At 38.8% G+C, this 60,948-nt stretch overlaps 1 protein-coding gene across 1 annotated transcript; it reads left to right on the forward strand.

The window, feature by feature from the left end:
* Nucleotides 1-27,592: 27,592 nt before the first annotated feature.
* On the forward strand, nt 27,593-52,009 carry LOC110888243 (golgin candidate 6-like). Its single transcript, XM_022135775.2, has 3 exons — nt 27,593-28,159; nt 51,278-51,592; nt 51,653-52,009. Exons 1-3 carry the CDS (start codon nt 27,593-27,595, stop codon nt 52,007-52,009), a joined length of 1,239 nt encoding a protein of 412 aa, XP_021991467.2.
* The last annotated feature ends 8,939 nt before the right edge of the window (nt 52,010-60,948 follow it).

Below are 60,948 nucleotides of genomic sequence, written 5' to 3' on the forward strand. Positions count from 1 at the left end.
CGTGAGCGTAATCACGATGGTTATAGTCCCTTGTGACTATACCTACTGATTACCACGTTGACTAGGCGTAGTGACGAGTCGTAGTTTCGGTCAAAATGCGCATTTAAGCGTATTTTGCAACCAAACTACTCTTGGGTATCAAAACACTTTGTTTTGATATCAAAACTTTTTTTCTAACTTAGTTAAACATGTTCCAACATGTTTAGCTCGTCACTTTTAGCTTAGTGCATGTTTAGAGTCGTAAGTCAAGCGGTCTAAACCACCGCTTAGGCTTTCGAACTCGACCCGTATGGTCGATCATTAGGATCCGACCAAGCATGTTTAGTGACCATAGTTGCATAGGGAATAACCTTTCGAGGTTATACCTTATGGTCACCTAGTTTAAGTAGTTGTATGATAGGTAGTTTATATGCCTTAGGTAAATGACCAAAATGCCCTTTTCATGCATAATTGGACTTTAAGCATATGTAACCTAAACATTTGTCACCTAACTGATTATGCAACATAATTAAACATGTTAGGCATATAATACTTGTCTTAGGACTAGTTAGACGTCTCGAACGCGCGTTTGCGCGAATGATGCGTTAAAGTGGCGTAAGCTACCTTAATGGGTCATAACGGGTCGAAAGCACTTAGGTTTGGTTTCGATTTAGAATGTAGGCTTTGTTAAACCATATCACATGAGTTCCAACACTCATTTGGTTTACAAGACCTCATTCTGTCCGATCTTCCGATTTAGGTGTCGATTTATTTACTAGTGATTCGATTATTAGGTGTTGCTTGAGTTTCCTTGGTTTGATTGAGCTTATTGAGTTCTTAGATTGAGGATACTTTACACTTCGATGTAAGTACATAGTTCCTGTATTTTACTATTTTCAATTGTTTTGGGGTGATTCATATGTATTAAAACGATTTCGATATTTTAACGATGGTTTCAAAAACGATTGATATTGTTTATATTAAACAAATAACGATTTCGATAATGTGAACAAACTTGTTGGACGTAATTACATAATGAATGACATTCATTAGCTTTGGCCGAGCCAACCAGTATTAGGTTATGGTAGCATAGGATCTGACAAATCCCGTTATCAGACTACACCCATGGTTATGTGTGGGGGTTATGTAGGTAATGACCGAATCTGATGATTGTTAACTTACCTGTTGGTGGTTTGTTAATACGAGAAGCGAGATAGTCGAGTCACGAAGGTTTGAATGTTATTAGCGAGACGACCATAAGTAGTTTCACAATTAAAACGAATACGATTTTGGGACGAGTTAAACGATTTAATACGACTTAAAGGAGATAAACGAATTGAATAAACGGTTTGGCTTTGGGTAGTGATTAGATAATGGGACGGGTGTAGCATGATAAAAGCATGGTAGATACGCCAATGGTACATCTTATATATAAGTGCTTTTATCATATTGCATTGCGTGTCATTATTTAGTTCACTTGGGAAACGATTTTGGAACGATGTCACACAACGAGGTTTTCGAAATGATATGAACCATACGAGTTTTATTAACGAGTTTTTACGAGATGTTTTATGATTTGGTTTACTAAAACAAATGTTTTGGGGTTAAGAATCATGGCTACGAGATTTTATAAACTATAACCAACTTGATTTGAGTTGGTTAATCATGTTGCAATACACTTTTCAAAATGAGGTTTGTATTTTGACTCTTGTAGTCTAATAAGGTACTGCAACATATAAACGAGCCATGAATCTGATACTCTCCTAAAACCTATGTGCTCGCCAGCATTTCTTTGCTGACTTTATTTTTACATATGTTTCAGGTGTTGTTGCATGATGTTGATTTCTAGGAAGCGTGTTCACTTAGGATCTGGACGTGGCCTTAGTGACATAAAAACAATGATAGACAATATGTAACTTGTTTGTTTGGTTTTAAGACAATGTGCATTATTAAACGAATCAATAAAACGAAACTTTTGTGTCCATGGTTGTGAAACAATAATTCTGTTGCAACACTCCCTGACGTTTCCGCTTTGGTTTCGTTGTTTTAACGCGGTCGGGGTGTGACACCAAGGAGGCGGAATATAACAAAAAAATCCTCCAAAAGGTGGCATGGAGTTCTAGCACTTGACATCTTGACACATAATGTGACAACCGGCAAAAATAATGGTAATTCCGTACAACTTAACCACTTGATTAAACATTTAATTGCGTTTGTTACGATTTAATTATTGCGTGATTAGGTCGTGTAAAGTCTAGAAATCATAGGACATGGTTAAATATGTTAAACAATATCAATACAATCTCCACGTCGCGAGAAAACTACGAACTATGTCCAAATATGTTGGCAAAATACTGAAAACACTATTCATCGAAACACACTATTCATGCCAGCAAGTTTCAAAAAATGTCCGAACGAGCGACTAATTTCCACAATCCGTGATCGCATCATAAAATCCGTACGCTGAAGCCCCAGACGGTGTCCCCGAACAACCCAGCTTGGTCGTTAAAAACTCGAAAAAATTTTCAATCACCAAATTTTTTCTGGAGACTCACCTCGTCATTGCGGTCAAAAATGCCTTTTTTTAGGCATTTGCTCATTCGGATGAATGAAGTAGGTCCATTCGTACGAATGGGCTGACTTGGGATGAATTGACATTTTGAACCGAATGTCCATTCGTATAAGCCCACAAGGTTGAGTCGTATGAATCTTGAATGCCGGTTCGTACGAACCCACGCATTCGTACGAATTTGTGCATTCGTACCAGAGAGACTGATTTCTCGAGAACACTCCCAATTATATTTTTTGATCCAGAATTTTATTTCTGTGAATTTCATGATGAAACTTCACAGGATTATGTGAAAATCAATCACGAACATAATGATGTATTCAATTTCATATTCCATCCGTGAATTGACCATCAATTTGTTGTTTATTTGATGTTTAACATCAAAATATCCTCAAAATCCAAAATTTCGGAGCGTAGGTGATTCAATCAACTGTTAGATCGATTAAACCGGTACCGTAGCTCTGATACCAATTGAGATTCCAGGATCCGGCAGGTTTGATGGAGTTTTGGTCCCGAGATAACCGGTTTGGTGGGATATTATTGATAAGATAGGAGTAGAAGTAGAATCAACATCGACCACGTCAATTTAATCTGGTTTCTGTTATTGATTAGAAGTTACATACCCGTGAAACCAGTTGGACAACCTCTCCCCTCAGGGAATCAAAAGCTTGTCCAACACAAGATCCAACACCCTTTATATATAGACATGGCCCCTTCGTACGAACCTATCTAGTGCATTCGTATGAACTGGGTGGGTGGTCTTGTGGATTCGTACGAATCAACACTATGAGTCCATTCATACGAATGCACTCCATTTGTACGAACCGACTCTCACAATATATAACCTTTTGATTCATAACGAATAACATACTATTCTATACAATATTCAACACAAACTCTATCTAGCAAATTCGCACAGTGGCAGACATACGATATATGCACCAACATTTCATCAAAGGGGTAGCTAGCTACCTCAGCTGTTCTATCTCATATCCCATCGAAGGTGCATTTACATCCAACATATCCCATCGAAGCCACGCTACATCAGGTTACTCTAATTACAATATTTACATAAACAACTGTCACACCCCAATTGATGGCGGAATCATTAGGATGTGGCTTGATGCGAATAGGTTGCTTGACAGAATCCATAACGACTATTTATGACAATATTTAATAAGGTTCAATTTCCCATACAATCAAACAAATATTCTCACAAAACCGAAACGAAATTCAATAGTTCCTCAAGCAACAAAACAAAGCGTAACAAAACTTGCAATTAAATTTAGGCGGGTTTCTAGAAATCCTAGACCATTTCCAGCAGTAATCCATCAACCTGTCACATACGTTAAAATAAAGGTCAATACAATAATGTAAAGGTGAGTACACAAGTTTAGCATAAGTATAGTTATAAAGCGTTTACGGATAACCAGCATGTAACACGTAAAGGGGCGAATCAAGTAAGCTATCAACAATGATACAAGCTAACCAACATGACTGCGTGGTAGAGTATGCGCGATACGTGTTCAATGCAGTGAGCACGCACGTAAAGTAAGAAATCCTTAACAATCCCTGAATAAACAGGTGCTGAGTCCAAACTATAGTACTATCGTTGCTAAGGGTGGTAGGGCAAGTCATCACTGTGTAAACATAGCTGACAACCATTTAACTATTCACGTTTAACATGCGAGAGCGGTTTGCTTTTTTAAAAGAGTTTAAGCGTTGTGTGCGTCGTGTTTTGATAGAGAACGTATGTAACACCCAAAAAGTGTGTTAAGCGAAAAAGGGGTCGAGTATACTCACAGTGCATGCTTAACAGTTAAACACGGTCTAGAAAGGAGTGGAGGGAACGCCGGATCAGCCTGTGTACGGGAACAGAAGTGCATAAGTCTTCCAAAGTGCTGAAATGGTCGAGTTGGAGTGTCGAGTGGGGAAACAGAGTCTTCGTACGAGGGGCCGCCTTGTACGAAGGTGGTGCCTTCGTGCAAGTTGCTTGTTTCCGTGTCCAAAATCGAGTGTTCTTTGCATCTTTCTTCGGGAAATCGAGTGGTCATCCCCCCAGCCTTAAGCTACTGATTAAACTTAGAGCCGGAGAGGTCTTTTGAGTGATTCAGTCACACGTGGGAACATGGGCTGGGTTGTACGAAGGCGGTACCTTCGTATGAAGTCGGTGCCTTCGTGCCTTCGTACGAAGCCGGAGCTTCATACAAGCTAGTCCGGCTCGCACATGTGGCTGTTTTTGTGTCTTCATGCGTTCGGATCTGTGTTTTCGCCTGAATCAGATGTATTTTCGAGTCCTTTTCATGACGGTTTCGACACAGCTTCGTCCCACTATCTAGTGAATGAAACATATATCGGTTTTGGTCTGTTTTAGTGTAAAATCGAGTTTAAAACAGTTTTTCCTTGGATTAAACACTTGGTGAGTGCAAAATCTTCAGATCTCTATTTTGGGAAGCCAAAGCTAAGCCCAATACACTCGTTTAGGTGTAAATCCATAGCAAAATCAGAAGTTTTGATGAAAAAGATGAAGGTTTTCGTAAAATAGAGAAGTTTTAGATGAAATTGGGGATAAACTCATGAAAAATCGTTGTGGAATTCGTTGTGGTACTTGTAAAAATAAGGATTCAGACTTGGGATGCAGAGAGAAAGCATGTAGGGAGTGTCCTTGTGCAAATGGCAGCAAGTTGTGAATGAGGGAGTGAGCTAGGTATTTATAGAGAGGAGAGTGGGGTTCTGTACGAAGGGTTGCCTTCGTACGAAGCCGCCTGTTTCGCGTGAGTGATTCCCGTTTCCCGTATCGGATGTTCGTTTGGTGCATTTGGTTGCATTAGTTAGTTCGAGTATTTTAAGTATTTTAGCGAGGTAATGAAGTATTGTGTTGCGTTGCATGTTAACGTGATAAATCGAGTTGCGCGAGTGAGCGATTTAGCGTTTTAAGTGAGTATCAAACACATATAACATATTTAACATTTAAACACACAAATAATATAAATAAATCCGCGTTTTGGGTTCTCATTGAGTTTGCGTTGCGATGAGCGTTTAAGTAATAAGCGTTTAAATGCGATTAATAAGCGATATAAAATGCGTTTAAAAATGTAGTTAACCCATGGTAATAATCGAATCTCGGAGTACAAGCGTTTACGAATGAATCAACGATAAGAATAGGAACAACCGAAAGTCGGGTTGTTACAACAACTAATCACTCTTAACACCTACTGGAAGCAAGTTACACATCATTAGGCCACTCTAATTACAATTTCAATCTAATTAGGTCATAAAGTTTAAACAAGTTCAATATATTGACCAAAAGTCAAAACTACAGCAACAATAAACAAAACCTACGGTTTGAATTCAACAATTCATCACATACCTAATAAGATTCTTCGAAGTAATACGCGGAGCTTTGATTGCCACACCGATTAAACTACTTCCGGTGATATAAATTCCCTTGATACATACAAATCGATAGAATCAGAACACAGATATGGTTATGTGTGTAGATGTTTGACGAAATTGAAATACCAGGCGGCGCCTAAGACGGAGACGTCGATCAGAATTGAGGTCGGCTTGATCTATCGGCAAAGATCTGAATGACGAAGCGACTTCAAATAGACGATCGGTGATTATTAGTACGGTGTAACTGATAATATTACGAACATGATTAGAAGAATGCGATATCTGATCGGAATTGGTCGGCTTGATCTATTGGCATTGAAGAGATTGGGCGTTTCAGTTAGTATTAGTATCGTGTGTACCTGTGAAAAAAATCATGTCGGTAAATACGTTAAATATTGTAAGAAAAGAGCATTCATTTTGTTAATAGATAGTAAATACCAATGATATCATGAAAGCCTGTAATATACTTGAGTTAAATACCAGTGATATCATCAAAGCTGCACCTGCAACACCTTCACTAATACTTGAGTTAAATACCAGTGATATTATTTCACAATCGTCACCCTAGCTTTCTGTAACAACAAAGTTCAGAAGATCCAAATCGTATGCCTAATCATCCAAATCGCACATATGCTTCAAGAATCTCTGTGAAGATCAATGAATCATCTAGATCAATGAATCATACTTGAACACTCGTCGAACACTTGAATCTTTTGATCGAGGAACTAAATCGTACTTGAATAGATTCAAGACAATCAGATCATAAGCAAAATATTAATTTAAGCCAATCAAACACACACTAAAAGACAACTAAATCCTTAACCCTGATTAAAAAAAAGTCCATTACAAAAGATTGGGTGAGGATTGTGAAATGATTTCCAACAGCATGTATTTTCCAGTAGTCATGATATCTATAATCAAGCAAGTTTTTGTTTACAGTTATATATTATACCTTTTGATATTATCACAAAGTGTCCTACTGTCGTGTAGTCCAAGTGAGTCCAGATGAAGCAAAATTAGGCTTAGTTCATCTTATGCGCTAGGGAGACAAATTATCACCAGGCTCCAATGAGCACTTCAAAATTTTAGGAAACATTTAGTAGAAACACACACACAAATATATGTATGGCATATGGTATGTATAATAACTACATCAGACACTTTTTGAGCATTTAACATGTCAACTTTACAACAATAAAAACATTCAAGCATTGGCAATCACATCAATTATGCTATAATTGTTAATAATCCTATTAGAACAATCTCATCAATTATGCTATAATTGTTAATCCTATTAGAAAAAATGACGATTGGCACCTTTTGAATTTCAGTAATGAGAAATCATGAATGCTTGAAACGAGTTCAAAAGCTTACCTTTCATGTATAGTGTAAAATTTCATTTTAAATCATATAAGAATTATAGGTTGTTTAAATTTATTTACCATTAGTAACTAGTTTTATTTATAGTATAATTATTCGACCCGTATAGTTTTAAAAACTATTTTATATATAACTGGTTGGAATGTTATACTAATTAATTGGCTTGTATATGTGTGACATTTCTATTTTCTATATTAAAATAAAGTATATAAAACTTATATTATTAAACGGGTAGATTACGGGTAAGTTGACTGTTAGAAATATGAAATACCTAGACGGGCCTAGGAACCGTTTAAAAATTAAATTATAAAAACACATTATATTTGGACTTACTCCGTTTTTAATGAAACTTGGTTCAAAATGTAGATAAGATTATTCTCGTTCTAATGATATATTCATTGTTTTATAAAACGTCATATTTTAGAAGTTATATGTCACACCCCCAAAATCCCACATGCGGAAACACCGTGGGACGTGTGACGTACCAGGATCCAAGCAACCAATCACATTGAACTAATACTAAATAAATATTAAAATAAAACATTCGATTCATTTCATAATATAATTCCAAGTCATAAGTTAAAACCAAAGTAAACGTTCAGCGGAAGCATAAGATTATTCGTTGTTCAAGTGTTTCAAAACAATGTACTAAACCAAGAATAATTATCCAAGGGTTGTGACCCATGACCACTCCAGCACTCCCAGATAGCAAGTTCCATGTCCATGAATCTAACGACCTGCAAGCATGCAGACAAGTGTGTCAGACGACGCTGGTGAGTTCAAAGTTTGTTAACGTGTTTAGTTACCAGTTACCAGATTAAAACGTTTCACAGATTCAATGTTGTTATGTCACGGCCCCCGACCCGGTTTAACCCGTTTCGGGAGCCGCGGGATAGAAAATCCCGTGGTATTTATTTTTTATTTTTTTTTTATAGCGGAAGTCTTAACAGGACCGGTTTAAACTTAGAAAAATTTGCCCGAGTATTATTTATTTACATTTCGGGATAATCCCATAAATATCATAATTTCATTATTTTACAAACATGTTTATTTATTTTATTTGAGCCACCATTTCAAGCTTGATAGTGCTCCGTAGCACGTGTACTTAATTCAGTAGGTCACCTGAAACATGTTGTAAAAGGGTTTTGTCAGCGGGGAAATACTGAGTGAATCATTCATTTTGATAAAAATGACACATAGTTATAAATTACAGCATAAGAGCGATTACTATGGCAGTATCTTAATTAATATCTGGTCTTGCCACCCGTGTGACGATGGTCATACCACTATTGGGTCCAGTCACCCAATTAGTGACGTTTTGTCACTGTTAGGTCTTATTAGCCTAACCCATGTTAGGGCTTATTGCCTAACCGTGAGAAATTAGTAATGTGCACAATACCCCACTAACCAGCGGTTAAGATAACCACGACTTAATCCCTGTAATTATAACACTTTGAAAATAATTTGAGGTATTGTAATACTTACTCACAAACTGTGAGAAAACAGTTTAAAAAGAAGAATGACTCACAAACTGTGAGAAAAGAGTTTATAAAAGAGGAATGACTCACATTGCAGATTTAACGGGCAAGGTATAAGCCTACTGATTTGCCTTGATTTAACCTAATTTAATAATAATGCACACACAATAGGTTAGTAACTAATTCAGCAGTTACGTCAATTCACGAGATCAAACCCTCACAATGATTAACAAGTGCAATACTTAATAATTCAATCGGATTCACAACGAATAACAGAGCATAGTCCGAATTTGAATAGCACTCTAATATTCAAGTCGAAATCACGACGAATAATCAAAGTACAAGCTCAATTTGAGCAGCACTCGGACAATCGTTGGATAGTTATAATCGATCGGACGTTGAATCGTAATAGCGATCGAGTTATTACCCTGATTGCGGCAGCGTTTCGATAATTGTGTGTGTTGTGAACTGTTTCGTCTATAACTCGATGGTTACAGAGAATTTGGACGTCGATTTACCACCAAAGTTCAAGTGCCAACGTCCCCTATTTATAGCTGGAATTTGTTCTCCCTCGCGCCACGCGAAGAAGACATGTGTACCCGTTGCGTGGCGCGACGGGTTTATTTTCTAGCCTAGATTGCTTCGTGCCCAAGTAATCTTGCTGAGTAAGTTAAACGAATATATTTCATTTCTACAACAAATTAGAGGATAAACATCCACTAGGGTTTAACCCCCCCCCCCTGAGTTTTAGGGGCCCTGATCCTGATTCCGATTGTTATGAAATTTTTAGGGTTAGTGCAGAATTACTTGGGTATCTCAATTAGGGTTTTCTTGTTGACTAATTATCGTCCTAATTATGGATTTTAGTGGCAGTTGTTACATCCTCCCCACCTTAAGAAAAATCTCGTCCTCGAGATTTACTAAAATAGATGAGGGTATTTTTGCTTCATCTTTGATTTCAGTTCCCAAGTATACTCTGGTCCTCTTCTGGATTCCTATTTATCTTTTACTGGTACTAGTCGTTTGGGTTTTGAGAAACTTGATCTTTCTATCTTTAATTTGTAGTGGTTTCTCTACAGATTCAGCTTTTTATTGACCTCTATATCTTGAAGAGGTACTACCAGGGATTTGTCAGATAAACATTTCTTGAGGTTGGATACATGAACATATCATGTACTCCAGTTAATTCTTCTGGTATTTGTAAATGATAAGCTACTGGTCCTATCCGTTGGATCACTGGGAATGGCTCTACGTATCTTAGACTTAGCTTCTTTTTTTACCGATTTTATAAATTCCCTTCCAAGAAAATACGTTTAATAGCATTTTGTCTCCAACTCGAACTTCAACGGCTCTTGTTTATTATTTGTATAACTCTTCAGTCTTTTCTTCGTGATACTAAATATCAAAGGTGTAGTTACTGAGGATTTCCTTTTCCTCATGTTTAATCTTTGCTCCAATATATATCTTAAATTCTTATGACCCATATGGATAATAAACTTACTTAGATAATGTTTCCTAATCTTAAGGGTAACTTATGGTTTCTAATTTTTAAGCTTATAAGGGTTAAGGCTTTCTTCGTACTTTTGCAATTGCCTTGATGCATACACAATTACCTTTTTGTGTTGCATTACCATACACCCAATTTCTAGCTTTGAAGCATCACCGTATACCTTTAAAATCTTCTGTTCTTAGTAAGGTTTAGGATTGGAATGTTTGTTAATTTATGCTAGAGGCTTCTTTTTGTTTAAGTTCTTATTTAGGATTAACTGTTTTAGCTTAGTTAAGGATATATCTATCTAAGAGAATCCTTAATAGACTGCCTATAGTATCTGGCTAAATTTACAAGATTCCTAATTTCCATTTAGGATTGCGAAATTTTCCATTTTAGTGATTTGCTGCTATCTTAGCAGGATCTAAGTGAATACCTTCATGATTCATCATGTGACCTTACGTAGTTTATTTCTTGTGATCATAAATACTTCTCCGGCGGGTGCCTGGATTTTCTATAAAGTTTTTATTACGGAGAATTCGAGCAAGGTTGGTTACTACTTAATCTATTTCTAACACACATCAAACTCTGCTAATTTCATAGGAATTAGATTGGCGAGAAATTTTATGACCTGAGAGTTCTATATTTTCCTTTTTACCTATTTCGACTGTAAAGATTTGCCTAAGTTTGACTAATGATTTGACAGATTGAAGTATTTATAAAACCTTGGTTTGCACCAGAGTCAAATAATACTTGCATAATTGTTTTAAAACGTACCAACTATGATGTCAGGAATTAGTTCAGCTTCTTGAGTAGTTAATTGAAAAGTTCTTGCGTTTTTCTTGGTAGTCCCTTCTGCAGGTTTCGTCTTTTCGTTTGCTGGATGGCCTAATTTCGGGCAGCTTGTTCTGAAGTGTCCGGGTTCCCCACAATTGTAGCAAGTGATTGCCTTCTTTTTCCTGCAATCCTCTTCTCGATGTCCTGGAATTTTGCAAAAATTGCAGCATCCTTTGCATTTTCCAAAATGCTTTCCTTTGCAGATATCGCAAAATGGAATAGTGGAAAATCGCCCGTTTTCTCTTTTCTTAAAATTGTTACTATTACCTATATGAAATTCTTGGGAAATTTTCTGGGCTAAATCCTTCCTCCTATTTTCTTCCCGTGTGCGTACCACTCCGTCAGTTAGAGTGTTAGCTAATTCTACCGCATCGTCAATCGTGCGGGGTCTCGCAGCTTTGACAATGTCACGAATCTCACTAATCAAACCCCAGATATAGCGAGAGATAAGTACCGGTTCCGGCGAAGCCAGAGTAGGTACCATTCTGGCATACTCAAAGAATTTTGAAGTATACCCTCGGCAATCTACGTCCGCCATTCGGTGACTTAAAAACTTATTTGCCATTTGCTCTTTTTCATATTTGGGACAGAATTTCCTTTCTATTAATCGCTTAAATTCTTCCCACCCCATGGCATAGGCTACGTCACTTCCTTTAGCCTGTAATACTGTATTCCACCATTCTAATGCTTCTTCTTTGAAAAGGTGCGAAGCGTACATAACCTTATCTTCCTCAACACATTTACTTATTCTGATTACTGCCTCGGTTTTCTCTAACCAACGCAGTGCCGCAGTTGCCCCTTCATTGCCTGCGAACTCTACGGGTTTACAGGCAAGGAACTCCTTATAAGTGCAACCAGGCGTTGCAGCTTTCCTTTTCTTAGGAAGCGGAGCTTGTCCTAGTTCCTTATCATGATTAACATGATCATTGCCTCCATTTACGCTATTACTGAAGTTATCTTCAGAAATACGTTTGCTAGGAATGATTTGTGTTTCTACGGGATTTTTAACAGCAGTAACGATTGCTGGAATAGCGTTGGCTATCCCTTGAGCTATCATCGTTGGAATAGTGTTAGCTATCCCTTGAGCAACGATATTTTCTATATCCTGCCTAGTCATATATTGACCCCCTGACTGTTGCTCAGATTGATTACCCTCGTTAACTGGTTCGTTATTAGCGTTTTCCATTGGATAACTAATTTATGAATTAATAATTAGTATATAAGAAATAATCCAATGTTACATTTAATTGCACATAATCACGTAAACAAATCCAATTCTGTAAATTTTCTAAGATTTCCTTTATATCATGCTTCTATATACAACCGTTTTTATTTACTTATTTTACACATACTGATTTTACTTATTACTATTACATAATTGTAATTTCATAACTCCTTTATCCTTTCGTTAGATAATAGTCTAATAACGGTGTTTCCTTGGATTGTAATTCCAGGAGATTTGTTTTCCAATCTCTTGGGTCCTATTCCCAACATTCATTAGTTCTTGACTCAAGTGGTGAAGTCTAGCTGTATTCTTGTTACTCTTTGGTGGATTTGGTAAAGGTTCTAGATTGAACTGAGGAAAAAGCTTATAGGGATTGTTCTGTAACTGTATTTCATGAGTCAACCATTCGTCTATGTCGAAAGGTCGCGAGTGTACTGAAAGGTTTGGAATAGCTGGTTCTAAGTTCATTGATAGTTGTGTTTCATTAATAGTCTTGATAATACTATAGTCTGTTATTGTAAGATCTAATTCTTCTTGAGATGGTAACCCCTTAATTTGCCTAGAACTTTCTTCGATTTCTGGTTTCTTAGGCTCGAGAGGTAAAACATTAAATTCTATAGGTTCCTCCATATCTGGTATATACCTATTAAAATCTCTGGAAACTTCTATTTTTACTGGATAGAGATTGAAATTCTGAAGGATATCAGACAAATCACTCATGCTGTTTTTGCATAATACATACAATTATTATGTCAGAATTTATAACAAATTTTGATAGAAATATGTGTTTAACTACCAGAACAATTAGAATTTTAAAGTACCCTAAGTTTTATTTATAAGTATATATATATACTAAATAAGACTTCTAGATTTGTAAAGGCATTGAAATTTTAGTCTCAATTGCTAAAATCTGTTTCATACTATATACAATTAATCAGATAGTAAAGCACATAATCACAGAATAGTAATTTAATAAAATTTAAGTATTTTCTAAATACTTAATAGGCTTAAATCAGTGGCTTGATCAGTGGCTCTGATACCACCTTTTTCTGTCACGGCCCCCGACCCGGTTTGACCCGTTTCGGGAGCCGCGGGACAGAAAATCCCGTGGTATTTATTTATTTTTTTTTATAGCGGAAGTCTTAACAGGACCGGTTTAAACTTAGAAAAATTTGCCCGAGTATTATTTATTTACATTTCGGGATAATCCCGTAAATATCATAATTTCATTATTTTACAAACATGTTTATTTATTTTATTTGAGCCACCATTTCAAGCTTGATAGTGCTCCGTAGCACGTGTACTTAATTCAGTAGGTCACCTGAAACATGTTGTAAAAGGGTTTTGTCAGCGGGGAAATACTGAGTGAATCATTCATTTTGATAAAAATGACACATAGTTATAAATTACAGCATAAGAGCGATTACTATGGCAGTATCTTAATTAATATCTGGTCTTGCCACCCGTGTGACGATGGTTATACCACTATTGGGTCCAGTCACCCAATTAGTGACGTTTTGTCACTGTTAGGTCTTATTAGCCTAACCCATGTTAGGGCTTATTGCCTAACCGTGAGAAATTAGTAATGTGCACAATACCCCACTAACCAGCGGTTAAGATAACCACGACTTAATCCCTGTAATTATAACACTTTGAAAATAATTTGAGGTATTGTAATACTTACTCACAAACTGTGAGAAAACAGTTTAAAAAGAAGAATGACTCACAAACTGTGAGAAAAGAGTTTATAAAAGAGGAATGACTCACATTGCAGATTTAACGGGCAAGGTATAAGCCTACTGATTTGCCTTGATTTAACCTAATTTAATAATAATGCACACACAATAGGTTAGTAACTAATTCAGCAGTTACGTCAATTCACGAGATCAAACCCTCACAATGATTAACAAGTGCAATACTTAATAATTCAATCGGATTCACAACGAATAACAGAGCATAGTCCGAATTTGAACAGCACTCTAATATTCAAGTCGAAATCACGACGAATAATCAAAGTACAAGCTCAATTTGAGCAGCACTCGGACAATCGTTGGATAGTTATAATCGATCGGACGTTGAATCGTAATAGCGATCGAGTTATTACCCTGATTGCGGCAGCGTTTCGATAATTGTGTGTGTTGTGAACTGTTTCGTCTATAACTCGATGGTTACAGAGAATTTGGACGTCGATTTACCACCAAAGTTCAAGTGCCAACGTCCCCTATTTATAGCTGGAATTTGTTCTCCCTCGCGCCACGCGAAGAAGACATGTGTACCCGTCGCGTGGCGCGACGGGTTTATTTTCTAGCCTAGATTGCTTCGTGCCCAAGTAATCTTGCTGAGTAAGTTAAACGAATATATTTCATTTCTACAACAAATTAGAGGATAAACATCCACTAGGGTTTAACCCCCCCTGAGTTTTAGGGGCCCTGATCCTGATTCCGATTGTTATGAAATTTTTAGGGTTAGTGCAGAATTACTTGGGTATCTCAATTAGGGTTTTCTTGTTGACTAATTATCGTCCTAATTATGGATTTTAGTGGCAGTTGTTACATGTTAATCACACGCTTACCGCTGATGGCTCTAGATTATTTGCCCTATTCCGCAATGCCTCTATCAAAGTAATGGTCAAGATGGGGGTCATTAGTTCACTCCCGACCTCCTCGGTGCGGTGTGGGGGTGCCAAACCTAAATAGTGCTATTAACTAATACCCCATTGCCTTCCCGACAACAATCGGTAGGAAGGACTTGAGTGATAGATATATGTGTATTAACCAACAACCCAGGTTTAACATTCCAGTCAAACCCATTCCCCGACATTCCTCCCCGGAACGTTTACCAGAGGTCCCTCCCCGGGACGCATGCTTGGAAAAAGAGCAATGAACTCACCTTAGATTTGCTTAGTATTTAACAAATTACCCGTTCCAGTTAATCTACCAATCCCTACCGTGGTTTCCAAAGAAATCAGTTTCATGAACCATTATGTTACACAGTTTCATAGATTGCATTCAAGTGTGATCATGGCACAACATATAATAATTATAACACATCACAATTACTGACAGGCGGTAATTCGGACCTAGTCACAAACATTCATCATCTTACATACTCTGATGCGGGGCATCCTCCGACGAAAATCTTCTCGGCGTATCACCCTCATGACGAAAAACCATATTTCGCCAAAGAGGTAATTCGTCGATGGGCAGTCGACGAAACATCAACCTTCATCAGCTTGGATGTTTCGTGGAGGAGGTCGACGAATAACCAGACTTTCATCGCTGATCATCAAGACTGTTATCATCTCCTAAATTTGTGCAGTTCTAGTCTCTAACAGATTGGCAGTTTCCATATCATATCAAACACTGTTCATCGAAATCTTTCATATTATGCTTACCAAGACACATCTTAAGTCATGCAATATCCAAACATCAACAGATTATCAATTCATATTACTAGTTCATCGAAATAATATTAACAAAACACTTAATGAATGTAAACGCACACTAATTACCAGTACGCTCACTGTTCGAATCTAATCAGTTATCATGAAATCCTAAATATAAATCATCATTCACATCGAATCATCAACTAAACATTAGATCGTGCATTCATTCTCCTTCACTACAATAACAGATCAAATACGTATGCACAAGGATCACATGGGTGTTTATTTCAATCGTGAGAGTGTTACTAACCGTACAAGGGTTTGGGCGCAAGGAAATATCGATCGATCGAAAACTCCAACCCAAAGAGAATGGTTGCCGTCTAACAGAGGGGTGATGGTAGGGTTTTGTGCTTTCAGTTACGGTTACGATTACAAGAGATTATATAAAGTTCGAAAGTTATGGGCCACCAGTGGGCCTGGGCCAAAGGTCTTGAGGAAAGACCTCTTTCGTCGTGTGGTGATGACGAATGTTCTAAGTTTCGTTGAGTTACAGCAATGACGAAAGACCTAAGTTTCGTCGAGTTTGATGCCGGTGAAAAACCATTTTCGTCGAGGTTCAAGACAAGAGTCTAAGTTATAAACATGCACAATTAAATCCAATAACTATTAAGACCCTACTCTTTCAAACAGTTACAAGTTTCATAACACAAACAAATCGCCAAAATAGAATTACGACACAAGTGATACATAAATGAAAGAACTTGAAATATCGGGTTGTCACATCATCCCCAACTTGAAAGAAATTTCGTCTCGAAATTTGATAAGCAATCCACAATAGTACGGCGTCAGGTCAGGATGACTGTGTATTTTCCGCGGGTGCCACATCATCCCCAACTTGAATGGGAATTTTGTCCTGAAATTCACTAGTTGTGCCAGACTTAGATTTGTCAGCTGGGAATAGGTGTGGGTACTTGAGCTTCATCTGATCTTCACGTTCCCACGTGTACTCCGGTCCACGTCTTGAGTTCCAACGAACTCTCACGATCGGGATTCGACTATGCTTATGGACCTTGACCTCCCGGTCCATAATTTCTATTGGTTCTTCGACAAACTACAACTTGTCGTCAATTTTCAACTCTTGAAATGGTACCACAAGTGTTTCATCGGACAAACACTTCTTTAGTTGCGAGATGTGGAAAACATCATGAACGTTACCCAACTCAGCAGGCAACTCTAGCTTGTATGCCACTTTACCAATTCGCTCCAGAATTTTGAATAGCCCTATATAATGAGGGTTTAGCTTGCCGTGTTTTCCAAAACGCACCACACCCTTCCAGGGTGAGACCTTCAACATAACACGATCATTAACTGCGACTCCAAAGGTTTTCTATGCTTATCAGCGTAGCTTTTCTGACGATCACGCGCTGCCGTCATACGATTCCTGATCTGAACAATTTTCTCGGAGGTTTCAAGTACAAGTTCAGGGCCTGTAACCTGGCTGTCACCGACCTCAGCCCAACAGAGAGGTGAACGACATTTTCGTCCATACAATGCTTCGAATGGAGCTGCCTGAATGCTGGTATGGTAACTGTTGTTGTAAGAAAACTCTATCAGCGGCAAGTGTTTCTCCCAACCCTTGTCAAAATCAATTACGCATGCTCGTAACATATCCTCAAGTGTCTGGATGGTTCGCTCACTTTGACCATCCGTCTGCGGGTGATAAGCAGTGCTCATATTGAGACGCGAGCCGAATGATTTGTGCATCGACTGCCACAAATCTGAGATGAAACGCGGGTCACGGTCAGAAATAATAGATGTCGGCACCCCGTGCCTAGAAACCACTTCCTTAAGATAGACAACAGCTAGCTGTGAGAACTTAACTGTTTCCTTGATTGCTAGAAAGTGCGCTGACTTCGTGAGACGATCAACGATCACCCAAATGGTATCATTCCCGTTTTGAGTTTTCGGCAAACTCGTGACAAAATCCATTGCGATTTGCTCCTATTTCCACATAGGTATCTCTGGTTGCTGAAGTAAGCCTGAGGGTTTCTAATATTCTACCTTGACCTTCGAGCAGGTCAAACACTTACTCACGTAAGTCGCGATGTGATCTTTCGTCTTCGGCCACCAATACATGACTTTGAGATCCTGATACATCTTATCCGAACCTGGGTGAACAGAGTATCGAAAATTGTGTGCTTCGTCCATCACAAGCTCTCTAAGGTTACCAAACAAAGGAATCCATACACGCTCCATGAAGTAGAGGATTCCATCCGATCTCTCTACAAGTCGTTTTTCCATGCCCCTTAAGTACTCCGCTTCATTGTTTTCCTATTTTAACGCTTCAGTTTGTGCAGAACGGATCTGGTCAGGTAGGTTAGAATGAATGGTGAGCTGCAAAGCGCGAACACGCTTTGGTTTCGTTTCCTTCCGACTAAGGGCATCAGCTACAACGTTAGCTTTACCCGGATGATACTTGATGGCACAATCATAGTCGTTCAAAAGTTCTACCCAGCGACGCTGTCGCATATTCAATTCCTTCTGGTCAAAGATATGCTAAAGGCTCCTGTCGTTGGTATAAATAGTACATTTAGTATCGTACAGGTAATGCCTCCAGATTTTAAGCGCAAACACCACGGCCCCCAACTCTAAGTCGTGGGTCGTATAATTCCTCTTGTGAACCTTTAACTGTCGAGAGGCGTAAACTATCACCTTCTCGCATTGCATCAACACGCAACCGAGGCCCTGAATAGAAGCATCACAATATACTACAAAATCTTTTGTGCCTTCAGGTAGAGATAAAATCGGTGCACTGCAGAGTTTCTGTTTCAACCACTGGAAAGCATCTTCCTGTTTCGTTCCCCAAGAGTATGCAACGCCTTTCTGTGTTAATGAGGTAAGAGGTTGTGCGATCTTCGAAAAGTCCTTAACAAACCTGCGATAGTACCCCGCGAGTCCTAGAAATTGTTGCACCTCTGAAGGAGTCTTTGATGCCGCCCAATTCCTTATAGCATCAATTTTTGCAGGATCCACGTGTATTCCTGATTCATTCACAATGTGGCCAAGGAAGTGTACCTCTCAAATCCAGAAGTCACACTTAGAGAATTTCGCGTAGAGTTGCTCCTTCCTCAGAAGCTCCAAAATAAGATGCAAGTGCCGCTCGTGATCTTCCTCGTTCTTTGAGTAGATCAGAATGTCGTCGATAAACACGATAACGAAGTCGTCGAGATACGGTTTGCATACACAGTCCATGAGATCCATGAAGACCACTGGCGCGTTCATTAACCCAAACGGCATAACTAAAAACTCATAATGCCCATACCGCGTTCGAAAAGCCGTTTTAGGAACATCCTCCTCTCGGACTCTCATCTGATGATAGCCCGATCTTAAGTCAATATTCGAGTAAAAACTGGACCCTTGCAACTGGTCAAATAAGTCGTCGATACATGGTAGAGGATAACGGTTCTTAACTGTCACCTTATTGAGTTCCCGATAATCTATGCACGTACGAAAGGACCCGTCTTTCTTCTTTACAAACAAAACTGGGGCTCCCCAAGGCGAAGAACTGGGTCGGATAAAGCCTCTATCCAACAGCTCTTGAAGTTGATTGGATAGCTCTTGCAACTCTCCAGGTGCAAGACGATAAGGAGCACGAGCAATTGGGGCCGCTCCTGGCGCAAGACCAATCTGAAATTCCACTTGGCGGTGAAGAGGTAAACCAGGTAGTTCCTCAGGAAATACATCAGGAAACTCACGAACAACTGGCAGGTCTTCGATCCTTCTTCCTTCTGACGGTGTATCAGTAACAAGTGCTAGAATAGCAGGATACCCTTTTCGTAGACACTTCTGCGCTTGCATAGCTGAGATGATGCCAACCATCGCCTCACTACGATGCCCTTGAACCGATAATAACTCTCCACTGGGGAGAGGAATACGTACAATCTTCTCCTTACATAGAATCTCATCTTGATGTTTAGACAACCAATCCATACCAACCACTACATCAAAACTACCGAGGATAATAGGAAGGAGGTCAATATCAAACACTTGACCCACAAGATCTAGTTTACACCCAAAAAAGACATGCGAAGCTTCAATCGTTTTGCCATCAGCTAATTTTACTACATGCTTAGCTTCTAAAGGTGTTGGGGTTAACCCTAATCGCTGACTGAACTCTAGGGACACATAACTCCAATCGGCACTGGAATCAAATAACACAGAAGCAAAACGATTGTTCACAAAAAATGTACCAGTCACGACATTGCCGTCGTTCCTATCATCACCAGCACCAATTGTGAATACCCTTCCACGAGCACCATTGCCCCCATTGGTACCGTTATTGTTGTTCCTAGCATTGTTGTTGTTGTTCTGATGGTTGTTCTTATCGTTGGCATTCTGATTCAGCTGAGGGCAATCCCGTTTAATATGACCCTCATCCCCACACTGGTAACAACCCTTCTTAAAGCCTTGGTTCTGATGGAGCTGCTGCCTTTGCTGTTGTTGATGTTGCTGATTCTGCTGTTGGTTTTGTTGCTGCTGCTTCGGGTACGGAGCTCTACAGTCTTTTGCCATATGACCCACCTTATCACACTGATGGGAAGCTCGGACACACTGTCCATGATGATGATACCCACACTTGTTGCATTTTGGCTTCCTACCAACATAGGAGCCTTGACTCTGATTGCTGCCATGGCCTTGGTTAACTGAGGACGACTGACTGAAACTACGGTTATTGTTGTTGTCAGGCCTTTTCTAAGATTGACTTGCACTGGTTGCTTTGTTAGCATCGTTCCATTTACGCTTGTTATCACTAGCAGGTGTGGTAGCTGTAGCAGCAGGGGTAGTAGCAGAAACACGAGGCGGCAATGAGCCACGTTCGACCTCTTGGTCAGTAATCTTGTGTGCTTAACCGATGATCGGGGGCAGATTATTAAGGTTCGCAGCAGTGACAAAACTCTTTACTGCTGGTGCCAGGCCTTTGATGTACAACTCAATTCTTCGAGGTGGAGGTCAAGACAGGTTAGGGCACAAAATTGCTAGTTCATGAGATCGTTTCGTGTAAGCCTCGATCTCGGACCCTTCCATCTTCAAATCGTAGTACTCGTTCTCGAGCTTCTGAATCTCATCACGAGAACAGTACTCTTCCCGCATCAACTCCTTAAAATCATCCCATGTCGTTGCATTAGCCATTTCGATACCCAACATTTGCACCTGGGCATTCCACCAAGTTAAGGTACCATCCTCCAAAGTGCCTGTAGCATACTTCACACGGTCCCCCTCGGGACAATTACACATAGCAAACACTGATTCAGCCTTCTCAAACCAACGCAGTAACCCCACAGCCCCTTCAGTCCCACTGAACGTCTGTGGCTTACAATCCATGAATGTCTTGAATGTGCAAGCAGGCGGATGGTTTTGATTCTGATTTGCTTGCTGACCTAATGGACGAAAGGAAAATACATCACACAGGTAAGAGTTGTGTACGCGACACGAGAATAAAGAAGATTTGGCACATATCGTACTAGTTGATAGGCTGCTAATGCCTCAGCCACATAGGTGTTAATCAGATTTGTCAACTCAGCCTGAGTCATCGCAATGTGTCCGCGTCCATAGCCTCGTCCACTCATGATTCTATATAAGGAGAGGGAACAAGTTTAAGAATCGAGATAAGGTAGGAGTCAAATCTCATGTTGACATCTACAAACTACAAAGTTTACACCAAACAATAGGGCAGAACCCTTCTCACACTCGTTAAGCCTCACTGGGACTCACATGCACCTCACGTTATTATTATGTGTGCACCCATAATTAATAAGGCAATTTGCATGCTTATCTCAGTGCCTCTTAACTTGTGCTAAAAGTCTCCCCCACATTCAAATAGTAAAACGAAAGGCATTACAGGATTAATAATCACAAGAGTCGAAGGGTAGTGCCACATTATCTAGCTCCACTTAGACATGCAGCACAGGTAATCACATTAAAGTATCAAATATGTTGTTTCATGCAAGTCGTGTGTGTGTAACTACTAAGCAAGTAATGCATAAAGTAAACAGAAGACGAACCTTGCAATCTGGAACTGAGTGTCATGGTCGATTTTCGAAGTTGTTCGGTTATGTCTGGTTTTATAAAAACGTTTTAAAACCTAGTTCACTGTAACAGTGGCTCTGATACCAAACTGTCACACTCCCAAAATCCCACATGCGGAAACACCGCGGGACGTGTGACGTACCAGGATCCAAGCCACCAATCACATTGAACTAATACTAAATAAATATTAAAATAAAACATTCGATTCATTTCATAATATAATTCCAAGACATAAGTTAAAACCAAAGTAAACGTTCAGCGGAAGAATAAGATTATTCGTTGTTCAAGTGTTTCAAAACAATGTACTAAACCAAGAATAATTATCTAAGAGTTGTGACCCATGACCACTCCAGCACTCCTAGATAGCAAGTTCCATGTCCATGAATCTAACGACCTGCAAGCATGCAGACAAGTGTGTCAGACGACGCTGGTGAGTTCAAAGTTTGTTAACGTGTTTAGTTACCAGTTACCAGATTAAAACGTTTCATAGATTCAATGTTGTTAATCACACGCTTACCATCGATGGCTCTAGATTATTTGCCCTATTCCCCAATGCCTCTATCAAAGCAATGGTCAAGATGGGGGTCATTAGTTCACTCCCGACCTCCTCGGTGCGGTGTGAGGGTGCCACACCTAAATAGCGCTATTAACTAATACCTCGTTGCCTTCCCGGCAACAATCGGTAGAAGGGACTGGAGTGATAGATATACGTGTATTAACCAACAACCCAGGTTTAACATTCCAGTCAAACCCATTCCCCGACATACCTCCATGGAACGTTTACCAGATGTCCCTCCCCGGGATGCATGCTTGGAAAAAGAGCAGTGAACTCACCTTAGATTTGCTCGGTATTTAATAAGTTACCCGTTCCAGTTAATCTACCAATCCCTACCGTGGTTTCCAAAGAAATCAGTTTCAAGAACCATTATGTTACACAGTTTCACTGATTGCATTCAAGTGTGATCATGGCACAGCACATAATAATTACAACACATCACAATTACTGACAGGCGGTAATTCGGACCTAGTCACAAACATTCATCATCTTACATACTCTGATGTGGGGCATCCTCCGACGAAATCCTCTCGGCGAATTACCCTCATGACGAAAAACCATATTTCGCCAAAGAGGTTGTGACAACTGGCACAAAATCGGTAATTTCCGTACACTTTAATTATTATTTAATGACTACAATTATGTGCTTAAATGTTAACATTGCTTGATTTCATACTATACAAGTGAATTCATGCACGTTTTATACTACAAAATATTGCTTTATGCATTAACAAGAGCGTTGCGTCAGAAATACTAGTAAACTCACCGGTAAGACACATTGTGTCAACAATCCTACAGAAAACAGTCAGACAATAGAATTGGAGCCTACGTGTAGGTCCAATGACAAGAATACATTAAAACCCAAGAGTACATACAAGGGTTTATATATAGACCATCCGGAAGCTAAAATACGCACTAAAAAGCACCCGAAACACACTTCAAATGTTGAAACTCATACAGTTCAGCTATAATCAGCTTTTAAGCACATTAATATCATGTAGAATTTATGTTTTATTGTCCAAAATAACTTACATAGTGTCGGGAATTAAAACTGCCATAAAAAGTGCTTTATACCTAGTGAAACTACGCAATTCAGCACTTTAACGAACCGTAACGAACCGAACAACCGGACAATAACTGGGACATCAAGATTTGACTAAAAGTAATGTTTTTATGATATTAAACTAGTATTGATGCTAGAACACCTTAAAAATCATAAAAACACCTAAAAACACTTAAACATACTTAAACCTCCTAATTTGCACTTTAAACCTCTAACTTCCAAAAATATTACATTTTACCCCCTCCCCTCATGTTGCAAACGGCCACAAAGGGCCCCACATGGCTTTTATTATTTTATATAACCATGTCCCCTAACTAGTTGGCATAAAATCTATGAGAAAGATCATGTGTTGGATTTTTTCTTTATAAAAACCATAAGTATTCACCATTGTCCATTAACACATAAAAACTTCATCTTCTTCCTCCCATTCCTTCTTGGACTCGGCTCAAACTCACCACCATACCACCACCATTTAAAATCTTCAATCTTATAATCTAAGGTGATCTAGAGGTGTATGGAAGCCATTTAAGAAGGTGTATAGTGCTAGAACTTGAAGGACCTCTTCGTGGAGCTTTTAACCACTCACTTTCTTCCTTGTTCATCTTCTTCAATCTTGTGCCACTTCCCTAGCCATTAGAGCTAGTAGTAAGCTTCTTGATCACTAATTTATGTCATGTTTATGTTATGTACAAGTTTCACCATCTAAACAACTTAACTTCTAATGTTAAAAATGAGAAGATCTAACATATTTATGAAGAAAATAAGTGATTACATGAATTTTTAGTGTGTGTAATGAAGTTGTTGATGTTGTATCTTTCTTTTATGATTAGATCAAGTATGTTAAAGCTAGGATCTACCAAGTTTAAGCATGGATCTTGAAGGATCCATGGTTAAACTTGAAGGTGAACATATGAAGCATAATGTGAACTTGAAATATTTTTTTTTGTACATAAACTTATAAATTTGAAGTGATAAGGTATGTGTAGAATTAATTTTTGAAACTAAAACTCATGGAAAGTTTGTTAAAAATATAACATAAAGCTTGTTTTTTTTAAAGATCAAAGTAAGATGATAAACATGTAGATCTAAATATCCATGAGTGGTTTTTCAAAAGAACCAAGTTAAAAATACAAGTTTTACTTAATCTTGGTTCTTAAACAAATAAACCTTATTTTTGGTGGTTAATAAAGTAAAGATACACATGTGTCACAAGAAAAATACAAGAAATAGTATTTTTAGAAAACATGAACATAAGTTGTAAGAATCATATTCTTTAAAATTGAAGTTTTTAAAGAAGCAATCACACTTTAAAGGGTAAAAAGACTTACTAAATACCCTAGTAAGTTACTACACATTTTTATAAATTTTTAAGTTCATGAAATAGAGAAATTAGTGTATGTTGTTGATGATTGTTTTTGAAATTGATTGATGATGATTTTTAAAAGAAAATAAACACATGTTTTGAAAACATGGGAAACCTCCATTTTTAGGGGAAACTCTGTCAAAATCTTTATAAATTTTGACACTTAGAAAAATATATAAGTTTTTGAGAAACTTATTCCCTAAAAATGTATCTAAAAACATTTACTAAGGTTTCCCTAATTTTTGTGTGAAGAAATAATGATTTCTTCAAGACTAAAAATTGATATTAAGTATGTATATTTTTGAGGAAAAATATATGTAATTATTGGTCACCAAATTTTGTGCTAAGTGTATGTAGTATGTATTATACATGATAGTGTATTAGGACTTGAAAATACACTAAATACTTCTAAGGAGTAAAAACACAAGAATACATATACAACATACAAGATACATAATTCGGGTGCAAAATACAAGAAACTTATATTTATTTTTGAGAAAATTATATAAGTAAGACACTTAGTTAAAAATTAAAAATATTTTTAACACAACAATACATATACAAAAGATAGTGGCTTGTGCTTGTACGATACAAATCTAGTGACTAACGATAATAAAACACGTTTAGGTCACGACGCATTATAAGCAAATCCGGTGAAGTTTACGACGCAAGGAACGCAAAGTTGTGAGTTCATGCTCCCCCTTTTCTTTAACTGTTTTTGTTTTACACTTCGGGGGTGAAATACATGTTACAAATTTTACAATGTTTACATGTGTTATGATGGGTACAAAAACATTCAAGTGAAACATTCTAGACCATGTCTCGAATAGGGTACCATAAGCACTATTAATCAACGTATACATTCAGACCGCGGAACAAAAGGTTAGATCTAATGGGTTTCAGGCAACCCCACTCTTGGCCTACTTCTACCAATGAGTGCTTTTGTGTCTCAGTCAAAGTTGACAAAAATGCCTAGGTTTGTTGACTTCCTATGTCGTGACATATGTTAGTGGCCTTGCAAACCACTAGCGATCTCACACATTCAAACAGTCATAGTACTCAGTTACAGATACAAGTTACATTCAAACATTCATACATTCTACAAGTTTCATACCATGTTTTCATTCGAGTATTTTAAACATTCAAAACAATCATTGCATGAATTCACACCAACATTATGTTGACGTTTTTCCAAAACTCACATGTATTTCAGGTAACTAAAGGTGGATGTGCGCGCGGTCCAACTTATGCTTGTGGATGTCGTCTATGTTATGTTTAAATAAAGTTGTAAACTTTTAAGACAATGTTTTATGCTATCTCACGATGTAAACGCTAAACTTATGTTTTCAAATTATAAAATGTTTGGTATTTGAAGTTATTTTTACGAGCATGTAGTATGTTTACCTTTCGTATGCAACGAGAACCTTTCATGATCACACCTCATGCTTCCGCCGCAGAAAGGGGTGTGACAGATTGGTATCAGAGCTGCGATTGTAGTGAACCAGGATTCCTTCTCGAGTCTAGTCTACAATCTCTAGGATCCTATCACGAAAACAATTTTTCAAAAAGTTTTCATTGCATAAAACGTCCCACGACATCCACTACCTGAAACTCTTTACAAAGAGTCAAGAAGAGACACTACGAGACTTAGGGTGCACTGGAGTAGCACTTATCTGTGATTAAGAAATTACTTGCAATTATGTGTGATAATCGATATATGCATATACTAGAAGTAGAATGTCACAAGTATACATGACTTTACCTGAAAACAATGGCCTATCTGAAGGAAGTGATACGAGGATGGAACGAACTGTGCGGACTGTGCAAGGAGTTACGTAATTATGGATGCATACATAATTATGGAATTCAGTGCACAGAAATCACAGCAAGTCTTGTCACGTATAGCTTCCCACAGTGCAAGAAAAGGTCAAACATGAACACCCCTCCCCCAGCCTACTAAATGCTCTGCTAGAGTAATAATTGTTTGATGTCACTTATGTGGTATATGCTTGTATATATATACTACCACTGTCTCGTAAGACAATATCAAACAAATGTCTGACCCTATTGTGTTATGTTCTGTCAGAACATGGCACCCAGAAGAGCTGTGAACGCTCATGATCAACCTCCTCCTCCTCCCCCACTGCCGAAGACTGCTGAAGAGCTGAACGCTCTACTGGAAGAAAGGATCTCCGCAGCCATCGCCCAGTACGAGGCGAACCGCACCGAAGATAGTGGAGGACCAAGCAATGCTAGGCGTAACGGACATGGAGATTCGTCTGGAGGAAACGCAGCTCAAGGTAACCTTAAGACAATTTGCTAAGCACGGAGAAATTTATGAACGGTCTTTGTTTCATTATTTCTTCGATTGCTCACAAGTGAATTGGTTGGATAAATTACAGGCTGCACCTTCAAGCAGTTCCTCGACTGCAAACCCCTGAACTACGATGGCATTGGAGGAGCAGTGGCGTTTGTACGCTGGACGGAAAAGACTGAAGCCACTATCCGCATGAGCAAGTGTGCCGCGGATCAACAAGTCACTTCTGGTACTGGATTGTTTATCGATGAAGCTCTGACTTGGTGGAACTTGCAAGTCCAAACTCTTGGGGATGATGCCGCGTATTGCATGACTTGGGATGAACTGAAAGAGAAAGTGAGAGAGAAGTACTGCTCTCGTGCCGAACTCTAAAGGTTGGAGACGGAGTTCTGGCACTTGACTATGGTAGGTGCTGACATCACTGGGTATACTCGAAGGTTCCATGATTTTTCTAGGGTGATTCCCTACATGGTGACTCCCGAATTTAAGCGCGTTGAGCACTACATTTGGGGACTGGCCCCAGAGTTTCGCGGCATGGTAACTTCAGCCAAACCCCAAACAATTACTGAGGCTGTAACTCTGGCTGTCAGCCTTACTGAAGATTGTGTTCGTATGAAGAAGTTATCGTTAAACCTAACTGAAAAGACCGAGACGCATGCTGAGTCGTCTGGTGACAAGAAGAGAAAGCATTCAAATCTGAGCCAAGCAACCCGCAGCAACAACAAGGGTTTGAACAACAAGAAGCGTGACACTAACCCACCTAGGGAGGCAAAAACCTTCGCAGTTGCAAATGAGTCTGGAGCTAAGAAATATCAGGGCACTCTGCCCAAGTATAACCGCTGTGGCTTTCACCATGTGGGAAACTGTCGCGTTGGGAAGTGCGAGAACTGCGGAAAGTCAGGCCACCGTACCGAGGATTGTTGGGGCAAAGGTATTGGAGGCCGCAATGGTAATGGTAATAGGAACGGGAATGGAAACCGTAACGGTGCTGGTAATGGGAACGATGGTGGTAATGGAAATGGCAATGATAACCGGGTTGGAAATGAAGCTGGGCGAAACCAAGGACGCTTCAGCTGTGGAAGCAATGAGCATTTCATGAAAGACTGCCCAAGGAGAAACAATGCTCAGGCTCGAGCATTTGTGATTAGAGCAAGGAACGCGCGCGAGGACCCTAATGTGGTCACCGGTACGTTTCTCCTTAACAATCACTTTGCATCCATATTATTTGACACTGGTGCCGACTATAGCTTCATGTCTGTGGAATTTAAACGCATGCTTGGAATAGAATCTAGTAGATTAGATACTCCTTATTCTATAGAGCTAGCCAATGGTAAACTAGTTGAATCGGGCGAAATTGTTAGAGGATGCACACTAGAACTTGGTGAACGAAGATTCAACATCGATCTCTTACCTATTCAATTGGGTAGCTTCGATGTAGTGGTCGGAATGGATTGGTTGTCCAAGAACAAAGCTGAAGTTATTTGTCATGAGAAAATCATTCGCATCCCTTTGGCGAATGATGAAACTCTCATCGTACATGGAGAAAAACGAGACGTGCCTCTACGAATCATCAGTTGTATGAAGGCACAAAAGTGCTTAAGGAAAGGATGTATCGCTTTCCTAGCGCACGTTGTAGATAAGAAGGCTGTGGAGCCGAAAAGCGAAGACATTCCTGTGGTGAGAGAATTCCCTGATGTCTTTCCCGAAGATCTGCCAGGACTACCTCCGCAACGACAAGTCGAATTCCGTATAGACTTGGTTCCAGGAGCCGCTCCTGTAGCCAAGGCACCCTATCGACTTGCGTCATCCGAAATGCAAGAATTATCTACACAACTTTAGGAGTTGTTGGATAAAGGATTTATAAGGCCAAGCTTCTCGCCCTGGGGAGCTCTAGTATTGTTCGTGAAGAAAAAGGATGGAACTCTGCGGATGTGTATCGATTACAGAGAACTGAACAAGCTCACTATCAAGAATCGGTACCCACTACCGAGGATTGATGACTTATTTGATCAGTTGCAAGGATCAAGCTACTATTCCAAGATCGATCTTCGATTTGGATACCATCAGCTAAGGATACAAGAGGAAAGCGTACCAAAGACTGCATTCAGATTACGCTATGGGCATTATGAGTTTCTTGTGATGCCATTCGGACTGACGAACGCGCCAGCGGTATTTATGGATCTGATGAACCGCGTATGCAAACCATATCTCGATAAATTCGTGATTGTATTTATCGATGATATCCTGATCTACTCACGGACGAAAGAAGAGCACGAGCAACACCTCAGAACCATACTGGAACTACTGAAGAAAGAGAAACTCTATGCAAAATTCTCAAAGTGCGAATTCTGGATTCGCGAAGTTCAATTTCTTGGTCACGTTGTGAATGAGAAGGGCATTCATATGGACCCATCCAAGATAGAAGCCATAAAGAATTGGGAAGCCCCCAAAACCCCAACTGAAGTTCGACAATTTTTGGGCTTAGCAGGCTATTATTGACGATTCATCGAGAATTTCTCAAAGATAGCTCAGCCGCTAACTGCCCTTACGCAGAAAGATAAGAAGTACGAATGGGGTGACAAGCAGGAAGAAGCTTCCAACTACTCAAGAATAAGCTATGCGATGCACCGGTACTATCCTTACCTGAAGGCACTGAAGACTTCATGGTATACTGCGACACTTCATGACAAGGTTTGGGTTGCGTGCTTATGCAACGCCAGAAAGTCATCGTTTGCGCTTCAAGACAATTGAAAGTACATAAAAGGAACTACACCACGCACGACTTGGAACTGGGTGCGGTGGTATTCGCCTTGAAGATCTGGCGACACTATCTGTATGGTACTCGATGTACAATCTTCACAGATCACAAAACTCTACAACACATACTTGATCAGAAGGAATTGAACATGCACCAGCGGCGATGGGTCGAGTTGCTAAACGATTACGACTGTGAGATTAAGTATCATCCTGGAAAGGCAAACGTTGTAACGGACGCTTTAAGTCGAAAAGAAAGGGTTAAGACCCTAAGGGTTCGAGCATTGGAAATGACTATTCGAACGAACCTCACTTCACGTATTCATGACGCACAACAAGAAGCCCTTAAAATGGAAAACCGTAAAGCTGAATACCTCCAGGGTGCATTGAAATATATGGTGCCAAATGAAGAGGGAGCCTTATACTTTAAGAAACGCATATGGGTTCCGCTCTATGGTGGCCTACGAGAAGTCATGCTTGATGAAGCGCATAAATCGAGATACTCGATCCATCCAGGATCAGACAAGATGTATCAGGACTTAAAAGAATACTATTGGTGGCCGAGACTCAAGAGCGATGTTGCTGTTTACGTTAGAAAGTGCTTAACCTGTGCTAAGGTTAAGGCCGAATATCAGAAACCGTCTAGCCTACTACAACAACCAGAGATACCCATGTGGAAGTGGGAACAAATCTCGATGGACTTCGTAACGAAACTACCCAAGACCCCTAGAGGGCACGATATGATATGGGTGATAGTCGATCAGCTAACGAAGTCTGCGCATTTCCTACCAATCTGAGAGAAGGATAGCACTGGAAAGCTTGCTGAGATATACCTAAAAGAAATTGTGACGCGTCATGGAGTGCCTATCTCAATCATTTCAGATAGAGATGGACGCTTTGTCTCAAGAATCTGGCAATCATTTCAGGAAGCCTTTGGATCTCAGCTAGATTTAAGCACGGCATTCCATCCACAAACAGACGGCCAGAGCGAACGAACCATACAAATGTTAGAAGATATGCTTCGCGCATGTGTCATGGACCTAGGCGGTAGCTGGGATACTCACCTACCTTTGGTTGAGTTTTCCTACAATAACAGTTATCATACAAGCATCAAAGCCGCACCGTTCGAGGCTCTGTATGGCCGCAAGTGCCGCTCGCCCTTATGTTGGGCAGACGCCGGAGATAAATGCATGGTTGGTCCTGAACTTGTACAAGAGACGACCGACAAGATTACACAGATCCGAGAACGCATTAAGGCGGCTCGAGATCGACAAAAGAGCTACGCTGATCGAAGACGAAAACCATTAGAGTTCGAGGTGGGAGACAAAGTGTTGTTAAAAGTCTCACCCTGGAAGGGCGTAGTGCGATTCAGAAAACGTGGAAAGCTGAATCCACGATACATCGGACCATTCAAGATCTTAGAGAGAATTCGTACCGAAGCATACAAGTTGGAATTACCGGAAGAATTAATGGAGTACATGATACGTTCCATGTATCCAACCTCAAGAAGAGTCCAACACAAGAAAACGTGATCATCCCTGCAGATGAAGTGCATATTGACGACACCCTCCGATTTACAGAACAACCCGTTGAGGTTACCGACTGGAAAGCCAACAAGACCAGGAGGAGCACTATCAAACTTGTCAAAGTATGTTGGAACTCTAAGCACGGACCCGAGTACACGTGGGAACGTGAAGACCAGTTCAAAGAAAAGTATCCACACCTGTTCAAGAAGACTCCTGCGAGAGTTAGTTCAGCCTGAATTTCGCGACGAAATTCTTTTAACGGGGGGAGACTGTGACAACTGGCACCAAACCGGTAATTTCCGTACACTTTAATTATTATTTAATGACTACAATTATGTGCTTAAATGTCAACATTGTTTGATTTCATACTATACAAGTGAATTCATGCACGTTTTATACTACAAAATATTGCTTTATGCATTAACAAGAGCGTTGCGTCAGAAATACTAGTAAACTCACCGGTAAGACACATTGTGTCAACAATCCTACAGAAAACAGTCAGACAATAGAATTGGAGCCTAGGTGTAGGTCCAATGATAAGAATACATTAAAACCCAAGAGTACATACAAGGGTTTATATATAGACCATCCGGAAGCTAAAATACGCACTAAAAAGCACCCGAAACACACTTTAAATGCTGAAACTCATACAATTCAGCTATAATCAGCTTTTAAGCACATTAATATCATGTAGAATTTATGTTTTATTGTCCAAAATAACTTACAAAGTGTCGGGAATTAAAACGGCCATAAAAAGTGCTTTATACCTAGTGAAACTACGCAATTAAGCACTTTAACGAACCGTAACGAACCGAACAACCGGACAATAACTGGGACATCAAGATTTGACTAAAAGTAATGTTTTTATGATATTAAACTAGTATTGATGCTAGAACACCTTAAAAATCATAAAAACACCTAAACAGACTTAAACATACTTAAACCTCCTAATTTGCACTTTAAACCTCTAACTTCCAAAAATATTACATTTTACCCCCTCCCCTCATGTTGCAAACGGACACAAAGGGCCCCACATGGCTTTTATTATTTTATATAACCATGTCCCCTAACTAGTTGGCATAAAATCTATGAGAAAGATCATGTGTTGGATTTTTTCTTTATAAAAACCATAAGTATTCACCATTGTCCATTAACACATACAAACTTCATCTTCTTCCTCCCATTCCTTCTTGGACTCGGCTCAAACTCACCACCCTACCACCACCATTTCCAAGCTTCAATCTTATAATCTAAGGTGATCTAGAGGTGTATGGAAGCCATTTAAGAAGGTGTATAGTGCTAGAACTTGAAGGACCTCTTCGTGGAGCTTTTAACCACTCACTTTCTTCCTTGTTCATCTTCTTCAATCTTGTGCTACTTCCCTAGCCATTAGAGCTAGTAGTAAGCTTCTTGATCACTAATTTATGTCATGTTTATGTTATGTACAAGTTTCACCATCTAAACGACTTAACTTCTAATGTTAAAAATGAGAAGATCTAACATATTTATGAAGAAAATAAGTGATTACAAGAATTTTTAGTGTGTGTAATGAAGTTGTTGATGTGGTATCTTGCTTTTATGATTAGATCAAGTATGTTAAAGCTAGGATCTACCAAGTTTAAGCATGGATCTTGAAGGGTCCATGGTTAAACTTGAAGGTGAACATATGAAGCAGAATGTGAACTTGAAATATTTTTTTTTTTGTACATAAACTTATAAATTTGGAAGTGATAAGGTATGTGTAGAATTAATTTTTGAAACTAAAACTCATGGAAAGTTTGTTAAAAATATAACATAAAGCTTGTTTTTTTTAAAGATCAAAGTAAGATGATAAACATGTAGATCTAAATATCCATGAGTGGTTTTTCAAAAGAACCAAGTTAAAAATACAAGTTTTACTTAATCTTGGTTCTTAAACAAATAAACCTTATTTTTGGTGGTTAATAAAGTAAATATACACATGTGTAACAAGAAAAATACAAGAAGTAGTATTTTTAGAAAACATGAACATAAGTTGTAAGAATCATATTCTTTAAAAATGAAGTTTTTAAAGAAGCAATCACACTTTAAAGGGTAACAAGACTTACTAAATACCCTAGTAAGTTACTACACATTTTTATAAATTTTCAAGTTCATGAAATAGAGAAATTAGTGTATGTTGTTGATGATTGTTGTTGAAATTGATTGATGATGATTTTTAAAAGAAAATAAACACATGTTTTGAAAACATGGGAAACCTCCATTTTTAGGGGAAACTCTGTCAAAATTTTTATAAATTTTGACACTTAGAAAAATATATAAGTTTTTGAGAAATTTATTCCCCTAAAAATGTATCTAAAAACATTTACCAAGGTTTCCCTAATTTTTGTGTTAAGAAATGATGATTTCTTCAAGACTAAAAATTGATATTAAGTATGTATATTTTTGAGGAAAAATATATGTAATTATTGGTCACCAAATTTTGTGCTAAGTGTATGTAGTATGTATTATACATGATAGTGTCTTACGACTTGAAAATACACTAAATACTTCTAAGGAGTAAAAACACAAAAGTACATATACAACATACAAGATACATAATTCGGGTGCAAAATACAAGAAACTTATATTTATTTTTGAGAAAATAATATAAGTAAGACACTTAGTTAAAAATTTAAAAAATATTTTTAACACAACAATAAATATACAAAATATAGTGGCTTGTGCTTGTACGATACAAGTCTAGTGACTAACGATAATAAAACACCTTTAGGTCACGACGCATTATAAGCAAATCCGGTGAAGTTTACGACGCAAGGAACGCAAAGTTGTGAGTTCATGCTCCCCCCTTTCTTTAACTGTTTTTGTTTTACACTTCGGTGGTGAAATACATGTTACAAATTTTACAATGTTTACATGGGTTATGATGGGTACAAAAACATTCAAGTGAAACATTCTAGACCATGTCTCGAATAGGGTACCATAAGCACCATTAATCAACGTATACATTCAGACTGCGGAACAAAAGGTTAGATCTAATGGGTTTCAGGCAACCCCACTCTTGGCCTACTTCTACCAATGAGTGCTTCTGTGTCTCAGTCAAAGTTGACAAAAATGCCTAGGTTTGGTGACTTCCTTTGTCGTGACATATGTTAGTGGCCTTGCAAACCACTAGCGATCTCACACATTCAAACAGTCATAGTACTCAGTTACAGATACAAGTTACATTCAAACATTCATACATTCTACAAGTTTCATACCATGTTTTCATTCGAGTATTTTAAACATTCAAAACAATCACTGCATGAATTCACACCAACATTATGTTGACGTTTTTCCAAAACTCACATGTATTTCAGGTAACAAAAGGTGGATGTGCGCGCGGTCCTATTCATGCTTGTGGATGTCGTCTATATTATGTTTAAATAAAGTTGTAAACTTTTAAGACAATGTTTTATGCTATCTCGCGATGTAAACGCTAAACTTATGTTTTCAAATTATGAAATGTTTGGTATTTGAAGTTATTTTTACGAGCATGTAGTATGTTTACCTTTCGTATGCAATGAGAACCTTTCATGATCACAACTCGTGCTTCTGCCGCAAAAAGGGATGTGACAAGGTAATTCGTCGATGGGCAGTCGACGAAACATCAACCTTCATTAGCTTGGATGGTTCGTGGAGGGGGTCGATGAATCACCAGACTTTCATCACTGATCATCAAGACAATTATCATCTCCTAAATTTGTGCAGTTCTAGTCTCTAACAGATTGACAGTTTCCATATCATATCAAACACCATTCATCGAAATCATTCATATTATGCTTACCAAGACACATCTCAAGTCATGCAATATCCAAACATCAACAGATTATCAATTCATATTACTAGTTCATCGAAATAAGATTAACAAAACACCTAATGAATGTAAACGCACACCGATTACCAGTACTCTCATTGTTCGAATCTAATCAGTTATCATGAAATCCTAAATATAAATCATCGTTCACATCGAATCATCAACTAAACATTAGATCGTGCATTCATTCTCCTTCACTACAATAACAGATCAAATACGTATGCACAAGGATCACATAGGTGTTTATTTCAATCGTGAGAGTGTTACTAACCGTACAAGGGTTTGCGTGCAAGGAAAGATCGATCGATCGAAAACTCCAACCCAAAGAGAATGGCTGTCGTCTAATAGAGGGGTGATGGTAGGGTTTTGTGCTTTCAGTTACGGTTACGATTACAAGAGATTATATAAAGTTCGAAAGTTATGGGGCCTGGGCCAAAGGTCTTGACGAAAGACCTCTTTCGTCGTGAGGTGATGACGAATGTTCTAAGTTTCGTCGAGTTACAACAATGACGAAAGACCTAAGTTTCGTCGAGTTTGATGCCGGCGAAAAACCATTTTCGTCGAGGTTCAAGACAAGAGTCTAAGTTATAAACATGCACAATTAAATCCAATAACTATCAAGACCCTACTCTTTCAAACAGTTACAAGTTTCATAACACAAACAAATCGCCAAAATAAAATTACGACACAAGTGATACATAAATGAAAGAACTTGAAATATCGGGTTGTCACATTATACGCGCCAAATAAATGAAGCAGCTGAATTAATTATCTATACTTTCTATAAAAGGAGAAATCCAAGTGACATAAGAAAATCTGATGTGTCAGCTAGAGAGCATGTCCAACAAGGCTTTTCTTATGTCATTATTACATCATAAAGCCTAATATATAAATCACTTTAAATTTCAAAGTTGGCCCACATCCAAATCTCAAAGGCTTGATGCCAAAAGTCTGCCCATCAAACCACTGGCCTACATAAGAAAAGAGCAAACCACTGCCCATCAAAACCACTGCCACTTCCTATCTCCAAACTTCAACATATGTTATAAATTCAAACCTCTGTAATCAAAACCACTGCATTCAAAATTTTGGCTCCAGATTCAAAATTTAAATATGGCTCCAAATTCAAAATTTAAACAAAGACGTATAAAAAGGGTAATCATGGCTTCACTTTCAAAATTCAATCCTTTCTCTCTAATCCCCAAAATCATCACCGCCAATACATCTTCCTATTACCAGAAATCAAATTATTCAACCGAAAACCTAATTCCCAAATCGATCGAATTCTATGGTGTTCTCCGGTAAATTCATCATCTCTGCTGTATAATCTTTATTCAAGAGCATCAAATCTGTTGATTTTGCATTCTAATTGTGATTATTTGGATCTAATTTCAGGTTTTGTTAGTTTGAATCTCAATGTATCGTACGAAGTAGACCGCTCTTAACTCCACTGGTGGAAAAGCACCGAGGAAGAAGCCTCACTGTTATTGTTCTGTAAATCATCGCTCTCCGGTGAGTATATTACTTTTCCGTTTTGAATAGTAAAAAAGGCAGGTTCTTTTTAGCGCTTTTGGTTGCTTGGCTTTTGGTTACAATCTGGACTCATCTTCTGTTTCAGAGGATGATTTCGCATTCACTGTTGTATGATATTAAACAAGAATCCATGAATGATTCCCAGCAGCTAAGAAACAAGATTTAGAGGACAAGATGATCAGGTTATCATCTATGTTGAAAGAAGGAAGTTTCCTGTTTTATATGAACATATGTACATGTTTGGTCTGATTAATGTTGCCCCGGTTCAATTTTTATGTGAACATAAAAAGATATTTGAAAAGTGGTTTTATTTGACTCTGTGTCAATATTTGATGTAATCAGCAATTTCGGAATCACTGAGCGGTGGACGGAGAAGAAGGAAAATGCGTAGAAACGAAGCAGAATGCCGGTTCGTGTGATATGGAGAATGAACTGCAGAAAGCGATCAACGCTGCATCGGCGTCGCAATGAGGTTTAGAAATTAGAATACAAGTTTGTTTTCATATATCTTATGATGATTGAGTTTTTTGTTATTAGGTGTTTATTGTATATAATTTTTCATGCTTATTGATGGTTTTCTTGATGAGTGAATTATGTGCTAAAATTGAGTGTTCTATAGACTGGACATAGACATAGACACATCTATTTGGCACATCCATTTCGCTTGCTTTTGCAATAGTCGTTGAGTCGGGAAAAGATGTTGAGTCGGGGAATGTCACACCCTGGCTTTGCGGAAGCGTGGTTAATTTGGTGTGACTTCTTAATACCATAGCTTAATCATAACAAGGCTATATGTATTAAAATATGCAAGATCATCCGTTGATAATAAAAATATAAAACATTGTCTTAATGGGTGAAACACCCAACAATCATGACTTGTCTAAACATTACAACCATAAACATGACATAAACACGATTCAAGGTCTGTGACTCGTCCAGGAAGAAGTCACATTCCCCGAATCCTGGATGACCCTGATGTCTTATGCAGCGGGAAACCTGTTATACCGTGCCAGATCCTTAATTCCCTGAAATACATGTAAGTTGAAAAATCAACAATAATGTTGAGCGAGTTCATGCGAAAAATGAGTAAATAAACCTTTATCTTTATCAAAAACCCTGGTATGCAGCAAATAAGGAATAAGAGATCACCAACGGTTTGCAAGGCCATTGGTATGTGTAAATGCAAGTAGGAAGGCTCAAACCTAGCAAATTTATGCGTCGGGAACAAAGTCATCCCAAGGTCCGTTATGCTGGACCTGGGACTGGGCTCGCTACACCCAAATAGATCTACCGCTCCTGCCCCTCGGTCCCCACCCTGAGGATTAATGACCTCAAGTTTCCGCCTACCCATTCACATGATCTAAAAGTAACCCTCCTTACGCTAACCATACCATGTATAAAGTAATCATTGTCACACCCCCAAAATCCACCCGCAGAGTACTACCGCTTGGAGGCGTGACTGACCAGGATCCAGCCACCCATCATACTGAACAGGCATATAAACAGTTATAAAAGTTTAACCAATATGATTGGTGTTTCAAACAAACAAAGTTTAAGTTGCAAGCGGAAGCATAAGTTTAAAGTTATAACATAAGTTCAAATGTTTTCAAATAGAACATGGCACGCAGCAATCCGTGTCCCACAACGACTCTCCTCCATGCAAGCTCCAGCAGAGTACCTATGGTCCTGCAAAGCATGTAGTAACGAGTCAACAACTAGTTGAGTGAGTTCACAGTTGGGTGTTCGTTTTAGTTGTTTCGAAAACAGTTTCCTTTAACTGGCATCCTGCCGTGGGGGGTTACCCCATAGTTTAAAACGTGACATGTTCATTCCCAGTTACTCTGCCATTCCAGCCGTGGGGGCTACCCCATGATAGTTATCAGGCATTTCGGCCGTGGGGGCTACCCCATGCGTACACTAGACTCGTTACCATATCGACTGCTGACTGTAGTCATGTTTATGTGCCCTGAAAACATCAATGTCTATCATCATTGACGTGCCCCAGATCCATTAGTTCACGCCCGTCCTCTGCGGCACGGTGTGAGGTTTGTCAGACCTAAATAGCGCTATCTAACTAATGACCCGCTCGCCATTGGCCCGGCGATTAAGTCGATACAAAAAGGAGGGACTTCGTGATAGAGTTTTAGTCTAGTACGAGTTATCCGTCCATCCGGACGAGGAATCACATTCCTGAACCATAGCTGTCCTACCCAAGGAGGACGAGGAACCCACGTTCCTTAACCCCGTTCCTAACCCAGGGAATCCCATGCTTTGTAAAGGGTGTGAACTCACCTTGGTTTGCTCGGTAGTAACACAGAAAGGTCAATCAATTTGCAGGTAACCAATTAGGTCCTATCACAGATATTTTTCGTATCAGATTCAAGCCAGCAGTGCACGTATGTTCAACACGTATTGTACACAGGTCATAATCATGGCAACACGTTTAACATTAACAGTTCGCAGTTAACAGTCAAACACAACCCAAAGTCTAAGTGTGAGGCCCTAACAGTTGGGCTCATGATAACAGGCCCAAACAACACGTCAACAGAACACAGAAGTCCATAAGTCCGGCCCACTAACTTAGGCCCATAACTAAGCAAGCCCACTAAGGGGTCTCGAGTCGCAACCGGACTCGCAAACGTGGTTTCGAGTTGTGCTGTTATGTTGGTCATGGGTGGTTGCGAGTCGCAACCGTGGTCTCGGCTGATCATGCTAAGGTTTCGAGTCGCAACCTGTGTCGTAACTATGGTCTCGGTTCATCATGCTGTGGTTGCGAGTCGCAACGGGACTCGTAACCTCTGTCGCAACTGGCGGTCTCGACTTGTAATGTTGTGGTTGCGAGTCGCAACCAGGGGTTTCGACTCCCCAACAGTTGCTGATTCTGCACAGTTGTACTATCCAATAACATTCCAATTGCATGCACCCTATTTGTGTACTATCCACTTAAACATGTTTTCTTGTCTAAACATTCATGAATTCAGATCAAACAAGCAGGATTTCAAATATTTAACCCACATTCAAAGCATATTCAACAAGTTCTTCATGTTCTTCAAACATTCAAGCATATTCATAACATATTCAACCTTTGTTCAAGCATATTATGCATTCTTCCTAATTATACACGAACAACTATCAAACACTTGGACTTAATACCACAATCCGGTTCTATACTTAACCGATAATATGACAAACATATACCGATTTCATGCTCAACAAGACTAGTGATTCGATCTTCACTTAAACACCAAGCACTATCCATCCGAAATCAAGCATATTAACCGGTTATCTCATTGTACACATTAGAATCATCATATACATCAAGAACATCATGTAAACACTAATATCCAAACACAATAAACATCATCCTTTGTTCAACAAGTAGTTATTTCCTTTCAAGTAACATTTTTATCATAAACAATCATTTCATGTGCAACAACTTAGCAAACAACCCTAATGTCATAATCATCAATCCAAGCGCAAACACAATAAGAATCACTAACCGGTTAAGAGGTAGGAAAGGTGAACTCCAAGTGTCGATTTCCAAGCTTGAGCCGAAATCCTAGTGCTAACCGATTGGGTCCGAAAATGATGTGTGTTTGTGTTCTTAGGGTTTTAGTGAGAGGGAAAGTATGAGAGTGTGGGTGTGTGTAGTCCAAGGAAATGGTGAGTGTGGTCATCAGTGTAGTATTTATACTAGTTCTTCATGATCCACCCAAAAGGGCTTACCAAAACCGGTTAGAGGAGGTCACGGCCCAAAGGCCCAAATCGGTCACTATTCACTCGAGACCTCATGGTCTCGAGTCGGGTCCTTGTCGTCTCGAGTTGGGTTCTCGGTTCACGTAATATACATACATATATACCATACGTACAAGCAAGCACATAGTCACATAAAATGATCACTTATGTTATTACATTAACAAGTTACTAGTCACGAAATGTTTCAAGCAAGTTACATCGGGATACAAGAAAGGTTCTAAATTTCGAGTTGTCACATCATCCCCAAGTTGAAAGAAATTTCGTCCCGAAATTTGATGGCACTCACTGAGGAAGCTAGTTAAGTTGTATGGTTTTCCCGGTTATCCTGGGGTGTCACATCCACCCCCCGTTGCTCTGGAATTTCGTCCCGAAATTCCGTAGCTTCAGCCTCAGTAGCGGTTGTACTGTTCTCAAACAGTTGGGGATACTTTTGTTTCATCCGATCTTCGCGCTCCCAGGTAAACTCTGGGTCGCGACGTGAGTTCCAACGAACTCGAACGAGAGGTATTCTAGTGCTCTTGAGGACCTTAACATCCCGGTCCGTGATTTCGACTGGTTCCTCGACGAATTTCAACTGCTCGTCGATCGTGAGTTCCTTCAGAGGAACTACGTGGGTCTCATCTGACAGACACTTCTTCAGATTCGACACATGGAAAACGTTGTGAACTGCACCGAGTTCTGCTGGTAAGTTCAGTCTGTAGGCCACCTTGCCTATTTTCTCAATGATCTCGAAATGTCCAACGTATCGTGGGTTGAGTTTGCCTCGTTTACCAAAACGAACCACACCCTTCCAGGGTGAAACTTTGAGTAATACCCGCTCCCCAACCTGGAGCTCAAGTGGTTTCCTGCCCTTATCGGCGTAGGCCTTCTGACGGTCTCGAGCGGCCGCCATGCGTTGTCGTATTTGAGCAATCCGCTCAGTAGTGTCCACCACATGTTCTGGACCAGTGATTTGACTATCTCCCATCTCTGCCCAACAAAGAGGTGACCGGCATTTACGTCCGTACAATGCCTCAAACGGAGCAGCTTTGATGCTGGTGTGGTAGCTGTTATTATATGAAAATTCCACAAGTGGCAGATGCTTCTCCCAGCCGTTGCCAAAGTCGATTACACATGCCCGAAGCATGTCTTCTAAGGTCTGAATAGTTCGCTCGGACTGCCCGTCCGTCTGTGGGTGATACGCTGTGCTCATATCCAAACGTGAGCCAAAAGATTTGTGCATTGCTTGCCACAGCTCTGAGGTAAAACGCGCGTCTCGATCCGAGATAATAGAAGTGGGCACCCCGTGCCTCGAAACAACTTCCTTGAGATATATTTCCGCTAGAGTGGAGAATTTATCTGTTTCCTTAATTGCCAAGAAGTGTGCGGACTTTGTAAGTCGATCCACAATCACCCAGATAGTATCGTTTCCGCGCTGTGATCTGGGTAGGCCAGTGACAAAATCCATGGAAATTTGCTCCCATTTCCATTGTGGTATCTCTGGTTGTTGGAGTAGGCCTGAGGGTTTCTGATATTCTGTCTTGACTCGCGCACAAGTCAAACACTTGCTGACGTAAGTTGCTATGTGGGCCTTCATGCTAGGCCACCAATACGTAGTCTTAATATCGTGGTACATCTTGTCCGAACCAGGGTGTACCGAGTAGCGAGATCTGTGCGCTTCATCCATCACAAGTTCTCGTAAGTCGCCATAGAGTGGGACCCAAATGCGTCCTGTCACGTAGTAAGCACCGCCTTCCTTCTGTTCTAAGCGTTGCCTTGACCCGCGTAGGGCTTCGGCTCTAACGTTTTCTGGTTTCAGTGCTTCTATCTGAGCAGCTCGTATTTGCGAAGGTAGACTAGAATGGATCGTGAGTTGTAGAGCTCTTACGCGCTTAGGCGCAGTGTCCTTTCGACTGAGGGCGTCAGCCACAACATTGGCCTTGCCCGGGTGATACCTGATGGAGCACTCATAGTCATTCAGTAGCTCGACCCATCGTCGTTGCCGCATATTCAGTTCCTTCTGCTTGAATATGTGTTCTAGGCTCCTATGGTCGGTGTAGATGGCGCACTTGGTTCCGTATAGGTAATGCCGCCATAACTTAAGTGCGAAAACAACAGCTCCCAGCTCTAAATCATGCGTAGTGTAGTTCTTCTCGTGAACCTTGAGTTGGCGTGAGGCGTAGGCTATGACTTTATCTCGTTGCATCAATACACAACCAAGACCTTGAATTGATGCATCACAGTAAACCACAAAATCTTCTGTGCCCTCTGGCAGTGAAAGGATAGGTGCACTACAAAGTCTATCCTTTAGATGTTGAAAGGCTAATTCTTGTGCATCTCCCCAATGATAAACAACGCCTTTCTGCGTTAGCGAGGTGAGAGGCTGTGCGATCTTAGAGAAGTCCTTAATGAATCTCCTGTAGTAACCTGCCAATCCCAAGAATTGGCGAATTTCCTTTGGTGTGCGGGGCGCAGGCCAGTTCTTAATAGAATCCACTTTGGATGGATCAACGTGAATCCCATCCTTGTTCACTACATGCCCCAGGAAATGGACTTCACGAAGCCAGAAGTCGCATTTCGAGAACTTTGCGTAAAGCTGTTCCTTCCGAAGGAGTTCCAGAATAAGTCGTAGATGCTGTTCGTGCTCCTCCTGACTCTTAGAATAGATCAGGATGTCGTCGATGAAGACTATAACAAACTTGTCTAGGTAAGGCTTGCACACTCGATTCATCAAATCCATGAAAACTGCGGGTGCGTTGGTCAGCCCAAACGGCATGACCAAAAACTCATAGTGCCCATATCGAGTTCTAAAGGCTGTCTTAGAGACATCCTCTTCTCGAACTCTCAGCTGGTGATATCCCGATCTCAGATCGATCTTTGAATAGTAGCTCGACCCCTGCAACTGGTCGAACAAGTCGTCAATGCGCGGTAGAGGATAACGGTTCTTCACAGTCACCTTGTTGAGTTCACGATAGTCGATACACATTCTGAAGGTACCGTCCTTCTTCTTCACAAATAGTACTGGGGCTCCCCATGGCGATGAGCTAGGACGAATAAAACCCTTATCCAAGAGTTCTTGTAGTTGAGTGGAGAGTTCTTCCAATTCTGATGGCGCTAAACGATAAGGTGCACGTGCTATAGGCGCAGCTCCAGGAGCTAGTTCAATCTGAAACTCGACTTGGCGATGGGGCGGAAGACCAGGTAGTTCCTCAGGGAATACCTCAGGGTAGTCACGTACAACTGGAAAATCTTCTAGCTTCTTCTCTTTCTCTGTGGTATCAGTAACTAGAGCCAAAATCGCTGTGTGGCCCTTTCGTAAGCACTTCTGGGCCTTAAGAAGAGAGATGATGTTCTCAACAGCACTTCTCCTGTCGCCACGAATCATGAGAGGTTCACTACCTAAACCAGGAATACGAACGATCTTCTCGTTGCAAAGAATCTCTGCTCGGTGTTGGGATAACCAATCCATCCCAATGACAACGTCGAAACTACCCAAGATGATAGGAATAAGGTCAATAAAGAAGGTCTGGTTAGCGAGGACAAGTTTGCAACCTTTGACTACGTGTGAGGCCTCCAAACTCTTACCATTTGCTAGCTCTACAGTGTGCTTGTCGCTCAGGGGTGTTGGAATACGCTTAAGCATTTTACTAACTTCTAGTGACACATAGCTAGTATCGGCACCCGAATCAAATAAGACTGTAACGTAAAAGTCGTCGAGAAGGAACTTACCCGTCACCACGTTGGGATCATTCCTTGCTTCACCTTGACCAATCACGAACACTCGTCCCCTAGCACCATTGTTGTTGTTGTGGTTCCCATTGTTACCATTCCCCTGATTGTTGTTGTTCTGGTTCAGTTGGGGACAATCTTTCTTGAAGTGGCCTTCAGCTCCACACTGAAAGCATCCTTTGTTGTTACCCTGTTGCTGCCGCTGATTCTGTTGAGGTTGCTGACGATTCTGATTGGCGGGGTATGCGCTCCTGCAATCCTTTGCAACATGACCAGGCTTGTTGCACCGATGACAGTTGCCCCTGGTGCATGGCCCACTGTGGTGTAAGTTGCAGCGATTGCATTTGGGGTGATTCCCCTTGTATCCTCCATGACTTTGACCACCAGACGATTGCTGACTGGGGCTCTTGTGGTCGTCAGTCTTTCTCTGCTGAGACTGAGATTGTACAGAAGTTGAACCCTTGCTTGAAGTTCCATCCCATTTTCGTTTGTTCTCACTAGAGGTACCAGAAGTAGTTGCAGCACCTATGCGCTTTGGTAACTTGTTCTGCTCCACCGCCTGATCAGTGAGACGGTGAGCCAACTGTACAACCTGCTGGATAGTAGTCAAGTTTGTTGAAGTCACATGGCTTTGGATTTCTGGCACTAGGCCCTTGAGATAGAGTTCAATTCGCTTATAGGGAGGGTCCACCATAGTGGGACACAACAAGGCAAGCTCATGCGATCTCTTAGTGTATGCCTCAATCTCTGACCCCGTCATCTTGAGATTGTAGAACTCATCTTCCAGCTTGTGAATGTCATCACGACTGCAGTATTCCTCCCTGATCATTTCCTTGAAATTTTCCCATGGGGTGGCGTTGGCAGCAACCAACCCCAGCATTTGCACTTGAGCATTCCACCACGTGAGGGCCAAACCCTCGAGAGTACCAGTGGCATACTTCACCCTGCGCGCTTCAGGGCATTCACACATTTCGAACACAGATTCTAGTTTCTCAAACCAGTGTAGGAGACCTACTGCTCCTTCAGTTCCGCTAAAAGTAGTGGGTCGGCAGTCCATAAAGGTCTTAAAAGTGCACACCGGTGCCTGAGCATATTGACCTAAGGTAGGTGAAAGAAAGACAGAGTTTAACACAAAGGTTGGTTCACGAGAGTAGGATCCAAATGATCCTAGAACAAATTCGGACTGCAGGATATACCTCCTGCGTTTGCAGCTGCAAGCGCTGCGGCAACTCGTTCGTTGATCAAAGCCGTCAACTGGGCTTGTGTCATGTTAACGCGTCCAGACATGATTCTTCATAATAAGAGTAATACGAGTGAGAGAGGTTCGTGAAAGTACGATAGTAGGATAGAGTAAGCACGCACGTGTTCAAGCAACAGTAGTTATACTAATCAAGCATACCATGGGCAATGTACTATGTAACTAACAAGTAGGCAATATACACATATCATATTACCTAGTATGTCGAGCCTTGCATGTGAAGTGAAGTGTCGTTATGGACCGTTGAGCACTAAACTGGTTATAGTCTGGTTTTAACAAAAACGTTTCTCCTTTATTAAAACCAAGTTCACTATAACCAATGGCCCTGATACCAATCTGTCACACCCCCAAAATCCACCCGCGGAGTACTACCGCTTGGAGGCGTGACTAACCAGGATCCAGCCACCCATCATACTGAACAGGCATATAAACAGTTATAAAAGTTTAACCAATATGATTGGTGTTTCAAACAAACAAAGTTTAAGTTGCAAGCGGAAGCATAAGTTTAAAGTTATAACATAAGTTCAAATGTTTTCAAATAGAACATGGCACGCAGCAATCCGTGTCCCACAACGACTCTCCTCCATGCAAGCTCCAGCAGAGTACCTATGGTCCTGCAAAGCATGTAGTAACGAGTCAACAACTAGTTGAGTGAGTTCACAGTTGGGTGTTCGTTTTAGTTGTTTCGAAAACAGTTTCCTTTAACTGGCATCCTGCCGTGGGGGGTTACCCCATAATTTAAAACGTGACATGTTCATTCCCAGTTACTCTGGCATTCCAGCCGTGGGGGCTACCCCATGATAGTTATCAGGCATTTCGGCCGTGGGGGCTACCCCATGCGTACACTAGACTCGTTACCATATCGACTGCTGACTGTTGTCATGTTTATGTGCCCTGAAAACATCAATGTCTATCATCATTGACGTGCCCCAGATCCATTAGTTCACGCCCGTCCTCTGCGGCACGGTGTGAGGTTTGTCAGACCTAAATAGCGCTATCTAACTAATGACCCGCTCGCCATTGGCCCGGCGATTAAGTCGATACAAAAAGGAGGGACTTCGTGATAGAGTTTTAGTCTAGTACGAGTTATCCGTCCATCCGGACAAGGAATCACATTCCTGAACCATAGCCGTCCTACCCAAGGAGGACGAGGAACCCACGTTCCTTAACCCCGTTCCCAACCCAGGGAATCCCATGCTTTGTAAAGGATGTGAACTCACCTTGGTTTGCTCGGTAGTAACACAGAAAGGTCAATCAATTTGCAGGTAACCAATTAGGTCCTATCACAGATATTTTTCGTATCAGATTCAAGCCAGCAGTGCACGTATGTTCAACACGTATTGTACACAGGTCATAATCATGGCAACACGTTTAACATTAACAGTTCGCAGTTAACAGTCAAACACAACCCAAAGTCTAAGTGTGAGGCCCTAACAGTTGGGCTCATGATAACAGGCCCAAACAACACGTCAACAGAACACAGAAGTCCATAAGTCCGGCCCACTAACTTAGGCCCATAACTAAGCAAGCCCACTAAGGGGTCTCGAGTCGCAACCGGACTCGCAAACGTGGTTTCGAGTTGTGCTGTTATGTTGGTCATGGGTGGTTGCGAGTCGCAACCGTGGTCTCGGCTGATCATGCTAAGGTTTCGAGTCGCAACCTGTGTCGTAACTATGGTCTCGGTTCATCATGCTGTGGTTGCGAGTCGCAACAGGACTCGTAACCTCTGTCGCAACTGGCGGTCTCGACTTGTAATGTTGTGGTTGCGAGTCGCAACCAGGGGTTTCGACTCCCCAACAGTTGCTGATTCTGCACAGTTGTACTATCCAATAACATTCCAATTGCATGCACCCTATTTGTGTACTATCCACTTAAACATGTTTTCTTGTCTAAACATTCATGAATTCAGATCAAACAAGCAGGATTTCAAATATTTAACCCACATTCAAAGCATATTCAACAAGTTCTTCATGTTCTTCAAACATTCAAGCATATTCATAACATATTCAACCTTTGTTCAAGCATATTATGCATTCTTCCTAATTATACACGAACAACTATCAAACACTTGGACTTAATACCACAATCCGGTTCTATACTTAACCGATAATATGACAAACATATACCGATTTCATGCTCAACAAGACTAGTGATTCGATCTTCACTTAAACACCAAGCACTATCCATCCGAAATCAAGCATATTAACCGGTTATCTCATTGTACACATTAGAATCATCATATACATCAAGAACATCATGTAAACACTAATATCCAAACACAATAAACATCATCCTTTGTTCAACAAGTAGTTATTTCCTTTCAAGTAACATTTTTATCATAAACAATCATTTCATGTGCAACAACTTAGCAAACAACCCTAATGTCATAATCATCAATCCAAGCGCAAACACAATAAGAATCACTAACCGGTTAAGAGGTAGGAAAGGTGAACTCCAAGTGTCGATTTCCAAGCTTGAGCCGAAATCCTAGTGCTAACCGATTGGGTCCGAAAATGATGTGTGTTTGTGTTCTTAGGGTTTTAGTGAGAGGGAAAGTATGAGAGTGTGGGTGTGTGTAGTCCAAGGAAATGGTGAGTGTGGTCATCAGTGTAGTATTTATACTAGTTCTTCATGATCCACCCAAAAGGGCTTACCAAAACCGGTTAGAGGAGGTCACGGCCCAAAGGCCCAAATCGGTCACTATTCACTCGAGACCTCATGGTCTCGAGTCGGGTCCTTGTCGTCTCGAGTTGGGTTCTCGGTTCACGTAATATACATACATATATACCATACGTACAAGCAAGCACATAGTCACATAAAATGATCACTTATGTTATTACATTAACAAGTTACTAGTCACGAAATGTTTCAAGCAAGTTACATCGGGATACAAGAAAGGTTCTAAATTTCGAGTTGTCACAATCATAATCATTGTAACATGTATTTCACCCCCGCAGTTTAGAAAACTGAAAACAGTTAAGAGAAAAGGGGGACATGAACTCACGGTGAATGCGTCACAATATCAAGTAATCCAAATATCCAAGTGCTGCGCAACGACCTACATGTGCTAATTCTATTAGACGGATGGCCGTGCTTTAGCTTCATAGTTTATATTTTTGGGAAACGGTTAGACAACCGCTCCGTGTATATACTTGATAACGTATTTTCCTTCCCAAGGATGGGGGAATTAATACATGTGTAATTATATTATTTTATTAAGTCCCACTTAATACATTTTATTTCTTATTCCAAAAATATAATTATTTTTCTCAAAAATAATATATTTCCTCTTCCACATAATACTTTCCCAAAATAATATATTGACAACACATGCGTTTATGAATATTTCCGAATAAAGCGTAAGTTACGTTTTGGCGATTAAGTGGTAATGATAATTACCGTTGTAACTTATATTCTTGTCGTATAAGCGTTTGTATTATTTCGGGTTCGACAAGGTTTGTAAATATTATTTTTACTCTAAAAATAATATTTATACATCCTCACAAAATAATCATAAACAGTGTGGTGACAAAATATATTTACCGAATATATATTTATCACGTTTAGTTTTGTGAAAATCCCACCTCCGATTATTTAATAAATAAAGTCATGGCGAAATATGTTTTGTAAATATTTCCAAAAATAACTCTAACACTTGTGAATAATTCCAAGTGTTAAATTTTAGAAAAATTTCGCCAGAGTTTCCCCTGTAACTGGAGGTGGCCACGCTTTCAAGCGTATCATTTTCTTTTACAAAATCATTTCAACACTCCTTTTATTTCAATCAATCAATTTCCAACACATTAATCTTGTCGATAAGTATGTAAAATCGCATTATTTCATGAACTTGTAGTTTTTCTAAAAACTACGGTGTAGATCTCGTTATAATTAATGGATCTATGTGTAAAATGATTTAGTCTCGTAAAAACCCAGTTTTTATCACAAATCCTCCTTTACAACTTCCCGACAACTTTTATAAAAATGGTTATTTTGTCGGATCTTTCGTTTCACAAGTGTTTTTACACTTGTAGTTTATAGAAATCATCTTTTATTAACATGTTATCCACTTTTTTTAAAACATGATTTTCTCAACACCCGGTTCTACGAATATACCACTTGTACATACGTAGATCGGCTCGTTTTAAATACTATTTCACGCGTCAAAACACTTTTACACAAGTTCATGTTTCCCGTGTGGTGGAGTTTCACCTTTTAACCCTCGTACCGCTAGAAACAAGTGTATGTCAAGATTCGGGATCTTAACAAAGTCGGGTTAAACGATGATAAGAGCCACCACATCGTAGATCGGGCCTCTACAATCAACATATTCAAATACTACGACATTTACACAAGACATGACCTTTTATCCAACGATTTTCATGTTTTAGTAGACTTTTTAGATTCAAATGATGGGTTACCGACTTTCAACCACTAAAAATTCTTTTAACCACTTTAGATATGATTAAAAACGAGTTTTAAATGTTATACCTCTAGCTCGGGGCTAGGGAAGATCTTTGGCGAAAACGGTGTGGATAAAAGCAAATGCACGTGGTCCTTTAGCTTCCGTTTGCTCCAAGCTCCGTTGTAGGTGATCCCCGTCACTAGTATATGCTTGGAATGGAGAGACACGAACCGAAAAATGGATGGATGGATGTGAGTGTTCTCGGCCGAGAGGGAGGAGCAAGGAGGGAGAGAGAGTTGTGTTGGTGTGTGTGTGTGTCTTGTGTGTGTGAGAGTGTGTGTTTATATAGGGAAATTATGCTCCTTCGTCCAACGGTTTCATGCTCTAGATATCCACGAAACTATTATAAAATATTAAAACTTGTACTCCCTTGTCACATCATAGTTGGCCGATCCCATTAGGGGGGGGGGGGTATCCGGTTGGGTCTTGATTGTTCAGTTACAGTTTAGTTTGGTTAAAGTCGGTTACTTTAGGGATTAACCCCGTTAGTTGTTTAATGCGTTATAAAGCGGGTGTTAGGGTAATCAGGGACCCTAACTGGCTCAGAAAAATACCAATAACATTTATGGCAATATTTTTATGCTCCGGGTATTGTCCGGTTGTTCGGTTGGATAGTAATCCGTTAAAGTGCTTAAGTAATCCTTTAAGCGTCGTAAATAATATTTTTAGCGACACAATTTATTCTGCAAAGTGTCAGGAATAATTTTTCATGTTTTGGCACTTTATTAATTAGCTAGAAGCTAGTATGTTGATAAAAGTGCTATGTTCCGTGCTTAAAGTATGTTTTAGGCACATCCAAATCTCTATATCTTATCCCTAGAGACGTAATCATACAACCCTTGTATACCTACACACACTATGGGTGTAGTAAAATAATTCTGGCTCATACAGGCCTTTAGAGGCAGTGTTTGCCTGATGCTGGCTATATCAGCATGTCAAATAGGTTATCCGTTCAAATGCTACTGTGCTTTTGTGCATCATGTTTGTCACTAAAGTTCAGTAAATAAGTAATGTAGTGACAGGAAAAATCAAAGTATGATGCAGACATGTACATGTATCAACAATCAAGTAGCAGTTTATCAGAAATCTCAGTTAAGCACAGTAATTAGGCAATAATTAACAGTTAATTAAGTCGTACGGATACCTGGTTTTGTAAGGGTTGTCACAGGGAATGCGTTATTTATAATAAAATCGTTGAGTCGGGAAAAGATGCTTTTGCAATAGTCGATACCATAAGTCAAAAACTCGGGCTTACGTCTTATTTTTTTAGGCTTGATGAGATGCAAAAAAGCTTTTTGTTTTCATCTGAAAAGCAACGCAGCCTCAACCATGTAAACCGTTGACCAGATCAAATGCTAATAGTATGGCGGAGATGGAAGATATTGATGATAATGAATTAACTGATAATCGTAACGATGACGATCCAATGCTTGCTTCGATGTTTGACTCCCAATTTGTCAACTTTATAAAGAGTCTGGAAGGTGGTATTAGAGATAGTATTGTGCAAACATATAGTCATCCAAAGAGCAATGTCTCGGTTGTGCTTGCAGAATTGGAACAGAAAAAAGATGAAAATGATCGCGATTATATTAAGCGACTCAAATTATTTGTTGAGAAGCAGTGCTCTGAGATACAGGTAAATTTCATATTTATTTGTTGCCTCTTACGTTAAAGTTAATCGTTTTTTTTACGACAGGACCTTCTTAATAGAAATGCAACATTAGCCGAGGACCTAGCAAATACAGATGGGGGTGGTTCAGCCGACACTGAACCTAGATTGAACAATGGGTCAGAGAGGGTGCAAATAGCGACACTAAGAAGAGATCTTCAAGAAGTCTCTCAATGGTTAGAAATGCTTAAAACCGAGAATTCAAATATTCAAAACGAGGCGTTATCTTACAAAAACTTGGCTGAAAAAATGGAAACGGATCTAAAAAGTCTCTCGGATGCGTACAATAGCCTAGAACAAGCGAATTATAGTTTAGAAATGGAAGTAAGAGTGTTGAAGAGTGGTGAGACAAATACTTGTAATTCTAGTCTCATACCCAATTGATAAACCGCGTCCAGTACCCTAAGAATTAAAAATTTCTCATTACCTGTTGTGTAACGGGTATACCGATTTATGTAAAAAATAGTATTAAACATTATAACCTCATAAGTTTATTAAACCAAAAGTGAGTATAATAAGGATAAAAATCGAGAGATTATTTTAAAAACTTTAAATACAAAAACAAATTGGTGGTACAGAAAAATAAAACAAATCTTGTACCTGAGTGCTTGTCTAGAATATATACGTCGGGCTTCAGGTTTTTATGGCATTCTGCTTAAATAGTCTCATGCTTGGCAATATGCAGGTTATAGCTCAGCAGGTGATGTGCGTGAAGTGTGTTATATTTTTAAATGTATTTAAGCCCCTTTTTACACTTTTAGCCAAGTTTTAAATTTATAAAACACGATATTCACTAACACTAAACACACATATGGGCAAGTGCACCCATCGTGAACGTAGTATAGTGTTGGTAAGATACCGAGGTCGTCCAAGGACACAAGAGCTTTTAATACCGGTTTATCCTCAACGTCTAATCAAATCAAAAAGGTTAGAGAAATGTTTTAAACTAAGAAAAATAAAAACTAACTAAATGCTGAAAATAAAAATAAAATGAAAACAGATAGACAAGATGAATCACTTGGATCCGACACGTGTATTAGTATAACCTTTGATTATTTTCGCACTTTTGCACTTGTTTAAGAGATTATCTTAGTTATTGTAGTAGGCCCCTCTTTTGAAGGCGACGTTACGCTCAACCCAGTAGTTTGAGTCAGCAAGGATACAATCCTAAAGGGTCGGATTATTGAAAGATAATGAATTAAGTTATTAATGCAAATTGTGGTAGGCCCCGCTTTTGGCGGTGACGTTACCCTCGGCTAAGTAGTCTGAGTCAGCAGGGATACAGTCCTAAATAGCCGGGTTATAGTATTAATAGTAGTTAACTTATGAGGGGGTCAAAGAGTTTGGATCTCCGCCATCCAATACCTATGGGCATTGAAGGAGATCCTACTAAATTTGACCCAGGTCCCAAGCAGGACCTCTAAACGCTGAACAAGGGCAAGACCCTTACCAAACCGTTCCCTTAACCCCCGACCAGGTAGCCAACATACCTCCATATAGACCGTGGAGATATGAATGGTGAAAATCTTTTATTTTATATAGACAGTAAAATAATGCCAAGACACCACGGACAAACGATAAGGAAAGATCACCTTCAACATAAGTAACTAGTTATTAAAGTCATTAATACAAAACCAAATAAAAAGTGCAAAAGATTAAAAATAAAAAGTATTATACTAAACACTTGTCTTCACCAAGTGATGTAAGAGACTTAGGCAAACATGGCCTTGATTGTCAAGAACTCTTACGATCAATCTTGGATCCCGAGACGACTCACACACTCTACGATGGACAATGGATGATGGTGGTGGATGATGGTGTTATGGTGGTGGTGGGTGGTGGATGAAGTGTGAGAGAGGTGGTGTGCCAAGGGATGAGAGAGAATGAAGCCAAGCTCCTCTATTTATAGGCTGAACAGAAGGCTGGACACGGCCCCGTGTCCGCTGGACACGGCCCCGTGCCCGCCTGACACTCTCTCTCCTCATTAATTGTAATTGCGAATTACAATTAATGCGCCTGCTGTACTTTCACCACGCCCCCGTGCTCGCTGGACACGGCCCCGTGGTGGGCAATGGAAGCTTCTACTGGTTTGTCTTTTCTGCTGCTTCCTGGGCACGCCCCCGTGTTCGCTGGACACGGGGCGTGTTCAGACTCTGTTTCTTCTCTTTTGCCTTGGGAGATGCCGTTGAGGGTCCGGGCAGTCCACTTTTGTCCCTTTTCTTGTATTTATGGTAGAATTAGCTGTCTTTTTGCTTCTTTTGTGATTTTGAGCTCATTTCATCCTGAAAATACAAAAGGAAGACAAAAACACTCTTTTTCCAACATTAGTACTTAAAAAGGGTTAGTTTTATGCCTTAATTGATGTGATTTATATGTTGCATTTTACACACATCAGTAGGGCACCTACCTTGCAGATTGTTTCAACCACATGGACAAGTGTGAGAAACATCCGGAAGGTCCAATACGTTTCAGAGAGTCTGGACGACATCGTTTCCGTCCTTACAAGTATGGTGGTTACTATATTTTTATTAAGATTATATGATATTATATAATATTATATGGTAATCATGTACTTGATATTCTATTCTTTTTATGACCGAATGTGCAGATATGGAGGAAGATTGATTTGATTTACCGTCCGCAAGAGGAGGTTATCGACGAGCTAGAGAAATTCAAGTCGCACATTGTCACTTGAATTTTAACCTCTGGAGAAATTCAAGGCTGCTGGTAAGATCAGGTGGTAAGATCCTACCTAAAGGCTGCTGGAGAAATACAAGTCATTCGATACAGCGTTCGAGGTTGAAAAACAAGTGGCAGCTGCTGTGAAGGTTGCGTTCGTCTGGCTCTTAACTTGTGCGTCCATCGGCGAACAAGAATTTAAACAAACCTTGAAAAAAAATTTAGTCAAATCCTGATTTAGAATGTGAATTATTGTCAGAATGTGAATCCCGATATGCCAAAGTAAGTGAATTTCTTCAATATGATTTTGTCTTATATTTTCATAACTAATGCTCATCAATTAAAACCACTGTTGTTGATACATCAGTGGTTGATGCATCTGTTGACTTTGGTCAACAAATGGATTAAAACAGATGTTTGAAACCACTATTGGGTTAAAACAGTGTTTTGTAGAGAAAAAGTGGTTGTTTTTTTTGCAAACAGTGGGTTGACTTTGGTCAAAACAGACTTTTGAACCACTAAGAATCATAGTTTTGCAAACAGTGGTTTGACTTTGGTCAACCAGACTTTTTTGCAAATAGTGGTTTGACTTTGGTCAAACAGTGGTTAGGGTTTAAGTACCGATGTTCCTGATCTTTGTCAAACAGTGGTCAAAAAGTGGTTTCACTTTGGTCAAACAGACTTTGGTCAAAACAGACTTTTGAACCACTAAGAATCATAGTTTTGCAAATAGTGGTTTGACTTTGGTCAAAACAGACTTTTGAACCACTAAGAATCATAGTTTTGCAAACTGTGGTTTGACTTTGGTCAACCAGACTTTTTTGCAAACAGTGGTTTAACTTTGGTCAAACAGTGATTTGACTTTGGTCAAAGAGTGGTTAGGGTTTAAGTATCGGTGTTCCTGATCTTTGTCAAACAGTGGTCAAAAAATGGTTTCACTTTGGTCAAACAGACTTTGGTCAAAACAGACTTTTGAACCACTAAGAATCACAGTTTTGCAAATAGTGGTTAGGGTTTCAGTACCGATGTTTCTCCGGGCATCTGAGTAATCTATAAGTCCATTCTCTTAAATGAACATTCTTATTGTTTTTAATTCCCATTTTATTTAATTATATTTTTACCAACGGGATTGACAGTAAAGAAGTTGAAGATGTTTTGGCGCAAGTAGAAAAAACGCGATAGAAGCTTTTGAATCTGCAAAAGAAATAGGAGTGATCATGTACGACATACAAGATTGCCCAAGAAAGCATTGCAAAATAGAAACATCAGCGGGAAACCGGAGGCGAATCCACAACTTTAGATTGATGGGATTATAGCAATTTAAATGTATGCCTTTGTTTTACGAAGTCCATGGTTTGCTATAAAGTACCATCTTCCAATAAACTAGGTATACGAGTTGCATTGTAATAATTGTATTTTATCATGTGATTACTATCGACATTGTATTATTGAGAAACTCTAATCCTTTTATTGTTAACAAGTGTTTTCATATTTTGATACATCTTATCGTTTAACAAAATGGCTTAGTTGTAAGTCAGAGTTCAAATGCATCAAACTGCAAGATTTGTAAGAATAACTCATGACTAATTTAGTACTAATTAATCATAACATAAACTAAACCAAAAATTACAAGTTTTCGTACAATATCTGTATCAATGTGTGGGTACTCTTTTTTTTTTTTTTTATAGAAGAATGGAAATAGTCATTTGTGACTAATATATTAACAGATGATCTATGTTTATAGTTGTCTATTATCTATAATAGATAACAAGTTTTGGTACAATATCTATATATCTATCTATACTTTCTATTAAAATGTATTATGTACGGTTTTCTAAGAAATGACCCTTGTTTGCACACGGGTCTTACCGCCAATGTTGTAGAAGGCGCTAGGCGCTAGTCGGGCGGTGAGGTACCGCCTAGGGATTAATCGGGATTAATAGGGATTAATCGGATTGGACTTTTTAAGTATAATTTTACAAATTTTTTTATATATATAGATAACTTTATACTTTTTATTAATAAATTTACAAGTTTAGGAGATAACTTTATACTTTTTATTAATAAATTTAAAAGTTTAGGAACCTTATGTAAACTAGTGAAAGATAGAGGGGGTTAAATGTTAAAATAGGTTTATAAGTAATATTTAGGCTGTAAAACAATGGGCCAGATTCAAAAATGGGTCAAATTTTGTGTTTAATGGGCTGTAAAACATGGACCGATTAGTCCGATTTTGACCGCCTGGGACCGATTTTGACCGCCTAAGACCAATTTTGACCATATCCGCCTAATTGGACCGACTAGCTAAAAATTAGTCAGTAACTCACCGCCTAACGCCTAGGCGCCGATTAATCGGCCGCCTAGGCCGATTTCTGCAACATTGCTTACCGCTAGTAATATATAAAATAATATTAACATATCAATTGATTTGATTTTTACGTGGCTTTCAAAAAAAAAAGAAATAATAATAATAATAATAATAATAATAATAATAATAATAATAATAATAATAATAATAATAATAATAATAATAATAATGACTAACCTTAAATGTGAGTTACATGTATGCATGTACGTGTCATCTGAGGATAGAAAGTTGTTGTGTGTACTCAAAGGTTCTTGGAGAAAAAATGCCTATAAATACATGCATAAGATGAAACCAAAAAATTTGCTCATGGCTCTCATACCTGTCACCAACTTCCCCTCTCTCTCTCTCTAAAATATTCTATATTGTTTATTATTTATTTAATATTAATAAAACCCTACCCCGCTTTAAGTGTGTTAACCCCTGATCACTGATACCCTGTCCAATTGATCTAGGGCCTCGTAACGCATGTCAAGGCGCTGCCCCACTAAGTTCGATGGGGTTCTGTCTCCTGACGTAGGGATAAAGTTGAATTGGGTTATTATATTTAACGCGAGTGCATTATATATTTATTAAATAGCTCAGGAGTTATACCCAAAATTATACCAGGAAGCTTTCTAGTTGAACCCTAAAGTTACAAAGTGAGTCCATTCTCTTTTCTTACAGTTTGTGAGTCATTCTTCTTTTTATCACCTTTTTGTGATACAGTTATATTTAAAAAATGCTTTCCAAAATCCTAAATATTTATCAGTTAAACTTACAGTGATTAAATTTTTGTATTCTGCAATAACTACCGGTATGAGAGGTTTTATACATTACTAAGTTAGCCAATAGTAGCATGACCACTAGCATGAGGAAATTGTGCCCCAGCGGCCATAGCCTATAACTAATATTATTTTTACATTAAATAATTAAGAAATTTAATGTATGTTTGAAATAAATCTAAATAGTGTGTAGAGAGCTTTATTAATCATTATTAAAATATATTAGTTACATTAAAGAAAATATATTTAATAAACCTAAATTACTATTAACATTATAAAATAATGTATATTATAATAAAATATGTCAAATATAACATATTCTACTTTTAATATACTAAGATTATATTTTAAATCTTAGTCACGTTAATAAATTAAATAATATCACAATTATTTAATTAATGTATTATATTTGATAAAGTTATAGCTATTAATTTGATAGAAAATGATATATTTCATTTTCTGGGCTAATTGGTTTTGTGACATAGAAAATATATTTGACAAAGAAATGTTATGGGACACTACTAAGTTCGGAGTCACTAGTTGAGAGAATGATCAACAGTGATATGACCAGAGTCACTAGTTGAGAGAATGATCAACAATGATATGACCAGAGTCACTAATTGAGAGAATGATCAACAGTGATATAACCAAAGACACTAGTTGAGAGAATGATCAACAGTTTTACGACCCCAGTTACTAGTTGAAAGAATGATCAACAGTGATTTGACCATCGTCACGGGAACCGCCTAGTGACAGATACCTTTAAATAATAATAAGATATACGATATATCTATTACTTGATAAACTTTACTATTAGACGAAAATGAGCCAATGAGTGATATGACCACCGTCACACCAGAACTGCCACCATGTGACAAATACTAATTGAGTTGGGTAAGTATAAACAAATATAAAAACCCTTAATGCTGTAAGTATAACAATATATTTTATAAAAATGGAATGAACTCGCCAGTATTTATTACTGATATATTGTTTCTAAAACGTGTTTCAGGTAATTTGCTGTAAAGATAATAGAAGCCAACTATGGAGCACTGAAGGCTTAAATAAAGTGGCTATAAATACTTGAATAAAAGAAGAAATTTATGTTTTATTTATTTGGGTTTATCCCTATAAAAATAATTGATTTAAATATGGGTTTTAGCCTATTTGTTTAATATTAAAAGTTCGGTGTTTTACAAACTCTGAAATCATTTCCTAACTACGATCCTGATGAAAAAAAAATCTTCCGCTGCCTATTTAATAAACACCGATACCATCTGACTGATTCGCGGCTCCCGCTCCCAGGGTGGGGTCGGGGGCTGTGACAGAAGGTGGTATCAGAGCCACTTGTTTAAGGTATTTAGGTGTTCTTTTATTACCTAAAACTTAAACAATAAAGTTAGGAAATTAATACAACGTAACCTTTGTGTTATTTTGTAGATTTAAATATATGTATATAGGGTGAAGATTATTTCAGAACCATAAATATTCATAGAACTTGCAGAACTAATATTAGCCATTGATCTACATAATTATTATTTTGCATTTAGATTATAATAAAGGGTAAGATGGTAAATTAACAAATATTTTATTTTAATTTCTTGATTTGTAGCCCCTAATTTTTAGCATAAATCAATCTTTTTGATTGAGCTACATAATTGGTTTACATATGTATAAATTAATTATCGTAAGCCAACACCCTTTAATCATGCAGTTCATTTGGATCAAATTGGCAGTAAAGTGACGTAGAAAACTGGATATGTTGAAATTTGATTAACCATATAAATCAAATTCTTGAAAAAAAAACCATTGTAAAACTTGAAAACAAATTTGTAGATCGTGAATATCAAAAACATTGATTTTCAAAGAAAATTGTTTTCAAAGAAAATTGTTTTCATATTTCTATTTGATGGTTTGAACCCACACTTAAAAATTCTGAGGAAGGGTAGTAGAGTAGATGGTTAAATAGTGTTAGAAAAGAATCTTGGAGCCAACACACTACATATCTTCAGCAGAGAACATATCCATGTGATATTCATATTTACATGTATGTAAATATTATACTTACATATATGTAATTGACGTATTTAGTTATTTACATATACGTAAAAATGCTTTTTATATATATGCACCAACATATTTAATTATTTACATACATGTAATTTTGTTACTTGCATATCTATAAGTGACTTAGGGGGTGTATGGGATTGCGTTTTCAACCTGATTATTTGATTATTGTGTTTTGAAATCGCAAAAAATCTATTTTGAGTGTTTGGTAAAAAATTAATAAAAAGTGATTTTTTACGTTTTGTAGAGTTTAAAACGTGATAATCCATAAGTAGGTCACCCCTTGCTGCAGGAAAACGTGATAATCCAAAAACTGATTTTTTACGTTTTCACTTATTTATTTTTTTGAAATATATATACTTGCCAAACACTCAAATAGTTGATTATCTGATTATTGCGATATCAAACAACATAATCAAATCCAAACAATGTTGATTATCTGATTATTGTGATATCAAACAACATAATCAAATCCAAACACTATCTTTCTGCAGCACGTTTTGTTACAGCTAATTATCTGATTCTGATTATTCAAAACGCATAATCTATTTTCAAAACTCAACCCCAAACACCCCCTTATTTACATTGTATTTACATATGCTTGCATAGTTAATTACCGGATAACACTTGTCGTCAAATACCAACTTAAATTATTTTAAGAAACATAAATCCTTAATTGTTATGCATATACTTTACGAAATATAATATCAAATCCATTTCTATAAACTAACATTTTACACATATGTAAGAAAAGCATAAAATTCTAGGAATGGAATTGAAAGTCAAAGTTAGTGCATATATGCAGTTATGCTTAAAAATATGTAATCAAGTGAATTGTTCCAACTCATGTTCTACAAAATATATATATATATATATATATATATATATATATATATATATATATATATATGCACATATGATTCTTGAAAGTTTTGTTTTGTTTTAATTATTATGTGATATTAATAATTGTAAATCTTTGCAATTCAGATGTCGAATAAAGTATCACATAATCCAGAAGTTCATGCTAATAATGAAAATTCTTTGGATAAAAATGCTATAGAAAATATAATAGCCCAAGGAATAGCTAATGCTATACCTTTAATAATTAAAGCTGTTAAAAACCACGTAGAACCCACCAAAGTTGTGAGTAGCAAGCATACTCACGACGACAATTTTAGCCAAAGTGTCAATGGAGACAATGATGATATTATCAAAACCCCATTTCCCAAGAAAATGAAGGCGATGACTCTCGGGTGTACCTACAAAGAATTTCTACCTTGTAAACCAACTGTGTTCGCAGGCAGTGAAGGCGTCACGGCTGCTCTGCGATGGTTGGAAAAGACGGAAGCTGTTCTTAAGATCAGCAAATGTGCCGAAGAAGATAAGGTGATGTATGCTTCCAACCTCTTTAAAGAAGAAGCCTTAGAATGGTGGAATACAATTCTTCA

The sequence above is a fragment of the Helianthus annuus genome, chromosome 11 (assembly GCF_002127325.2).
Source record: "Helianthus annuus cultivar XRQ/B chromosome 11, HanXRQr2.0-SUNRISE, whole genome shotgun sequence".
Taxonomy (NCBI): Eukaryota; Viridiplantae; Streptophyta; class Magnoliopsida; order Asterales; family Asteraceae; genus Helianthus; species Helianthus annuus.

Coding starts and splice junctions, on each gene's coding strand:
- LOC110888243 (XM_022135775.2), top strand. CDS start 27,593: ATGGTGACTCCCGAATTTAAGCGCGTTGAGCACTACATTTGGGGACTG. Junction 28,160..51,277: donor GAAATGGCAATGATAACCGG/GTTGGAAATGAA, acceptor AAAGCAACGCAG/CCTCAACCATGTAAACCGTT. Junction 51,593..51,652: donor AGCAGTGCTCTGAGATACAG/GTAAATTTCATA, acceptor TTTTTACGACAG/GACCTTCTTAATAGAAATGC.